The sequence below is a fragment of the Scyliorhinus torazame genome, chromosome 26 (assembly GCF_047496885.1).
Source record: "Scyliorhinus torazame isolate Kashiwa2021f chromosome 26, sScyTor2.1, whole genome shotgun sequence".
NCBI lineage: Eukaryota > Metazoa > Chordata > Chondrichthyes > Carcharhiniformes > Scyliorhinidae > Scyliorhinus > Scyliorhinus torazame.
Genome location: NC_092732.1, coordinates 30,649,666 through 30,719,890, shown reverse-complemented (window position 1 = coordinate 30,719,890; position 70,225 = coordinate 30,649,666). Strand labels below are relative to the sequence as shown.

At 57.5% G+C, this 70,225-nt stretch overlaps 1 protein-coding gene across 1 annotated transcript; it reads left to right on the top strand.

Moving 5' to 3' along the window:
* The first annotated feature begins 18,100 nt into the window (after window positions 1-18,100).
* On the top strand, window positions 18,101-61,782 carry LOC140402938 (pro-interleukin-16-like). The gene is made up of 6 exons (XM_072490581.1): window positions 18,101-19,046; window positions 32,841-33,024; window positions 37,551-37,652; window positions 56,730-56,979; window positions 57,993-58,118; window positions 60,066-61,782. The coding sequence occupies exons 1-6, from the start codon at window positions 18,997-18,999 to the stop codon at window positions 60,245-60,247; spliced, it is 894 nt and encodes a 297-aa protein (XP_072346682.1). The 5' UTR covers window positions 18,101-18,996; the 3' UTR covers window positions 60,248-61,782.
* Window positions 61,783-70,225: the final 8,443 nt, after the last annotated feature.

Here is a 70,225-nt window from a genome sequence, read left to right as displayed (position 1 = left end):
TTGGCCGTGCTAAATTGTCCCTTAGTGTCCAAAGATGTGCAGGTTAGGTGGATTGGCCGTGCTAAATTGCCCCTTAGTGTCCAAAGATGTGCAGGTTAGGTGGATTGGCCGTGCTAAATTGTCCCTTAGTGTCAAAGATGTGCAGGTTAGGTGGATTGGCCGTGCTAAATTGCCCCTTAGTATCAAAGATGTGCAGGTTAAGTGGATTGGCCGTGCTAAATTGTCCCTTAGTGTCCAAAGATGTGCAGGTTAGGTGGATTGGCCGTGCTAAATTGTCCCTTAGTGTCCAAAGATGTGCAGGTTAGGTGGATTGGCCGTGCTAAATTGTCCCTTAGTGTCAAAGATGTGCAGGTTAGGTGGATTGGCCGTGCTAAATTGCCCCTTAGTGTCAAAGATGTGCAGGTTAGGTGGATTGGCCGTGCGAAATTGCCCCTTAGTGTCCAAAGATGTCCAGGGAAGTGGGACGGCCGTGCTAAATTGCCCCTTAGTGTCCAAAGATGTGCAGGTTAGGTGGATTGGCCGTGCTAAATTGTCCCTTAGTGTCCAAAGATGTGCAGGTTAGGTGGATTGGCCGTGCTAAATTGTCCCTTAGTGTCCAAAGATGTACAGGTTGGGTGGATTGGCCGTGCTAAATTACCCCTTAGTGTCCAAAGATGTGCAGGTTAGGTGGATTGGCCGTGCTAAATTGCCCCTTAGTGTCAAAGATGTGCAGGTTAGGTGGATTGGCCGTGCTAAATTGTCACTTAGTATCCAAAGATGTGCAGGTTAGGTGGATTGGCCGTGCTAAATTGGCCCTTAGTGTCCAAAGATGTGCAGGTTAGGTGGATTGGCTGTGCTAAATTGTCCCTTAGTGTCCAAAGATGTGCAGGTTAGGTGGATTGGCCGTGCTAAATTGCCCCTTAGTGTCCAAAGATGTGCAGGTTAGGTGGATTGGCCGTGCTAAATTGTCCCTTAGTGTCAAAGATGTGCAGGTTAGGTGGATTGGCCGTGCTAAATTGCCCCTTAGTGTCAAAGATGTGCAGGTTAGGTGGATTGGCCGTGCTAAATTGTCCCTTAGTGTCCAAAGATGTGCAGGTTAGGTGGATTGGCCGTGCTAAATTGTCCCTTAGTGTCCAAAGATGTGCAGGTTAGGTGGATTGGCCGTGCTAAATTGTCCCTTAGTGTCAAAGATGTGCAGGTTAGGTGGATTGGCCGTGCTAAATTGTCCCTTAGTGTCAAAGATGTGCAGGTTAGGTGGATTGGCCGTGCAAAATTGCCCCTTAGTGTCCAAAGATGTGCAGGTTAGGTGGATTGGCCGTGCTAAATTGCCCCTTAGTGTCCAAAGATGTGCAGGTTAGGTGGATTGGCCGTGCTAAATTGTCCCTTAGTGTCCAAAGATGTACAGGTTGGGTGGATTGGCCGTGCTAAATTACCCCTTAGTGTCCAAAGATGTGCAGGTTAGGTGGATTGGCCGTGCTAAATTGCCCCTTAGTGTCAAAGATGTGCAGGTTAGGTGGATTGGCCGTGCTAAATTGTCACTTAGTATCCAAAGATGTGCAGGTTAGGTGGATTGGCCGTGCTAAATTGGCCCTTAGTGTCCAAAGATGTGCAGGTTAGGTGGATTGGCCGTGTTAAATTGCCCCTTAGTATCCAAAGATGTGCAGGTTAGATGGATTGGCCGTGATAAATTGTCCCTTCGTGTCCAAAGATGTGCAGGTTAGGTGGATTGGCCGTGCTAAATTGTCCCTTAGTGTCCAAAGATGTGCAGGTTAGGTGGATTGGCCGTGCTAAATTGTCCCTTAGTGACCAAAGATGTGCAGGTTAGGTGGATTGGCCGTGCTAAATTGTCCCTTAGTGTCCAAAGATGTGCAGGTTAGGTGGATTGGCCGTGCTAAATTGTCCCTTAGTGTCCAAAGATGTGCAGGTTAGGTGGATTGGCCGTGCTAAATTGTCCCTTAGTGTCCAAAGATGTGCAGGTTAGGTGGATTGGCCGTGTTAAATTGTCCCTTAGTGTCCAAAGATGTGCAGGTTAGGTGGATTGGCCGTGTTAAATTGTCCCTTAGTGTCCAAAGATGTGCAGGTTAGGTGGATTGGCCGTGCTAAATTGCCCCTTAGTGTCCAAAGATGTGCAGGTTAGGTGGATTGGCCGTGCTAAATTGTCCCTTAGTGTCCAAAGATGTGCAGGTTAGGTGGATTGACCGTGCTAAATTGTCCCTTAGTGTCCAAAGATGTGCAGGTTAGGTGGATTGGCCGTGCTAAATTGTCCCTTAGTGTCCAAAGATGTGCAGGTTAGGTGGATTGGCCGTGCTAAATTGTCCCTTAGTGTCCAAAGATGTGCAGGTTAGGTGGATTGGCCGTGTTAAATTGTCCCTTAGTGTCCAAAGATGTGCGGGTTAGGTGGATTGGCCGTGCTAAATTGTCCCTTCATGTCCAAAGATGTGCGGGTTAGGTGGATTGGCCGTGCTAAATTGCCCCTTAGTGTCCAAAGATGTGCAGGTTAGGTGGATTGGCCGTGCTAAATTGCCCCTTAGTGTCAAAGATGTGCAGGTTAGGTGGATTGGCCGTGCTAAATTGTCACTTAGTATCCAAAGATGTGCAGGTTAGGTGGATTGGCCGTGCTAAATTGGCCCTTAGTGTCCAAAGATGTGCAGGTTAGGTGGATTGGCTGTGCTAAATTGTCCCTTAGTGTCCAAAGATGTGCAGGTTAGGTGGATTGGCCGTGCTAAATTGCCCCTTAGTGTCCAAAGATGTGCAGGTTAGGTGGATTGGCCGTGCTAAATTGTCCCTTAGTGTCAAAGATGTGCAGGTTAGGTGGATTGGCCGTGCTAAATTGCCCCTTAGTGTCAAAGATGTGCAGGTTAGGTGGATTGGCCGTGCTAAATTGTCCCTTAGTGTCCAAAGATGTGCAGGTTAGGTGGATTGGCCGTGCTAAATTGTCCCTTAGTGTCCAAAGATGTGCAGGTTAGGTGGATTGGCCGTGCTAAATTGTCCCTTAGTGTCAAAGATGTGCAGGTTAGGTGGATTGGCCGTGCTAAATTGTCCCTTAGTGTCAAAGATGTGCAGGTTAGGTGGATTGGCCGTGCAAAATTGCCCCTTAGTGTCCAAAGATGTGCAGGTTAGGTGGATTGGCCGTGCTAAATTGCCCCTTAGTGTCCAAAGATGTGCAGGTTAGGTGGATTGGCCGTGCTAAATTGTCCCTTAGTGTCCAAAGATGTACAGGTTGGGTGGATTGGCCGTGCTAAATTACCCCTTAGTGTCCAAAGATGTGCAGGTTAGGTGGATTGGCCGTGCTAAATTGCCCCTTAGTGTCAAAGATGTGCAGGTTAGGTGGATTGGCCGTGCTAAATTGTCACTTAGTATCCAAAGATGTGCAGGTTAGGTGGATTGGCCGTGCTAAATTGGCCCTTAGTGTCCAAAGATGTGCAGGTTAGGTGGATTGGCCGTGTTAAATTGCCCCTTAGTATCCAAAGATGTGCAGGTTAGATGGATTGGCCGTGATAAATTGTCCCTTCGTGTCCAAAGATGTGCAGGTTAGGTGGATTGGCCGTGCTAAATTGTCCCTTAGTGTCCAAAGATGTGCAGGTTAGGTGGATTGGCCGTGCTAAATTGTCCCTTAGTGACCAAAGATGTGCAGGTTAGGTGGATTGGCCGTGCTAAATTGTCCCTTAGTGTCCAAAGATGTGCAGGTTAGGTGGATTGGCCGTGCTAAATTGTCCCTTAGTGTCCAAAGATGTGCAGGTTAGGTGGATTGGCCGTGCTAAATTGTCCCTTAGTGTCCAAAGATGTGCAGGTTAGGTGGATTGGCCGTGTTAAATTGTCCCTTAGTGTCCAAAGATGTGCAGGTTAGGTGGATTGGCCGTGTTAAATTGTCCCTTAGTGTCCAAAGATGTGCAGGTTAGGTGGATTGGCCGTGCTAAATTGCCCCTTAGTGTCCAAAGATGTGCAGGTTAGGTGGATTGGCCGTGCTAAATTGTCCCTTAGTGTCCAAAGATGTGCAGGTTAGGTGGATTGACCGTGCTAAATTGTCCCTTAGTGTCCAAAGATGTGCAGGTTAGGTGGATTGGCCGTGCTAAATTGTCCCTTAGTGTCCAAAGATGTGCAGGTTAGGTGGATTGGCCGTGCTAAATTGTCCCTTAGTATCCAAAGATGTGCAGGTTAGGTGGATTGGCCGTGTTAAATTGTCCCTTAGTGTCCAAAGATGTGCGGGTTAGGTGGATTGGCCGTGCTAAATTGTCCCTTCATGTCCAAAGATGTGCGGGTTAGGTGGATTGGCCGTGCTAAATTGCCCCTTAGTGTCCAAAGATGTGCAGGTTAGGTGGATTGACCGTGCTAAATTGTCCCTTAGTGTCCAAAGATGTGCAGGTTAGGTGGATTGGCCGCGCTAAATTGTCCCTTAGTGTCCAAAGATGTGCAGGTTAGGTGGATTGGCCGCGCTAAATTGTCCCTTAGTGTCCAAAGATGTGCAGGTTAGGTGGATTGGCCGTGCTAAATTGTCCCTTAGTGTCCAAAGATGTGCAGGTTAGGTGGATTGGCCGCGCTAAATTGTCCCTTAGTGTCCAAAGATGTGCAGGTTAGGTGGATTGGCCGCGCTAAATTGTCCCTTAGTGTCCAAAGATGTGCAGGTTAGGTGGATTGGCCGTGCTAAATTGTCCCTTAGTGTCCAAAGATGTGCAGGTTAGGTGGATTGGCCGCGCTAAATTGTCCCTTAGTGTCCAAAGATGTGCAGGTTAGGTGGATTGGCCGCGCTAAATTGTCCCTTAGTGTCCAAAGATGTGCAGGTTAGGTGGATTGGCCGTGTTAAATTGTCCCTTAGTGTCCAAAGATGTGCAGGTTAGGTGGATTGGCCGTGCTAAATTGCCCCTTAGTGTCCAAAGATGTGCAGGTTAGGTGGATTGGCCGTGCTAAATTGTCCCTTAGTGTCCAAAGATGTGCAGGTTAGGTGGATTGACCGTGCTAAATTGTCCCTTAGTGTCCAAAGATGTGCAGGTTAGGTGGATTGGCCGTGCTAAATTGTCCCTTAGTGTCCAAAGATGTGCAGGTTAGGTGGATTGGCCGTGCTAAATTGTCCCTTAGTGTCCAAAGATGTGCAGGTTAGGTGGATTGGCCGTGTTAAATTGTCCCTTAGTGTCCAAAGATGTGCGGGTTAGGTGGATTGGCCGTGCTAAATTGTCCCTTCATGTCCAAAGATGTGCGGGTTAGGTGGATTGGCCGTGCTAAATTGCCCCTTAGTGTCCAAAGATGTGCAGGTTAGGTGGATTGGCCGTGCTAAATTGCCCCTTAGTGTCAAAGATGTGCAGGTTAGGTGGATTGGCCGTGCTAAATTGTCACTTAGTATCCAAAGATGTGCAGGTTAGGTGGATTGGCCGTGCTAAATTGGCCCTTAGTGTCCAAAGATGTGCAGGTTAGGTGGATTGGCTGTGCTAAATTGTCCCTTAGTGTCCAAAGATGTGCAGGTTAGGTGGATTGGCCGTGCTAAATTGCCCCTTAGTGTCCAAAGATGTGCAGGTTAGGTGGATTGGCCGTGCTAAATTGTCCCTTAGTGTCAAAGATGTGCAGGTTAGGTGGATTGGCCGTGCTAAATTGCCCCTTAGTGTCAAAGATGTGCAGGTTAGGTGGATTGGCCGTGCTAAATTGTCCCTTAGTGTCCAAAGATGTGCAGGTTAGGTGGATTGGCCGTGCTAAATTGTCCCTTAGTGTCCAAAGATGTGCAGGTTAGGTGGATTGGCCGTGCTAAATTGTCCCTTAGTGTCAAAGATGTGCAGGTTAGGTGGATTGGCCGTGCTAAATTGTCCCTTAGTGTCAAAGATGTGCAGGTTAGGTGGATTGGCCGTGCAAAATTGCCCCTTAGTGTCCAAAGATGTGCAGGTTAGGTGGATTGGCCGTGCTAAATTGCCCCTTAGTGTCCAAAGATGTGCAGGTTAGGTGGATTGGCCGTGCTAAATTGTCCCTTAGTGTCCAAAGATGTACAGGTTGGGTGGATTGGCCGTGCTAAATTACCCCTTAGTGTCCAAAGATGTGCAGGTTAGGTGGATTGGCCGTGCTAAATTGCCCCTTAGTGTCAAAGATGTGCAGGTTAGGTGGATTGGCCGTGCTAAATTGTCACTTAGTATCCAAAGATGTGCAGGTTAGGTGGATTGGCCGTGCTAAATTGGCCCTTAGTGTCCAAAGATGTGCAGGTTAGGTGGATTGGCCGTGTTAAATTGCCCCTTAGTATCCAAAGATGTGCAGGTTAGATGGATTGGCCGTGATAAATTGTCCCTTCGTGTCCAAAGATGTGCAGGTTAGGTGGATTGGCCGTGCTAAATTGTCCCTTAGTGTCCAAAGATGTGCAGGTTAGGTGGATTGGCCGTGCTAAATTGTCCCTTAGTGACCAAAGATGTGCAGGTTAGGTGGATTGGCCGTGCTAAATTGTCCCTTAGTGTCCAAAGATGTGCAGGTTAGGTGGATTGGCCGTGCTAAATTGTCCCTTAGTGTCCAAAGATGTGCAGGTTAGGTGGATTGGCCGTGCTAAATTGTCCCTTAGTGTCCAAAGATGTGCAGGTTAGGTGGATTGGCCGTGTTAAATTGTCCCTTAGTGTCCAAAGATGTGCAGGTTAGGTGGATTGGCCGTGTTAAATTGTCCCTTAGTGTCCAAAGATGTGCAGGTTAGGTGGATTGGCCGTGCTAAATTGCCCCTTAGTGTCCAAAGATGTGCAGGTTAGGTGGATTGGCCGTGCTAAATTGTCCCTTAGTGTCCAAAGATGTGCAGGTTAGGTGGATTGACCGTGCTAAATTGTCCCTTAGTGTCCAAAGATGTGCAGGTTAGGTGGATTGGCCGTGCTAAATTGTCCCTTAGTGTCCAAAGATGTGCAGGTTAGGTGGATTGGCCGTGCTAAATTGTCCCTTAGTGTCCAAAGATGTGCAGGTTAGGTGGATTGGCCGTGTTAAATTGTCCCTTAGTGTCCAAAGATGTGCGGGTTAGGTGGATTGGCCGTGCTAAATTGTCCCTTCATGTCCAAAGATGTGCGGGTTAGGTGGATTGGCCGTGCTAAATTGCCCCTTAGTGTCCAAAGATGTGCAGGTTAGGTGGATTGACCGTGCTAAATTGTCCCTTAGTGTCCAAAGATGTGCAGGTTAGGTGGATTGGCCGCGCTAAATTGTCCCTTAGTGTCCAAAGATGTGCAGGTTAGGTGGATTGGCCGCGCTAAATTGTCCCTTAGTGTCCAAAGATGTGCAGGTTAGGTGGATTGGCCGTGCTAAATTGTCCCTTAGTGTCCAAAGATGTGCAGGTTAGGTGGATTGGCCGCGCTAAATTGTCCCTTAGTGTCCAAAGATGTGCAGGTTAGGTGGATTGGCCGCGCTAAATTGTCCCTTAGTGTCCAAAGATGTGCAGGTTAGGTGGATTGGCCGTGCTAAATTGTCCCTTAGTGTCCAAAGATGTGCAGGTTAGGTGGATTGGCCGCGCTAAATTGTCCCTTAGTGTCCAAAGATGTGCAGGTTAGGTGGATTGGCCGCGCTAAATTGTCCCTTAGTGTCCAAAGATGTGCAGGTTAGGTGGATTGGCCGCGCTAAATTGTCCCTTAGTGTCCAAAGATGTGCAGGTTAGGTGGATTGGCCGTGCTAAATTGTCCCTTAGTGTCCAAAGATGTGCATGTTAGGTGGATTGGCCGCGCTAAATTGTCCCTTAGTGTCCAAAGATGGGCAGGGAAGTGGGTCGGCCCGCTCATCGAAAATGATTCTCCTCGCCTGTCCATCGTTGCTCTTCCCAATCGATGACTCCGGACCCTCTCGATCTTCATCCATCCATCCCCCTGCTCCGTCCGGACCCCCCCCCCCTTCTCGTCTCCAAGGAAAACAGTCCCAATACCTCGGATCCGTCCACGGAGCTGCGATCATACCCCCGAATCTTTCTGGTGCCCTCTCTAATGCCTTCACGCCCTCCGTGGGTTAGCCGTGGAGCAAGGGCAGCTCGACAGGTTGGCGCGGCGGGTTAGCGCCGCTGCCTCGCGGCGCCAGGGTCCCAGGTTCGATTCCCGGCTTGGGTCACTGTCTGTGCGGAGTCTGCACATCCTCCCCGTGTCTGCGTGGGTTTCCTCCGGGTGCTCCGGTTTCCTCCCACAGTCCAAAGGTGTGCAGGTTAGGTGGGGTTACGGGGATAGGATATGGAGGGGGGGGGGTGCACTTTCAGAGCATTGGTGCAGATTCGATGTCCTCCTTCTGCACAGGGAAGGAGGTGGTTCTATAATTCTCTCACCACCCGTTCTCACTCCAATGTTCGGTTGATGTTCACTGCATATCCATTGCTGGCCTCAATATTTAGTTATTTTCCTTCAATGCCCCTTGCCTCTCCCATCCTGGCAGAGGACGAGGCCAGTCATAGCCCAGAGGCTGGGAATCCTGCGGAGAGAAGCTCACCTCCTGCCGCCACCCCCCCCCCCCCCCCCCCCCACCCCCCGCCCCCCCACACCCCCAAAGCCTGCCCACCATCGACAAGGACACAAGTCAGGAGTGCGATGGGAGACTCTCCACTCGCCTGGATGAGCGCGGCTCCCAACGACACTCGAGAAGCTCGACACCATCCAGGACAAAGCAGCCCCGCTCGATCGACCCGCTAACCGCCGACATTCACTCCCCCCACCCCCCCCACCCCCCGATGCACAGCGACAGCCGTGTGCACCGTCCACAAGACGCACCACGGCGACTCGCCTTCGACAGCACCTTCCAAACCCGCCATCTCTACCGTCTAGAAGGACGAGGGGGGGCAGCAGACACACGGGGAACACCCCCCCCCCCCCCCCACCTGCAAGTTCCCCCTCCGAGCCGCTCGCCATCCCGACTCGGGAATATATCAGCCGTCCCTTCACTCGTGGCCGGGGTCAGAATCCCGGAACACCCTTTCTAACAGCGCCAAACTCTTCCTCCCCCATGTCCCCCCTCCCCGCCAAGTTGACGTGTTAACCCCCCGCCTTGTGGAGATTTCAGGAATCCACCCCACTCGCCACCCTCGCACTTGGCGGGATGTACGGATGGAGGATGTGGGATGGAGACCATCAGGAATAAAGGAGTAGGAGGGTAATTGTTAGGAAGATGAATGCGGCGATCTCGGGTTTTATATGGACCGGAAGAGCCCCGAGGGCGAAGAAGGTCCTTCTTGAGCCGGGGCGCGGGGAGGGGGGGGGGCTTGGCCCTTCTGAACTTTATTAATTACTACTGGGCGGCTAATATATCGGTGGTTAGGAAGCGGGTAGTGGGGGAGGGGTCGGTGTGGGAGCGAGTGGAGGCGGCAAGGGCACGGGTCTGAAGGCTTTGTCAACGGCACCTCTGCCGTTCTCGCCGGCCCGGCACTCCACTAGCCCAGTGGTAGTGGCGACCCTGAGAGTGCGGGGGCAATGGAGGCAGCACAGGAGACTGGAGGGGGCGTCGGTGTGGTCACCGGTCTGTGACGATCACCGATTCGCCCCGGCGGGGCTGGACGGGGGGCTTTAGGAGGTGGCAGCTGGCAGGGATTGAGAGATTTGGGGACCTCTTCATTGAGGAGGGCTTCCCGAGCCTGGAGGGGCGAGGGGAGGAGTTTGGGTTACTCAGTGGGAAAGGATTCCTGCAGGTACGGGATTTTGCCCGGAGGCAGGTCCCGAGCTTCCCTCGCCTCCCACTAAGGGGGCTAAGGTGATGTCGAAACCAGGGGGAGGGGAGGGGCTCGGAGATATATAAGGAACTGATGGAGGAGCGGGAAGGGGTCCCAATCGGGGAGGTGAAGAGGAAGTGGGAGGACGAGTTGGGAGGGGAGTTGGAGGCCGGGTTATGGGAGACGGCCTTGAGGAGAGTCGGTGCTTCCTCGTCGTGTGTCAGGCTCGGCCTGATCCAGTTCAAGGTGGGCCACACGGCTCATTGACGGTGGCCCGGAAGAGCAGGTTGTTTGAGTAGGCGGAGGACGGGTGTGGGGGAGGTCCCGCGCACCATGTACACATGTTTTGGGCGTGTCCGAGGCTGAGGGGATTCTGGCAGGGATTTGCGGACGTTATGTCAGAGGTCCTGGAAGGGAGGGTGACTCCGAGTCCAGAGGTGGCAACATTTGGAGTGTCGGAAGATCTGGGAGCCCGGCAGGGGGGGCGGGGGGGGGGGGGAAAGAGAGGGCCGACGTTCTGGCCTTTGCCTCCCTGGTGGCCCGGAGACGGATTTTGCCGGGATGGAGGGACCCGGAGCCTCCAAAGTCGGAGGGGGGGGGGTTCGGGTCAGCAACGTGACAGGGTTTCTCAAGCTAGAGAAGATTACGTTCGCCGCAAGGGGATCGTTACAGGGGTTCGCTCGGAGGTGGCAGCCGTCCATCGATTTCTTCAAGGGCAACTGACCGTCAACCGGGGGGGGGGGGGGGGGGGGGGGGGCGGAGCCTCCAAAACCCTCTGAGGGGGTGGAGAATCACCAAGGCTCACAACCCTTTGTGTGAAGAAGTATCTCCTCAGCTCGGTCCAAAATGGCCGACTCCCCCTCCTCCACCACCCAAACCCCCCCCCCCTCCCCCTCACCGTGTTTTAGCCCCCCCCCCCCCCCCCCCCCCCCCCGACCGGCGGGAACAATCTCTCAGCGCCCACCCCCATCGAACCCCCTTTTAGAACCTCGTGGGTCTCAATCGAATGGCCTCCCATTCGTGTAAACTCCGGAGACTATCAGCCCAATCTTCGCAGCCTCTCACACTCAGCCCAGCGACCAATCGAGCGAACCTCCGCTCTTCCGCCTCCAGTACAAGTAAATCCTTCATGCTTTTTGATGTGCCGTCGATGAACACGCGACGAGCGGTGAGCGTAACTGAGGCTTTAGTAAAGTAAACAGAAAGCCTCCTGGCCTCTGATCCCGAACTGGGGCAGGGGCAGAGACCAGCCACCTTTATACCGGGCCCGAGGGGAGGCGGAGCCATCAGGCAGTGGTTTACCACATTACATGTAATACAGTCGCAGCTTACCACAATACACATGTTATACACTACAGTGGTTTACCACACTTTGTTTTAATGTATTTTATTACAAACATGTATCAAAACAGGTTACAGCTCACAAACGCCCCGGGAAACATACTTCCCAACAAGCAACTATATAGTCTGTACAAATTTGTCCTCTTTTTCACCCCCCCCCCCCCCCAACCCCTGCGACAAACTGCCCCTCAAATACGGTCACAAACATCGCCCACCCTTCCTGAAACACCCCCCTGCTGAGCCCCTTAACTCACACGTTATCTTCTCTAACCGCAGGAAGTCGTACAGGTCACCCAACCAAGCCGCTACGCCCCCCCCCCACCCTCCCGCCGGTGGCGATGCCGACCGCCACTCCAGTGAAATTCGCCGCTGTGCAATCAGAGAGGCCAAGGCCACGACATCGGCCTTCCTCCTCTCCGTGAGCTCCGGCTTCTCTGAGACCCCGAATATCGCCACCAAAGGGTCCACCTTCTCCTCCACTATCCTGGCGAAGACCGCGAACACTCCCCGCCCAGAATCTTCCCAATTTTTCACAACCCAAAACATGTGCGCGCAAATTCGCTGGCCCCGCCCACACCTCTCCCACTCATCTGCTACCCCCCTGAAAGAACCCACTCATTCTCGCCCGAGTCATACACACCCTGTGCACCACCGTAAACTGTATCAGGCTCATCCTTGCACAAGAGGAGGTCCCGTTTACCCTTCGCAGTGCCTCACTCCATACTCCCCAATTGACCTCCATTCCCAACTCCGCTTCCCATTTCTCCTTGATCTTCACCACCCCGCTCGCCTCCCTGATCCCCCACCCATTTATGTATATATCCCCAATTCTTCCCTCCCCTTCCACATCCGGAAGCAGCAGTCGCTCCAGCGGGATGGATCCCAGCAACCGAGGGAAAAAATCCTTCATGCTTCACAAATCTACTAGAATTCTTTGAAGATGTAACTAGTAGAGTTAACCAGGGAGAACCGGTGGATGTGGTTTATTTAGACCTTCAGAAGGCTTTCGACAAAGTCTCACAGAGCAGATTACTATGTAAAGTTAAAGCGCATGAGATTATGGGTAGTGTCTTGAGATGGATAAAAGCTGGTTTGCAGAGCGGAAGCAAAAAGTTGGAATAAATGTTTTCTTATCGATTCATAGGCAGTGACTGGGGTACCACGGGGATCTATGCTAGGACCCCAACTGTTCACATTATATATTGATGATTTGGACGAGGGAACTAAACGTATTATTCCAAATTTGCAATTGAAACAAATTTGGGTGGGAGGGTGAGCTGTGAGGAGGCTGCAGAGATGCTTCAGCGGGATTTGGACAGGCTGAGTGAGTGGGCAAACGCACGGCAGATGCAGTTTAATGTGGATAAATGTGAGGTATCCGCTTCGGTGGCAAAAATAGGAAGGCAGATTATGATTTGAATGGGTGTAAATTGAGAGAGGCCGGATACTCAGCGAGACCTTGGTGTCCTCGTGCATCAGTTGCTAAAAGTAAGCACGCAGGTACAGCAGGCGGTAAAGAAGGCAAATGGTATGTTGGCCTTCATAGCGAGAGGATTTGAGTATCGGAATAGGATATGTTTTACTGCAATTGTACAGGGCATTGGTGAGGCCACACCTGGGGTATTGTGGGCTGCTGTGGTCTCCTTATCTGAGCGAGGATGTTCTTGCTGTGGAAGGAGTGCAGCGAAGGTTTACAAGACTGATTCCTGGGACGGCGGGACTGTCATATGAGGAGAGGTTGGTTAGGATTATATTTAGAGGAGTTTAGAAGATTGAGAGGGGATCTCATAGAAATGTATAAAATTCTAACAGGATTAGACAGGGTAGATTCAGAAAGAATGTTCCCGATGGTGGGGGAGTCCAGAACTAGAGGTCATAGTTTGAGGATAAGGGGTAAACTTTTTAGGATTGAGGTGAGGAGAAATTTCTTCATCCAGAGAGCGGTGAATCTGTGGAATTCGCTACCGCAGAAAGTAGTTGAGGCCAAAAACGTTGTGGAATTTCAGGAACACTGGGGCTGGTTTAGCACACTGGGCTAAATAGCCGGCTTTGAAAGCAGACCAAGGCAGGCCAGCAGCACGGTACAATTCCCGTACCAGCCTCCCCGAACAGGCGCCGGAATGTGGCGACTAGGGGCTTTTCACAGTAACTTCATTTGAAGCCCACTTGTGACAATAAGCGATTTTCATTTTCATTTCATTATTAGATACAGCTCTTGGAGCTGATGGGATCGAGGGATATGGGGGGAGGCAGGATCAGGGTATTGAACTCGATGATCAGCCATGATTGAACGGCGGAGCAGGCTCGAAGGGCCGGATAGCCTCGTCCCGATGGATTACAATGTTGACAAATGTTAGGTTATCCATTTTGGTCGGACTAACAGCAAAAGGGATTATTATTTGAATGATAAAATATTAAAACATGCCGCTGTGCAGAGAGACCTGGGTGTGCTAGTGCATGAGTCGCAAAAAGTTGGTTTACAGGTGCAGCAGGTGATTAAGAAGGCGAATGGAGTTTTGTCCTTCGTTGCTAGAGGGATGGAGTTTAAGACTAGGGAGGTTATGCTGCAATTGTATAAGGTGTTAGTGAGGCCACACCTGGAGTATTGTGTTCAGTTTTGGTCTCCTTACCTGAGAAAGGACATACTGGCGCTGGAGGGTGTGCAGAGGAGATTCACTAGGTTAATCCCAGAGCTGAAGAGGTTGGATTACGAGGAGAGGTTGAGTAGACTGGGACTGTACTCGTTGGAATTTAGAAGGATGCGGGGGGGGGGGATCTTATAGAAACATGTAAAATTAAGAAGGGAATAGATAGGATACTTTGCGGGCAGGTTGTTTCCACTGGCGGGTGAAAGCAGAACTAGGGGGCATTAATGTATCCATTTCCACAACCACCCCTGGCAACGCGTTCCAGACACTCACCACCCTCTGCGTAAAAAACCTGCCTCGCACATCTCTAAACCTTGCCCCACTGACCTTAAACCTATGTCCCCTGGTGACTGACACCCCCCCCCCCCCCCACCACCCTGGGAAAGAGTGCCTGCCCATCCACTCTATCCATGCCCCTCATAATCTTGTAGACCTCTATCAGGTCGCCCCTCAACCTCCGTCGTTCTAATGAAAACAGTCCGAGTCTATTCAGCCTCTCCGCATCGCTCTCACCCTCCAGACCAGGCAACATCCTGGTAAACCTCCTCTGCACCCTCTCCAAAGCCTCCACTTCCTTCTGGTAGTGTGGCGACCAGAATTGTGCGCAATATTCCGAGTGCGGCCTAACCGAGGTTCTGTACAACTGCAGCCTGACTTGTCAGTTTTTTATACTCGATGCCCCGTCCAATGAAGGCGAGCATTCCGTCTGCTTCCTTGACCACCTTGTCCACTTGTGTTGCCACTTTCAAAGATCTGTGGACCTGCACGCCCAGGTCTCTCTGACTTTCTATATTCCTCAGAGTTTTGCCATATACGGAATATTTCCCCCTCTATGTTAGACCCCCCCAAAATGCATTACCTCACATTTATAGAATTATCATACAATGTACAGGCAGAAGGAGGGCCATTCAGCCCATCGAGTCTGCACCGGCTCTTACAAAGAGCACCCTACTGAAGCCCACGTATCTACCCGAACCCCGTAACCCAGTAACCCCCACTTAACATTTTTTGGACACTAAGGGACAATTTAGCACGGCCAATCCACCTAAACTGTACATCTTTGGACACTAAGGGACAATTTAGCGCGGCCAATCCACCTAACCTGCACATCTTTGGACACTAAGGCACAATTTAGCACGGCCAATCCACCTAACCTGCACATCTTTGGACACTAAGGGACAATTTAGCACGGCCAATCCACCTAACCCGCACATCTTTGGACACTAAGGGACAATTTAGCACGGCCAATCCACCTAACCTGCATATCTTTGGACACTAAGGGACAATTTAGCACGGCCAATCCACCTAACCCGCACATCTTTGGACACTAAGGGGCAATTTATCACGGCCAATCCAACTAACCCGCACATCTTTGGACACTAAGGCACAATTTAGCACGGCCAATCCACCTAACCTGCACATCTTTGGACACTAAGGGACAATTTAGCATGGCCAATCCACCTAACCTGCACATCTTTGGACACTAAGGGACAATTTAGCACGGCCAATCCACCTAACTTGCACCTCTTTGGACACTAAGGGACAATTTAGCACGGCGAATCCACCTAACCTGCACATCTTTGGACAGTAAGGGACAATTTAGCACAGCCAATCCACCTAACCTGTACATCTTTGGACACTAAGGGACAATTTAGCACGGCCAATCCACCTAACCTGTACATCTTTGGACACTAAGGGACAATTTAGCACGGCCAATCCACATAACCCTGCACAACTTTGGACAGTAAGGTACAATTTAGCACAGCCAATCCACCTAACCTGTACATCTTTGGACACTAAGGGACAATTTAGCGCGGCCAATCCACCTGACCTGCACATCTTTGGGCACAAAGGGACAATTTAGCACAGCCAATCCACCTAACCTGTACATCTTTGGACACTAAGTGACAATTTAGCACGGCCAATCCACCTAACCTGCACATCTTTGGACGCTAAGGGACAATTTAGCGCGGCCAATCCACCTAACCTGCACATCTTTGGACACAAAGGGACAATTTAGCACAGCCAATCCACCTAACCTGCACATCTTTGGACAGTAAGGGACAATTTGCACAGCCAATCCACCTAACCTGCACATCTTTGGACACGAAGGGACAATTTACCACGGCCAATGCACCTAACCTGCACATCCTTTGGACACTAAGGGACAATGTAGCACGGCCAATCCACCTAACCTGCACATCTTTGGACACTAAGAGACAATTTAGCACGGCCAATTCACCTAACCTGCACATCTTTGGACACTAAGAGACAATTTAGCACGGCCAATTCACCTAACCTGCACATCTTTGGACACTAAGGGACAATTTAGCACGGCCAATCCACCTAACCTGCACATCTTTGGACACTGAGGGACAATTTAGCACGGCCAATCCACCTAACCTGCACATCTTTGGACACTAAGGGACAATTTAGCACGGCCAATCCACCTAACCACATCTTTGGACACTAAGGGACAATTTAGCACAACCAAATCCACCTAACCTGCACATCTTTGGACACTAAGGGGCAATGTAGCACGGCCATTCCACCCAACCTGCACATCTTTGGGACACTAAGGGACAATTTAGCACGGCCAATCCACCTAACCTGCACATCTTTGGACACTAAGAGACAATTTAGCACGGCCAATTCACCTAACCTGCACATCTTTGGACACTAAGAGACAATTTAGCACGGCCAATTCACCTAACCTGCACATCTTTGGACACTAAGGGACAATTTAGCACGGCCAATCCACCTAACCACATCTTTGGACACTAAGGGACAATTTAGCACAACCAATCCACCTAACCTGTACATCTTTGGACACTAAGGGGCAATGTAGCACGGCCATTCCACCCAACCTGCACATCTTTGGACACTAAGGGACAATTTAGCACGGCTAATCCATCTAACCTGCACATCTTTGGACACTAAGGGACAATTTAGCACGGCCAATCCACCTAACCTGCACATCTTTGGACACTAAGGACAATTTAGCACGGCCAATCCACCTAACCTGCAAATCTTTGGACACTAAGGGACAATTTAGCACGGCCAATCCACCTAACCTGCACATCTTTGGACACTAAGGGACAATTTATCACGGCCAATCCACCTAACCTGCACATCTTTGGACTCTAAGGGACAATTTAATACGGCCAATCCACCGAACCTGCACATCTTTGGACACTAAGGGACAATTTAGCACGGCCAATCCACCGAACCTGCACATCTTTGGACACTAAGAGACAATTTAGCATGGCCAATGCACCTAACCACATCTTTGGGACTGTGGGAGGAAACCGGAGCACCCGGAGGAAACCCACGCAGACACGGGGAGAACGTGCAGACTCCACACAGACAGTGACCCAGCGGGGAATCGAACCTGGGACCCTGGCGCTGTGAAGCAACTGTGCTAACCACTGTGCCACTGTGCTGTCCGGGTTAAACCCCATTTGCCATTCTATAATCGAATAAATCTGAGGTATCAAACTTCGTCACCCCTGCCCAACTGGAGCAAGATTTTCTTATTCGTCCACTCGGACCCCCCCTCGCAATGAAGGCCAACACGCCATTTGTGCCCACCCATCTGACGTCTCGCAGCTCGCTAAACCTCCGTGCTAGCTTTGCGGTGTCCCTTTGCGCCGGCACTTCCGAAGGGCGGCCCCCGGCGGGGGGGGGTGGGGCGAACGAGCCCCCACCTTGACCCTCACCTTGTGTTTTTTTCAAACCTGCAGCTAACCCGTCGAGGAAGTCCCGCTCCGAAGTGCGACGGAGACGACACAGCAACGAAGGTCATTGGAGTGGAGTCTCGGACGCAGCCGGCCTGCATTTCCATAGCGCCTTTCACCGCCCTCTTCACCCGCCAATGATATTCCTTGGATATGTAGCGACAAAGTCAGCTGATCGGGAAGCAACGGGCAGGTAGATACCTGGAGGTAGGCCCTGCTTCAACCTCCTCCCCAATCCGGAATCTCTACCCAGAGTTTCCCCCCCTTGCTGGAGCCGCCAACATGGAAGCCAAGTTCAGCTGGCCTTTCCGGGGAACCAGGTCAGCCTCTTGGAATCTGGGGACACGTCAAAAGCCATCAAGAATTCCGAGGCCATGGCGGCCAAGGGGAAGCCCTCCAGCCGGGCCAAAGAGGAGCAGCGGAAAGCTCGGAGCTTCTCCGTGTTCTCCGGGAAGTCCGGAGCCGGGGGGGGACCGGGCGGCGGGATCGGCCCGCGGAAGCTCAGCCTCCACGAGGGCGGGGAGCCGCAGCCTGGCGGCCATCGCCGCTCTCAAGCCTGGGGGCCACCCAGTTCTGGAAGACCGCGGAGTCCGGGCGGCCACAAGGGCGGGGGGAGGGGCCGGGCCGGGCGACGCCAAGCCCGGGGGAACGGCCGGCGCCCTGGAGAGCATCAGGAGGAGGTGCGAGGGCCTGGTGAGCCACCGCAAGGGCGAGGTGGACGGGAGCGGCGGGGCGGGGGGCGCCGCGGCCACGCGCCATGACGACGGGGGCGGCTCCGGGGCGGCCTTCGTCCGTCCTGCAGAAGATCCACTCGTTCGAGCAGATCGTCAGGCAGCGCTGCGCCAGGAAGGGCTCCCAGCAGGAGGTGGCCACCAAAATGCCCGCTGGAAACTCCGACTCGGGCAATGGGGCAGACAGGCGGGAGCAACGGGCGCAAGAGCAGGTCGAAATCTGCCCCGTTGGTACCTCACGTGGGACTGGCTCAAAGGGCGTGGAGGGGGCCAAGGGACGTTTGAAGACGATTGGCTTCCAGTGGAGGCCTCAGAGCCTTCAGGAGATCAACAGGCCCCAAAGTCATTCGGAGGGCAAGGTCCTGAAATTGAGGACGCTCGCGTTGACCATTCGATGGACCCACTGGGTGGGACGCGCAAATCTGCGAAGGCAGCCAGGAACGACGTTGCGACGGATCTGGAGATGGTCAAACGGGCGGCAGGCGCGTCTGAGGTCTCGGAGATTCAGTGCCCGCTGGCCGCATCGCGTGGGGCCCGGGATTCGCCCAAAGGCCCGAGAGGGGGTCCCACCTTGGGGCGAGGGGAGGAGGTAGATCCCAACGAGACAGCGGAAGGCCTTCCTGCCGCAGGGGGCAAAGGTCAGCCCACGGTTTCGTCAGATCCCGAGAGGTCACTTGGTCGCCCCCCCGGGAGTGGCGGCTGCTCGAAGCCTTCCGTCGCCGCTCGGCCTGCCGCCAGAGGCCGAGGACGGGGCCGGGCCTAGCGACGCTGAAGAGGCCGACGATGAGGACGACAGGAAGTGCCTCGGGTTCCTAGGGCGGTCGCTACTGAGGGGACAGCCCGGCACCTCCAGCCCGTACGACAGCTGGTCTGAACTGGGCAGCCTTTCGGACAAGGCCTCACTCTTCCCTGGCATCAAGTCCGATGACGAGTGCTCGCTGTCTGACGAGTCGGTGATGACAACTCACAGTGACATAGGCCAGTTGGACAAGAGTTACTCCATAAGGTAAGATTCCACACACGCGACCGACCCCAAACCTTACTGAGGGGCAAAATGGTTCTCGGTCAACCCTGAGACAAACCTTTGACCTTAAGTCCACAAGAGGCCCGCATTCCCCATCCAAACCGACACCAACACAACAAAATCCGAGCACTTCCATTTACCGTTGCGCGATCAATCCCAAATCTTTGGGTTCATCCACCTTGAAAGTCCTGGTACAGGGAAATTTGGCAATAGCCTCATTTCTAACTGGTCCCGCTCCCCTCCCTGTGCCAGTATCAATGTCGGAGGGTGAGTACTGAGGGAGAGCCGCGCTGTCGGAGGGTCAGTGCTGAGGGTGCGCTGCACTGTGGGAGGGTCAGTACTGAGGGAGCGCCGCACTGTGGGAGGGTCAGTACTGAGGGAATGCCGCACTGTGGGAGGGTCAGTACTGAGGGAGCACTGCACTGTGGGAGGGTCAGTACTGAGGGAGAGCCGCACTATGGGAGGGTCAGTACTGAGGGAGTGCCGCACTATGGGAGGGTCAGTACTGACGGGAATGGCCGCACTGTGGGAGGGTCAGTACTGAGGGAGAGCCGCACTATGGGAGGGTCAGTACTGAGGGAGAGCCGCGCTGTCAAAGGGTCAGCACTGAGGGAGCGCCGCACTGTGAGAGGGTCAGTACTGAGGGAGTGCCGCACTGTGGGAGGGTCAGTACTGAGGGAGCGCCGCACTGTGGGAGGGTCAGTACCGAGGGAGCGCCGCACTGTGGGAGGGTCAGTACTGAGGGAGTGCCACACTGTCGGAGGGTCAGTACTGAGGGAGTGTCGCACTGTGGGAGGGTCAGTACTGAGGGAGCGCCGCACTGTGGGAGGGTCAGTACTGAGGGAGCGCCGCACTGTCCGAGGGTCAGTACTGAGGGAGTGCCACACTGTCGGAGGGTCAGTACTGAGGGAGTGTCGCACTGTGGGAGGGTCAGTACTGAGGGAGCGCCGCACTGTGGGAGGGTCAGTACTGAGGGAGCGCTGCACTGTGGGAGGGTCAGTAGTGAGGGAGCGCCGCACTATGGGAGGGTCAGTACTGAGGGAGCGCCGCGCTGTGGGAGGGTCAGTACTGAGGGAGTGCCGCACTGTGGGAGGGTCAGTACTGAGGGAGCGCCGCACTGTGGGAGGGTCAGTACCGAGGGAGCGCCGCACTGTGGGAGGGTCAGTACTGAGGGAGTGCCGCACTGTGGGAGGGTCAGTACTGAGGGAGCGCCGCACTGTCGGAGGGTGAGTACTGAGGGAGAGCCGCGCTGTCGGAGGGTCAGCACTGAGGGAGCGCCGCACTGTGGGAGGGTCAGTGCTGAGGGAATGCCGCACTGTCAGAGGGTCAGTACTGAGGGAGTGCCGCACTGTGGGAGGGTCAGTGCTGAGGGAATGCCGCACTGTGGGAGGGTCAGTACTGAGGGAGAGCCGCACTATGGGAGGGTCAGTACTGAGGGAGAGCCGCGCTGTCAAAGGGTCAGCACTGAGGGAGCGCCGCACTGTGAGAGGGTCAGTACTGAGGGAGTGCCACACTGTCGGAGGGTCAGTACTGAGGGAGTGTCGCACTGTGGGAGGGTCAGTACTGAGGGAGCGCCGCACTGTGGGAGGGTCAGTACTGAGGGAGCGCCGCACTGTCAGAGGGTCAGTACTGAGGGAGTGCCACACTGTCGGAGGGTCAGTACTGAGGGAGTGTCGCACTGTGGGAGGGTCAGTACTGAGGGAGCGCCGCACTGTGGGAGGGTCAGTACTGAGGGAGCGCTGCACTGTGGGAGGGTCAGTAGTGAGGGAGCGCCGCACTATGGGAGGGTCAGTACTGAGGGAGCGCCGCGCTGTGGGAGGGTCAGTACTGAGGGAGCGCCGCACTGTGGGAGGGTCAGTACTGAGGGAGTGCCGCACTGTGGGAGGGTCAGTACTGAGGGAGCGCCGCACTGTGGGAGGGTCAGTACTGAGGGAGCGCCGCGCTGTCGGAGGGTCAGTACTGAGGGAGCGCCGCACTGTGGGAGGGTCAGTACTGAGGGAACGCCGCACTGTCGGAGGGTCAGTGCTGAGGGAGCGCCGCACTGTGGGAGGGTCAGTACTGAGGGGAGCGCTGCACTGTGGGAGGGTCAGTGCTGAGGGAGCGCCGCACTGTCGGAGGGTCAGTACTGAGGGAGTGCGCACTGTGGGAGGGTCAGTACTGAGGGAACGCCGCACTGTCGGAGGGTCAGTGCTGAGGGAGCGCCACACTGTCGGAGGGTCAGTACTGAGGGAGCGCCGCACTGTGGGAGGGTCAGTGCTGAGGGAGCGCCGCACTGTGGGAGGGTCAGTGCTGAGGGAGTGCCGCACTGTCGGAGGGTCAGTACTGAGGGAGCGCCGCACTATGGGAGGGTCAGTGCTGAGGAGCGCCGCACTGTCGGAGGGTCAGTACTGAGGGAGCACCGCACTGTGGGAGGGTCAGTACTGAGGGAGCGCCGAACTGTCGGAGGGTCAGTACTGAGGGAGCGCCGCACTGTCGGAGGGTCAGTACTGAGGGAGCGCCGCATTGTCGGAGGGTCAGTACTGAGGGAGCGCCACACTGTCGGAGGGTCAGTACTGAGGGAGCGCCACACTGTCGGAGGATCAGTACTGAGGGAGTGCCGCACTTTGGGAGGGTCAGTGCTGAGGGAGCGCCGCACTGGGGGAGGGTCAGTACTGAGGGAGCGCCGCACTGTGGGAGGGTCAGTACCGAGGGAGCGCCGCACTGTGGGAGGGTCAGTACTGAGGGAGTGCCGCACTGTGGGAGGGTCAGTACTGAGGGAGCGCCGCACTGTCGGAGGGTGAGTACTGAGGGAGAGCCGCGCTGTCGGAGGGTCAGCACTCTGAGGGAGCGCCGCACTGTCGGAGGGTGAGTACTGAGGGAGAGCCGCGCTGTCGGAGGGTCAGTGCTGAGGGAATGCCGCACTGTCAGAGGGTCAGTACTGAGGGAGTGCCGCACTGTGGGAGGGTCAGTGCTGAGGGAATGCCGCACTGTGGGAGGGTCAGTACTGAGGGAGAGCCGCACTATGGGAGGGTCAGTACTGAGGGAGAGCCGCGCTGTCAAAGGGTCAGCACTGAGGGAGCGCCGCACTGTGAGAGGGTCAGTACTGAGGGAGTGCCGCACTGTGGGAGGGTCAGTACTGAGGGAGCGCCGCACTGTGGGAGGGTCAGTACCGAGGGAGCGCCGCACTGTGGGAGGGTCAGTACTGAGGGAGTGCCACACTGTCGGAGGGTCAGTACTGAGGGAGTGTCGCACTGTGGGAGGGTCAGTACTGAGGGAGCGCCGCACTGTGGGAGGGTCAGTACTGAGGGAGCGCCGCACTGTCAGAGGGTCAGTACTGAGGGAGTGCCACACTGTCGGAGGGTCAGTACTGAGGGAGTGTCGCACTGTGGGAGGGTCAGTACTGAGGGAGCACCGCACTGTGGGAGGGTCAGTACTGAGGGAGCGCTGCACTGTGGGAGGGTCAGTAGTGAGGGAGCGCCGCACTATGGGAGGGTCAGTACTGAGGGAGCGCCGCGCTGTGGGAGGGTCAGTACTGAGGGAGCGCCGCACTGTGGGAGGGTCAGTACTGAGGGAGTGCCGCACTGTGGGAGGGTCAGTACTGAGGGAGCGCCGCACTGTGGGAGGGTCAGTACTGAGGGAGCGCCGCGCTGTCGGAGGGTCAGTACTGAGGGAGCGCCGCACTGTGGGAGGGTCAGTACTGAGGGAACGCCGCACTGTCGGAGGGTCAGTGCTGAGGGAGAGCCGCACTGTGGGAGGGTCAGTACTGAGGGAGCGCTGCACTGTGGGAGGGTCAGTGCTGAGGGAGCGCCGCACTGTCGGAGGGTCAGTACTGAGGGAGTGCGCACTGTGGGAGGGTCAGTACTGAGGGAACGCCGCACTGTCGGAGGGTCAGTGCTGAGGGAGCGCCACACTGTCGGAGGGTCAGTACTGAGGGAGCGCCGCACTGTGGGAGGGTCAGTGCTGAGGGAGCGCCGCACTGTGGGAGGGTCAGTGCTGAGGGAGTGCCGCACTGTCGGAGGGTCAGTACTGAGGGAGCGCCGCACTATGGGAGGGTCAGTGCTGAGGAGCGCCGCACTGTCGGAGGGTCAGTACTGAGGGAGCACCGCACTGTGGGAGGGTCAGTACTGAGGGAGCGCCGAACTGTCGGAGGGTCAGTACTGAGGGAGCGCCGCACTGTCGGAGGGTCAGTACTGAGGGAGCGCCGCATTGTCGGAGGGTCAGTACTGAGGGAGCGCCACACTGTCGGAGGGTCAGTACTGAGGGAGCGCCACACTGTCGGAGGATCAGTACTGAGGGAGTGCCGCACTTTGGGAGGGTCAGTGCTGAGGGAGCGCCGCACTGGGGGAGGGTCAGTACTGAGGGAGTGCCGCACTGTGGGAGGGTCAGTACTGAGGGAGCACCGCACTATGGGAGGGTCAGTACTGAGGGAGCGCCGCACTGTGGGAGGGTCAGTGCTGAGGGAGCGCCACACTGTCGGAGGGTCAGTGCTGAGGGAGCGCCGCACTGTGGGAGGGTCAGTGCTGAGGGAGCGCCGCACTATGGGAGGGTCAGTGCTGAGGGAGCGCCGCACTGTCGGAGGGTCAGTACTGAGGGAGCGCCGCACTATGGGAGGGTCAGTACTGAGGGAGCACCGCACTCTGGGAGGGTCAGTACTGAGGGAGCGCCGAACTGTCGGAGGGTCAGTACTGAGGGAGCGCCGCGCTGTCGGAGGGTCAGTACTGAGGGAGCGCCGCATTGTCGGAGGGTCAGTACTGAGGGAGCGCCACACTGTCGGAGGGTCAGTACTGAGGGAGCGCCACACTGTCGGAGGATCAGTAATGAGGGAGTGCCGCACTTTGGGAGGGTCAGTGCTGAGGGAGCGCCGCACTGGGGGAGGGTCAGTACTGAGGGAGTGCCGCCCTGTGGGAGGGTCAGTACTGAGGGAGCGCCGCGCTGTTGGAGGGTCAGTACTGAGGGAGCGCCGCATTGTCGGAGGGTCAGTACTGAGGGAGCGCCGCACTATGGGAGGGTCAGTACTGAGGGAGCGCCGCACTGTCGGAGGGTCAGTACTGAGGGAGCGCCACACTGTCGGAGAGTCAGTACTGAGGGAGCACCGTACTGTGGGAGGGTCAGTACTGAGGGAGCGCCGCACTGTGGGAGGGTCAGTACTGAGGGAGCGCCACACTGTCAGAGGGTCAGTGCTGAGGGAGCGCCGCACTGTCGGAGGGTCAGTGCTGAGGGAGCGCCGCACTGACGGAGGTTCCGTACCCCGGATAAGATGTTAAATCAGATGCATGTCAAATATCCCATGAGACCATAAGACATAGGAGCCAAATGAGGCCACTCGGCCCATCGAGTCTGCTCCGCCATTTAATCATGGCTGATATTTTCTCATCCCCATTCTCCTGCCATCTCCCCATAACCCCTGATCCCCTTATTAATCAGGAACCTATCTATCTCTGTCTTAAAGTCATTCAGTGATTTGGCCTCCACAGCCTTCTGCGGCAAAGAGTTCCACAGATTCACCACCCTCTGGCTGAAGAAATTCCTCCTCGTCTCTGTTTTAAAGGATCGTCCCTTCAGTCTGAGATGGTGTCCTCTGCTTCTCGTCCCGCCGACAAGTGGAAACATCCTCTCCACGTCCACTCTATTCAGGCCTCGCAGTATCCTGTAAGTTTCAATAAGATCCCCCCTCATCCTTCTAAACACCAACGAGTACAGACCCAGAGTCCTCGACCGTTCCTCATACGACAAGCTCTTCATTCCAGGGATCGTTCTTGTGAACCTCCTCTGGACCCTTTCCAAGGCCCCAGCACATCCTGCCTTCGACACGGGGCCCAAAACTGCTCACAATACTCCCAATGGGGTCTGACCAGAGCCTGATACAGCCTCAGAAGTACATCCCTGGTCTTGTATTCTAGCCCTCTCGACGTGAATGCTAACATTGCATTTGCCTTCTTTTTTTTTAAACATTTTCTCCCAAATTTACACCCAACAATAAACAATAATCAGTAACAAATGTGATGTCAATCCCCATATCAACAACAACGTTCCCATCCTCCCACCAAACCCCCAAACATTGGCATGTTGACGTAAACAAATGACAAAAGGGAATCAGGAATCACCCATAGTCGCCATTAACACACACAGCCCCCCTCCCCCCTCCCCCCCAACCCTCCAAGCCCCCAACAGCCCCCCCCCCACCCCCACCCCACCCAATGTTCGCTGTGATCCAATTCTCAATTCCTTCCCCCAGTTCAAATTTGACCTTTCAAGAGTCAAGAATTCCAGCAGTTCCCCCCCCCCCCGCCCCGCCAGGGCACAGGGTGGAGAGGTTGATCTCCACCCTCACAGGATCCGCCTTCGGGCGATCAACGAGGCGAAGGCTCCAACATCTGCCTCCGCGCCCGTTTCCAACCCCGGTGGGCCCGACATCCCGAATATGGCCTCCCGAGGGCCCGGGTCCAGTTTCCCGTGCACCACTTTAGAGATTACCCTAAAAAGCTCCTTCCAGTAATCCTCCAGCTTTGGACAGGACCAGAACATATGGATGTGGTTTGCGGGGCCCCCCCCCGCAACGTTCACACACATCTTCCGCTCCCTCAAAGAGCCGGCTCACCCTCGCCCTCGTGAGGTGTGCTCTGTATACCACCTTCAGCTGTGTCGGCCCCAACCTCGCACACGAGGTGGAGGCATTCACTCTCCGGAGCACCTCGCACCAGACCCCCTCCTCCATACCCTCTCCCAACTCTTCCTCCCACTTTGCCTTGATCCCTTCCAGTGGTGCCTTCTCCGCTTCCAAAATAGCTCCGTAAACCGCCAACACTACCCCCTTCTCCAGTCCCCCTGTCGTCAGCACCTCCTCCAGCAATGTGGGGGCCGGCTCCACCGGGAAGCTCTGTATCTCCGTTCTGGCAAAGTCTCGAACCTGCGTGTATCTCAACATTTCCCCCTGCTCCAGCCCATACTTCGCTTCCAGCCCCTTCAATCCTGCAAACCGACACCCAAGAAGCAAATCTTTTAGTGTCCCAATCCCTGTCTCCTCCCAATTCCGAAAATTCCCATCCCACCTCCCTGGCCCAAATCTGTGGTTCCCCCGAATCGGCATTTCTCTTGACCCTGCCCCCAACCCGAAGGGTTGGCGAAACTGCCTCCAGATTCTCAATGAGGCTATTACTACCGGACTCCCTGAGTATTTCCCCGGGGCTATCGGGCGCGGCGCTGTCGCTAGCGCCTTCAATCCTCACCCCCTACCCAAACTCTCCTCCATTCTGACCCACTGGGAATCAACCCCTCTGACCCAGCTCCGCACCTTCTCCACATTCGCCGCCCAGTAGTAGTACATCAGGTTCGGGAGACCCAAACCCCCTGCCTGCCTTCCCCTCTGTAGCAGCACCTTTCTCACTCTGGCCACCTTCCCTCCCCATATGAACGAGGTCATCATCCCTTCAACCTCTCTAAAAAATGCCTTTGGAATAAAATTGAGCATTTGCCTTCCTAACTGCCGACTGAACCTGCACGTTAACCTTAAGAGAACCGTGAACAAGGACTCCCAAGTCCCTTTGTGCTTCTGATTTCCGAAGCATCTCCCCATTTAGAAAATAGTCCATGCCTAAATTCCTCCTTCACACTTTTCATACCCTCACACTTTTCCACATTGTATTTCATCTGCCCCTTCTTTGCCCACTCTCCTAGCCTGTCCCAGTCCTTCTACAGCCCCCCTGCTTCCTCAATACGACCTGCCCCTCTATGGGCAATGGCTGAAATAGAGTGGGGTTGCGATGCTGTACCCATTGTCCTGGGCCTTGGGGGTTTGATGGGGACAGTGTAGAGAGAGCTTTACTCTGTATCTAACCCCGTGCTGTACCTGTCCTGGGAGTGTTTGATGGGGACCGTGTAGAGGGTGCCGTGCTCTGTATCTAACCCCGTGCTGTACCTGTCCTGGGAGTGTTTGATGGGGACAGTGTAGAGGGAGCTTTACTCTGTATCTAACCCCGTGCTGTACCTGTCCTGGGAGTGTTTGATGGGGACAGTGTAGACTGAGCTTTACTCTGTATCTAACCCCGTGCTGTACCTGTCCTGGGAGTGTTTGATGGGGACAGAGTAGAGGGAGCTTTACTCTGTATCTAACCCCGTGCTGTACATATCCTGGGGGTGTTTGATGGGGACAGTGTAGACTGAGCTTTACTCTGTATCTAACCCCGTGCTGTACCTGTCCTGGGAGTGTTTGATGGGGACAGTGTAGAGGGAGCTTTACTCTGTATCTAACCCCGTGCTGTGCCTGTCCTGGGAGTGTTTGATGGGGACAGTGTAGACTGAGCTTTACTCTGTATCTAACCCCGTGGTGTACCTGTCCTAGGAGTGTGATGTGGGGACAGTGTAGAGGGAGCGTTACTCTGTATCTAACTCCGTGCTGTACCTGTCCTAGGAGTGTTTGATGGGGACAGTGCAGAGGGAGCTTTGCTCTGTATCTAACCCCGTGCTGTACCTGTCCTGGAAGTGTTTGATGGGGACAGTGTAGAGGGAGCTTTGCTCTGTATCTAACCCTGTGCTGTACCTGTCCTGGGAGTGTTTGATGGGGACAGTGTAGACTGAGCTTTACTCTGTATCTAACCCCGTGCTGTACCTGTCCTGGGAGTGTTTGTTGGGGACAGTGTAGAGGGAGCTTTACTCTGTATCTAACCCCGTGCTGTACCTGTCCTGGGAGTGTTTGATGGGGACAGTGTAGAGGGAGCTTTACTCTGTATCTAACCCCGTGCTGTACCTGTCCTGGGAGTGTTTGACGGGGACAGTGCAGAGGGAGCTTTACTCTGTATCTAACCCCGTGCTGTACCTGTCCTGGGAGTGTTTGATGGGGACAGTGCAGAGGGAGCTTTACCCTGTATCTAACCTCGTGCTGTACCTGCCTGGGAGTGTTTGATGTGGACAGTGTAGAGGGAGCTTTACTCTGTATCTAACCCCGTGCTGTACCTGTCCTGGGAGTGTTTGACGGGGACAGTGCAGAGGGAGCTTTACCCTGTATCTAACCCTGTGCTGTACCTGTCCTGGGAGTGTTTGATGGGGACAGTGTAGACTGAGCTTTACTCTGTATCTAACCCCGTGCTGTACCTGTCCTGGGAGTGTTTGATGGGGACAGTGTAGAGGGAGCTTTACTCTGTATCTAACCCCGTGCTGTACCTGTCCTGGGAGTGTTTGATGGGGACAGTGTAGAGGGAGCTTTACTCTGTATCTAACCCTGTGCTGTACCTGTCCTGGGAGTGTTTGATGGGGTCAGTGAAGAGGGAGCTTTACTCTGTATCTAACCCCGTGCTGTACCTGTCCTGGGAGTGTTTGATGGGGACAGTGTAGAGGGAGCTTTACTCTGTATCTAACCCCGTGCTGTACCTGTCCTGGGAGTGTTTGATGGGGACAGTGTAGAGGGAGCTTTACTCTGTATCTAACCCCGTGCTGTACCTGTCCTGGGAGTGTTTGATGGGGACAGTGCAGAGGGAGCTTTACCCTGTATCTAACCCTGTGCTGTACCTGCCTGGGAGTGTTTGATGTGGACAGTGTAGAAGGAGCTTTACTCTGTATCTAACCCCATGCTGTACCAGTCCTGGGAGTGTTTGATGGGGACAGTGTAGAGGGAGCTTTACTCTGTATCTAACCCCGTGCTGTACCTGTCCTGGGAGTGTTTGACGGGGACAGTGCAGAGGGAGCTTTACCCTGTATCTAACCCTGTGCTGTACCTGTCCTGGGAGTGTCTGATGGGGACAGTGTAGAGGGAGCTTTACTCTGTATCTAACCCCGTGCTGTACCTGTCCTGGGAGTGTTTGATGGGGTCAGTGAAGAGGGAGCTTTACTCTGTATCTAACCCCGTGCTGTACCTGTCCTGGGAGTGTTTGATGGGGACAGTGTAGAGGGAGCTTTACTCTGTATCTAACCCCGTGCTGTACCTGTCCTGGGAGTGTTTGATGGGGACAGTGTAGAGGGAGCTTTACTCTGTATCTAACCCCGTGCTGTACCTGTCCTGGGAGTGTTTGATGGGGACAGTGCAGAGGGAGCTTTACCCTGTATCTAACCCTGTGCTGTACCTGCCTGGGAGTGTTTGATGTGGACAGTGTAGAGGGAGCTTTACTCTGTATCTAACCCCGTGCTGTACCTGTCCTGGGAGTGTTTGACGGGGACAGTGCAGAGGGAGCTTTACCCTGTATCTAACCCTGTGCTGTACCTGTCCTGGGAGTGTTTGATGGGGACAGTGTAGACTGAGCTTTACTCTGTATCTAACCCCGTGCTGTACCTGTCCTGGGAGTGTTTGACGGGGACAGTGCAGAGGGAGCTTTACCCTGTATCTAACCCTGTGCTGTACCTGTCCTGGGAGTGTTTGATGGGGACAGTGTAGAGGGAGCTTTACTCTGTATCTAACCCCGTGCTGTACCTGTCCTGGGAGTGTTTGATGGGGACAGTGTAGACGGAGCTTTACTCTGTATCTAACCCCGTGCTGTACCTGTCCTGGGAGTGTTTGACGGGGACAGTGTAGAGGGAGCTTTACTCTGTATCTTACCCCGTGCTGTACCTGTCCTGGGAGTGTTTGATGGGGACAGTGTAGAGGGTGCCGTGCTCTGTATCTAACCCCGTGCTGTACCTGTCCTGGGAGTGTTTGATGGGGACAGTGTAGAGGGAGCTTTACTCTGTATCTAACCCCGTGCTGTACCTGTCCTGGGAGTGTTTGATGGGGACAGTGTAGAGGGAGCTTTGCTCTGTATTTAACCCCGTGCTGTACCTGTCCTGGGAGTGTTTGATGGGGACAGTGTAGAGGGAGCTTTAATCTGTATCTAACCCTGTGCTGTACCTGTCCTGAGAGTGTTTGATGGGGACAGTGTAGACGGAGCTTTACTCTGTATCTAACCCTGTGCTGTACCTGTCCTGGGAGTGTTTGATGGGGATAGTGTAGACGGAGCTTTACTCAGTATCTAACCCCGTGCTGTACCTGTCCTGGGAGTGTTTGATGGGGACAGTGTAGAGGGAGCTTTACTCTGTATCTAACCCCGTGCTGTACCTGTCCTGGGAGTGTTTGATGGGGACAGTGTAGACTGAGCTTTACTCTGTGTCTAACCCCGTGCTGTACCTGTCCTGGGAGTGTGTGATGGGGACAGTGTAGAGGGAGCGTTACTCTGTATCTAACTCCGTGCTGTACCTGTCCTGGGAGTGTTTGATGGGGACAGTGTAGAGGGAGCTTTGCTCTGTATCTAACCCCGTGCTGTACCTGTCCTGGGAGTGTTTGATGGGGACAGTGTAGAGGGAGCTTTGCTCTGTATCTAACCCCGTGCTGTACCTGTCCTGGGAGTGTTTGATGGGGACAGTGTAGACTGAGCTTTACTCTGTATCTAACCCCGTGCTGTACCTGTCCTGGGAGTGTTTGATGGGGACAGTGTAGAGGGAGCTTTACTCTGTATCTAATCCCGTGCTGTACCTGTCCTGGGAGTGTTTGATGGGGACAGTGCAGAGGGAGCTTTACCCTGTATCTAACCCTGTGCTGTACCTGCCTGGGAGTGTTTGATGTGGACAGTGTAGAGGGAGCTTTACTCTGTATCTAACCCCGTGCTGTACCTGTCCTGTGAGTGTTTGACGGGGACAGTGTAGAGGGAGCTTTACTCTGTATCTAACCCCGTTCTTTACCTGTCCTGGGAGTGTTTGATGGGGACAGTGTAGAGGGAGCTTTACCCTGTATCTAACCCTGTGCTGTACCTGTCCTGGGAGTGTTTGATGGGGACAGTGCAGAGGGAGCTTTACCCTGTATCTAACCCCGTTCTTTACCTGTCCTGGGAGTGTTTGACGGGGACAGTGTCGAGGGAGCTTTACTCTGTATCTAACCCCGTTCTTTACCTGTCCTGGGAGTGTTTGATGGGGACAGTGTAGAGGGAGCTTTACCCTGTATCTAACCCCGTTCTTTACCTGTCCTGGGAGTGTTTGATGGGGACAGTGCAGAGGGAGCTTTACCCTGTATCTAACCCTGTGCTGTACCTGCCTGGGAGTGTTTGATGTGGACAGTGTAGAGGGAGCTTTACTCTGTATCTAACCCCGTTCTTTACCTGTCCTGTGAGTGTTTGACGGGGACAGTGTAGAGGGAGCTTTACTCTGTATCTAACCCCGTTCTTTACCTGTCCTGGGAGTGTTTGATGGGGTCAGTGAAGAAGGAGCTTTACTCTGTATCTAACCCCGTGCTGTACCTGTCCTGGGAGTGTTTGATGGGGACAGTGTAGAGGGAGCTTTACTCTGTATCTAACCCCGTGCTGTACCTGTCCTGGGAGTGTTTGATGGGGACAGTGTAGACTGAGCTTTACTCTGTATCTAACCCCGTGCTGTACCTGTCCTGGGAGTGTTTGATGGGGACAGTGCAGAGGGAGCTTTACCCTGTATCTAACCCTGTGCTGTACCTGCCTGGGAGTGTTTGATGTGGACAGTGTAGAGGGAGCTTTACTCTGTATATAACCCCGTGCTGTACCTGTCCTGGGAGTGTTTGACGGGGACAGTGCAGAGGGAGCTTTACCCTGTATCTAACCCTGTGCTGTACCTGCCTGGGAGTGTTTGATGTGGACAGTGTAGAGGGAGCTTTACTCTGTATATAACCCCGTGCTGTACCTGTCCTGGGAGTGTTTGACGGGGACAGTGTAGAGGGAGCTTTACTCTGTATCTAACCCCGTGCTGTACCTGTCCTGGGAGTGTTTGATGGGGACAGTGTAGAGGGAGCTTTACTCTGTATCTAACCCCGTGCTGTACCTGTCCTGGGAGTGTTTGATGGGGTCAGTGAAGAAGGAGCTTTACTCTATATCTAACCCGGTGCTGTACCTGTCCTGGGAGTGTTTGATGGGGACAGTGTAGACGGAGCTTTACTCTGTATCTAACCCCGTGCTGTACCTGTCCTGGGAGTGTTTGACGGGGACAGTGTAGAGGGAGCTTTACTCTGTATCTAACCCCGTGCTGTACCTGTCCTGGGAGTGTTTGACGGGGACAGTGTAGAGGGAGCTTTACTCTGTATCTAACCCCGTGCTGTACCTGTCCTGGGAGTGTTTGATGGGGACAGTGTAGAGGGAGCTTTACTCTGTATCTAACCCCGTGCTGTACCTGTCCAGGGACTGTTTGATGGGGACAGTGTCGAGGGAACTTTACTCTGTATCTAACCCCGTGCTGTACCTGTTCTGGGAGTGTTTGATGGGGACAGTGTAGAGGGAGCTTTACTCTGTATCTAACCCCGTGCTGTACCTGTCCTGGGAGTGTTTGATGGGGACAGTGTAGAGGGAGCTTTACTCTGTATCTAACCCCGTGCTGTACCTGTGCTGGGAGTGTTTGATGGGGACAGTGTAGAGGGAGCTTTACTCTGTATCTAACCCTGTGCTGTACCTGTCCTGGGAGTGTTTGATGGGGGCAGTGTAGAGGGAGCTTTACTCTGTATCTAACCCCGTGCTGTACCTGTCCTGGGAGTGTTTGATGGGGGCAGTGTAGAGGGAGCTTTACTCTGTCTCTAACCCCGTTCTGTACCTGTCCTGGGAGTGTTTGATGGGGACAGTGTAGAGGGAGATTTACTCTGTATCTAACCCCGTGCTGTACCTGTCCCGCGAGTGTTTGATGGGGGCAGTGTAGAGGGAGCTTTACTCTGTATCTAACCCCGTGCTGTACCTGTCCTGGGAGTGTTTGATGGGGGCAGTGTAGAGGGAGCTTTACTCTGGATCTAACCTAATCAGTTGTCCATTATGAATGCTGTCAATGGGAAACCGGAGAATGGTGACAAATGCTCTGAGAGTGGGAATTGAAGATATTGAGAGGCCTGTGCTTGTGCAGTCTGGCAGAACTCCGAGACTGCGGGCTCGACTGTCGCGAGGAGGTACGGCGAGGCGAACGATTGAATCACTCCGCCTCACTCAACTCCAACATGTCGTACATGTCCGTCGTCTCGCTCATCCCCAATGACGAGCTGGAGAGGCTGTTGACCGAGGTGAAGTGTCTGGACGAGGAGACAGTTCAGGTAGGTCACCTTTCCACTCCCTGCTGCTATCAGAGAGCGAGGTAAAGCCTCCCAATACGGAACCCGCCAAACAATGCACAGATCCGAATTGCGGTCGATCTGTTGTCCGAAAGGGTTGCTCGTGTCCTTTTCCATCACGTTCACCCACGTCCGAGCCTCTGTTCACGTCTGAGAGTTGGGGAAGGATAGAGCTTGGGCCAATCTTGACACACTATTTCATTATTTATTTGCAGAGTTACACATGACAAGCGTACGGCTCCTAATCAGACAACAGCAGTTTTGGTCTGTATCTATCGGGCCTCAAGTAGACTCTCAGTTTTCTTTTTTAAACTTAGCGTACCCAATGCATTTTTCCCCGATTTGAGGGGCAATTTAGCATGGCCAATCCACCTACCCTGCACATCTTTGGGCTGTGGGGGCGAAACCCACGCAGACACGGGGAGAATGTGCAAACGCCGCACGGACAGTGACCCAGAGCCGGGATCGAACCCGGGACCTCGGCGCCGTGAGGCAGCAGTGCTAACCCACTGGGCCACCGTGCTGCCCCCAGTGGATCCTCAGTTAATACCCAACACCAGATCCCAATTATATGGAATTTCACGCATAATTAATACTCAACCGACTCCCCTTAACCCATCCAAATATCTTAGTTACATCCCCCTGCACTGAACAACATTAATCCTCCTTGATCCACCACTCCGTTCCCACTCTTCCAGCACTAATTTATATCTTGGAGGGACTGGAGGAGGTTACAGATATAGGGAGGGGGTGTAGGGGCTGGAGGAGGTTACAGAGATAGGGAGGGGGTGTAGGGGGCTGGAGGGGGTTACAGAGATAGGGAGGGGGGTGTAGGGGCTGGAGGAGGTTGCAGAGATAGGGAGGGGGTGTAGGGGCTGGAGGAGGTTGCAGAGATAGCGAGAGGGGTGTAGGGGCTGTAGGAGGTTACAGAGATAGGGAGGGGGTGTAGGGGCTGGAGGAGGTTACAGAGATAGGGAGGGGGTGTAGGGGCTGGAGGAGGTTACAGAGATAGGGAGGGGGAGTAGGGGCTGGAGGAGGTTACAGAGATAGGGAGGGGGTGAAGGTGCTGGAGGAGGTTACAGAGATAGGGAGGGGGTGTAGGGGCTGGAGGAGGTTACAGAGATAGGGAGGGGGTGTAGGGGGCTGGAGGAGGTTACAGAGATAGGGAGGGAGTGTAGGGGCTGAAGGGTGTTACAGAGATAGGCAGGGGGTGTAGGGGCTGGAGGAGGTTAGAGATGGGGAGGGGGGTGTAGGGGCTGGAGGAGGTTACAGAGAGAGGGATGGGGGTGTAGGGGCTGGAGGAGGTTACAGAGATAGGGAGGGGGGTGTAGGGGCTGGAGGAGGTTACAGAGATAGGGAGGGGGTGTAGTGGCTGGAGGAGGTTACAGAGATTGGGAGGGGGTGTAGGGGCTGGAGGAGGTTATAGAGATAGGGAGGGGCTGTAGGGGCTGGAGGAGGTTACAGAGATAGGGAGGGTGTAGGGGCTGGAGGAGGTTACAGAGATAGGGAGGGGGTGAAGGGGCTGGAGGAGGTTACAGAGATAGGGAGGGGGTGTAGGGGCTGGAGGAGGTTACAGAGATAGGGAGGGTGGTGTAGGGGTTGGAGGAGGTTACAGAGATAGGGAGGGGGTGTAGGGGCTGGAGGAGGTTACAGAGATAGAGAGGGGTGTCGGGGCTGGAGGAGGTTACAGAGATAGGGAGGGGGTGTAGGGGCTGGAGGAGGTTACAGAGATAGGGAGGGGGTGTAGGGGCTGGAGGAGGTTACAGAGATAGGGAGGGGGTGTAGGGGCTGGAGGAGGTTACAGCGGTAGGGAGAGGATGTAGGGGCTGGAGGAGGTTACAGAGATAGGGAGGGGGTGTAGGGGCTGGAGGAGGTTACAGAGATAGGGAGGGGGTGTCGGGGCTGGAGGAGGTTACAGAGATAGGGAGGGGGTGTAGGGGCTGGTGGAGGTTACAGAGATAGGGAGGGAGTGTAGGGGCTGGAGGAGGTTACAGAGATAGGGAGGGGGTGTAGGGGCTGGAGGGGGTTACAGATAAGGAGGGGGTGTAGGGGCTGGAGGAGGTACAGAGATAGGGAGGGGGTGTAGGGGCTGGAGGAGGTTACAGAGATAGGGAGGGGGTGTAGGGGCTGGAGGAGGTTACAGAGATAGGGGGGGTGTAGGGGGTGGAGGAGGTTACAGAGATAGGGAGGTGTGTAGGGGGCTGGAGGAGGTTACAGAGATAGGGAGGGGGTGTAGGGGCTGGAGGACGTTACAGAGATAGGCAGTGGTGTGTAGGGGCTGGAGGAGGTTATAGAGATAGGGAGGTGGTGTAGGGGGCTGGAGGAGGTTACAGAGATAGGGAGTGGGGTGTAGGGGCTGGAGGAGGTTACAGAGATAGGGAGGGGGTGTAGGGGCTGGAGGAGGTTACAGAGATAGGGAGGGGGTGTAGGGGCTGGAGGAGGTTACAGAGATAGGGAGGGGGTGTAGGGGGCTGGAGGAGGTTACAGAGATAGGGAGGGGGTGTAGGGACTGGAGGAGGTTACAGAGATAGGGAGGGGGTGTAGGGGCTGCAGGAGGTTACAGAGATAGGGAGGGGGTGTAGGGGGCTGGAGGAGGTTACAGAGATAGGGAGGGGGTGTAGGGGCTGGAGGAGGTTACAGAGATAGGGAGGGGGTGTAGGGGCTGGAGGAGGTTACAGAGATAGGGAGGGGGTGTAGGCGCTGCAGGAGGTTACAGAGATAGGGAGGGGGTGTAGGGGCTGGAGGAGGTTACAGAGATATGGAGGGGGTGTAGGTGCTGCAGGAGGTTACAGAGATAGGGAAGGGGTGTAGGGAGCTGAAGGAGGTTACAGGGATAGGGAGGGGGTGTAGGGAGCTGGAGGAAATTACAGAGATAGGGAGGGGGTGTAGGGGCTGGAGGAGGTTACAGAGATAGGGAGGGGGTGTAGGGGGCTGGAGGAGGTTACAGAGATAGGGAGGGGTGTAGGGGCTGGAGGAGGTTACAGAGATAGGGAGGGGGTGTAGGGGCTGCAGGAGGTTACAGAGATAGGGAGGGGGTGTAGGGGCTGGAGGAGGTTACAGAGATAGGGAGGGGGTGTAGGGGCTGCAGGAGGTTACAGAGATAGGGAGGGGGTGTAGGGGGCTGGAGGAGGTTACAGAGATAGGGAGGGGGTGTAGGGGCTGGAGGAGGTTACAGAGATAGGGAGGGGGTGTAGGGGCTGGAGGAGGTTACAGAGATAGGGAGGAGGTGTAGGGGCTGCAGGAGGTTACAGAGATAGGGAGGGGGTGTAGGGGCTGGAGGAGGTTACAGAGATATGGAGGGGGTGTAGGTGCTGCAGGAGGTTACAGAGATAGGGAAGGGGTGTAGGGGGCTGAAGGAGGTTACAGAGATAGGGAGGGGGTGTAGGGAGCTGGAGGAAATTACAGAGATAGGGAGGGGGTGTAGGGGCTGGAGGAGGTTACAGAGATAGGGAGGGTGTGTAGGGGGCTGGAGGAGGTTACAGAGATAGGGAGGGGTGTAGGGGCTGGAGGAGGTTACAGAGATAGGGAGGGGGTGTAGGGGCTGGAGGAGGTTACAGAGATAGGGAGGGAGTGTAGGGGCTGGAGGAGGTTACAGAGATAGGGAGGGGGTGTAGGGGCTGGAGGAGGTTACAGAGATAGGGAGGGGGTGTAGGGGCTGGAGGAGATTACAGAGATAGGGAGGGGGTGTAGGGGCTGGAGGAGGTTACAGAGATAGAGAGGGGATGTAGGGGCGGGAGGAGGTTACAGAGATAGGGAGGGGGGTGTAGGGGCTGGAGGAGGTTACAGAGATAGGGAGGGGTGTAGGGGCTGGAGGATGTTACAGAGATAGGGAGGGGGTGTAGGGGCTGGAGGAGGTTACAGAGATAGGGAGGGGGTGTAGGGACTGGAGGAGGTTACAGAGATAGGGAGGGTGTGTAGGGGCTGGAGGAGGTTACAGAGATAGGGTGGGGGTATAGGGGCTGGAGGAGGTTACAGAGATAGGGAGGGGGTGTAGGGGCTGGAGGAGGTTACAGAGATAGGGAGGGGGTGCAGGGGCTGGAGGAGGTTACAGAGATAGGGAGGGGGTCTAGGGGCTGGAGGAGGTTACAGAGATAGGGAGGGGGTGTAGGGGCTGGAGGAGGTTACAGAGATAGGGAGGGGGTGTAGGGGCTGGAGGAGGTTACAGAGATAGGGAAGGGGTGTTGGGGCTGGAGGAGGTTACAGAGATAGGGAGGGGGTGTAGGGGCTGGAGGAGGTTACTAAGATAGGGTGGGGTGGGTGAGGAGGTATTTGAAACCAGGAGGGAGAGGTTTGAGATGGGGAGGTTGCCGCCCTGGAAGGTGGTGTGTGTCCGCGAGGACAGAGGGGGGAATGTGTTCACGAGATGTGATACGAGCTAGGAGACGGGGCAGAGTGTTGGCCGAGCTGAAGTTGATATCCTGGCGTTTCGTTGGCCCATCTCGGGGACGGGGCAGAAATGGGAGCGGGAACCCTGTCTCCTGAATTAACAAGGACTCTGTGTGATTCAGTGTGCGGAGGACATCCAGGTAGTGGTCCTACACAAGGAGGAAGGAGCTGGACTGGGGTTCAGCATCGCTGGGGGAATCGACTACGAGAACAAGATGATCACTGTAAGTAACGCACTCAACTGAACAACCAAATTAGGCATCGTAAGATCCCAAAAGCAGCAACATGAGATCGTGTTTGTGTGACATTCGTTGAGGGATAAATATTGAGCCCCTGGGCATCGGGGAAAACTCCCCTGTCCCTCCCCACCCCCTACCCCCCTCTTCTTCAAACATTGGCCATGGGATCGTCTGCACCCACTCAAGAAGGCAGGTGGAGGCCTCGTGTTAATGTCTCATCGTCACAGCAACTCGGACAGTGCAGCGCTCCCGCAGTACTGACCCTCCGACAGTGCGGCGCTCCCTCAGTACTAACCCTCCCACGGTGCGGCGCTCCCTCAGCACTGACCCTCCCACAGTGCAGCGCTCCCTCAGTACTGACCCTCCGACAGTGCGGCGCTCCCTCAGTACTGACCCTCCGACAGTGCGGCACTCCCTCAGTACTGACCCTCCGACAGTGCGGCGCTCCCTCAGTACTGACCCTCCGACAGTGCGGCGCTCCCTCAGTACTACCCCTCCGACAGTGCAGCGCTCCCTCAGTACTGACTCTCTGACAGTGCGGCGCTCCCTCAGTACTGACCCTCCCACAGTGCGGCGCTCCCTTAATACTGACCCTCCCACAGTGCGGTGCTCCCTCAGTACTGACCCTCCCACAGTGCGGCTCCCTCAGTACTGACCCTCTGACAGTGCGGCGCTCCCTCAGTACTGTCCCTCTGACAGTGCGGCACTCCCTCAGCACTGACCCTCTAACAGTGCGGTGCTCCCTCAGCATTGGCCCTCTGACAGTGTGGCGCTCCCTCAGTACTGACCCTCTGAGATAGCGGCGCTCCCTCAGTACTGACCCTCCGACAGTGCGACACTCCCTCAGTACTGACAATCCGACAGTGCGGCGCTCCCTCAGCACTGACCCTCCCACAGTGCGGCACTCCCTCAGCACTGACCCTCCGACAGTGCGACACTCCCTCAGCACTGACCCTCTGACAGTGTGGCGCTCCCTCAGTACTGACCCTCTGACATAGCGGCACTCCATCAGCACTGACCCTCCGACAGTGCGGCACTCCCTCAGTACTGACCCTCCCACAGTGCGGCACTCCCTCAGTACTGACCCTCCCGTAGTGCGGCGCTCCCTCAGTACTGATGCTCTGACGGTGCGCTGCTCCCTCAGTACTGACCCTCCAACAGCGCAGCGCTCCCTTAGTACTGACCCTCCCACAGTGCGGCACTCCCTCAGTACTGACCCTCCCACAGTGCGGCGCTCCCTCAGTACTGACCCTCCCACAGTGCGGCACTACCTCAGTACTGACCCTCCCACAGTGCGGCACTCCCTCAGTACTGACCCTCCCACAGTGCGGCACTCCCTCAGTACTGACCCTCCCACAGTGCGGCGCTCCCTCAGTACTGACCCTCACACAGTGCGGCACTACCTCAGTACTGACCCTCCCACAGTGCGGCACTCCCTCAGTACTGACCCTCCCACAGTGCGGCACTCCCTCATTACTGACCCTCCCACAGTGCGGCGCTCCCTCAGTTCTGACCCTTCCACAGTGCGGCGCTCCCTCAGTACTGACCCTCTGACAGTGCGGCACTCCCTCAGTACTGACCCTCCCACAGTGCAGCGCTCCCTCAGTACTGACCCTTCCACAGTGCGGCGCTCCCTCAGTACTGACCCTCTGACAGTGCGGCGCTACCTCAGTACTGACCCTCCGACAGTGCGGCGCTCCCTTAGTACTGTCCCTCCGACAGTGCGGCGTTCCCTCACTGCTGACTCTCCCACAGTGCGGCGCTCCCTCAGTACTGACCTTCCGACAGTGCAGCGCTCCCTCAGTACTGACCTTCCGACAGTGCAGCGCTCCCTCAGTACTGACCCTCTGACAGTGCGGTGCTCCCTCAGCACTGACCCTCCCACAGTGCGGTGCTCCCTCAGTACTGACCCTCCGACAGTGCGGCGCTCCCTCAGTACTGTCCCTCCGACAGTGCGGCGCTCCCTCAGTACTGACCCTCCCACAGTGCGGCGCTCCCTCAGTACTGACCCTCCGACAGTGCTGCGCTCCCTCAGTACTGACCCTCTGACAGTGCGGTTCTCCCTCAGCACTGACCCTCTCAAGGTGCGGCGCTCCCTCAGCACTGACCCTCCGACAGTGCGGCGCTCCCTGAGTACTGTCCCTCCGACAGTGCGGCGCTCCCTCAGTACTGACCCTCTGACAGTGCGGCGCTCCCTCAGTACTGACCCTCCCACAGTGCGGCGCTCCCTTAGTACTGACCCTCCGACAGTGCGGCACTCCCTCAGTACTGACCCTCCCACAGTGCTGCGCTCCCTTAGTACTGACCCTCCCACAGTGCGGCACTCCCTCAGTACTGACCCTCCCACAGTGCGGCGCTCCCTCAGTACTGCCCCTCCCACAGTGCGGCACTCCCTCAGTACTGTCCCTCCGACAGTGCGGCGCTCCCTCAGTACTGACTCTCTGACAGTGCGGCGCTCCCTCAGTACTGCCCCTCCCACAGTGCGGCGCTCCCTTAATACTGACCCTCCGACAGTGCGGCGCTCCCTCAGTACTGACCCTCCCACAGTGCGGCGCTCCCTCAGTACTGACCCTCTGACAGTGCGGCACTCCCTCAGCACTGACCCTCTGAGATAGCGGCACTCCCTCAGCACTGACCCTCCGACAGTACGGCGCTCCCTCAGTACTGTCCCTCCGACAGTGCGGCGCTCCCTCAGTACTGACTCTCTGACAGTGCGGCGCTCCCTCAGTACTGCCCCTCCCACAGTGCGGCGCTCCCTTAATACTGACCCTCCGACAGTGCGGCGCTCCCTCAGTACTGACCCTCCCACAGTGCGGCGCTCCCTCAGTACTGACCCTCTCACAGTGCGGCACTCCCTCAGCACTGGCCCTCCCACAGTGCGGTGCTCCCTCAGCATTGGCCCTCTGACAGTGTGGCGCTCCCTCAGTACTGACCCTCTGAGATAGCGGCACTCCCTCAGCACTGACCCTCCGACAGTGCGACACTCCCTCAGTACTGACCCTCCGACAGTGCGGCGCTCCCTCAGCACGGACCCTCTGACGGTGTGGCGCTCCCTCAGTACTGACCCTCTGACATAGCGGCACTCCCTCAGCACTGACCCTCCGACAGTGCGACACTCCCTCAGTACTGACCCTCCGACAGTGCGGCACTCCCTCAGTACTGACCCTCACACAGTGCGGCGCTCCCTCAGTACTGACCCTCACACAGTGCGGCGCTCCCTCAGTACTGATGCTCCGACGGTGCGCTGCTCCCTCAGCACTGACCCTCCGACAGTGCGGCACTCCCTCAACACTGACCCTCTGACAGTGCGGCGCTCCCTCAGTACTGACCCTCCCACAGTGCAGCGCTCCCTCAGTACTGACCCTCCCACAGTGCGGCGCTCCCTCAGTACTGACCTTCTGACAGTGCAGCGCTCCCTCAGTACAGACCCTCCTACAGTGCAGCGCTCCCTCAGTACTGACCCTCCCACAGTGCGGCGCTCCCTCAGCACTGTCCCTCCCACAGTGCTGCGCTCCCTCAGTACTGACCCTCCCACAGTGCAGTGCTCCCTCAGTACTGACCCTCTCACAGTGCGGCGCTCCCTCAGCACTCACCCTCCGACAGTGCGACACTCCCTCAGCCCTGACACTCCGACAGTGCGACACTCCCTCACTACTGACCCTCTGACAGTGCGGCGCTCCCTCAGTACTGACCCTCCGACAGTGCGGCGCTCCCTCATTACTGACCCTCTGACAGTGCGACACTCCCTCAGTACTGACCCTCCCACAGTGCAGCGCTCCCTCAGCACTGACCCTCCAACAGTGCGGCACTCTCTCAACACTGACCCTCCGACAGTGCGGCGCTCCCTCAGTACTGACCCTCCGACAGTGCAGCGCTCCCTCAGTACTGACCCTCCCACAGTGCGGCGCTCCCTCAGTACTGACCCTCTGACAGTGCAGCGCTCCCTCAGTACTGACCCTCCCACAGTGCAGCGCTCCCTCAGTACTGACCCTCGCACAGTGCGGCGCACCCTCAGCACTGTCCCTCCCACAGTGCTGCGCTCCCTCAGTACTGACCCTCCCACAGTGCAGCGCTCCCTCACTTCTGACCCTCTCACAGTGCGGCGCTCCCTCAGCACTCACCCTCCGACAGTGCGACACTCCCTCAGCCCTGACACTCCGACAGTGCGACACTCCCTCACTACTGACCCTCCCACAGTGCGGCACTCCCTCAATACTGACCCTCCGACAGTGCGGCGCTCCCTCAACACTGACCCTCTGACAGTGTGGCGCTCCCTCAGTACTGACCCTCCGACAGTGCGACACTCCCTCACTACTGACCCTCCCACAGTGCGGCACTCCCTCAATACTGACCCTCCGACAGTGTGGCGCTCCCTCAGTACTGAGCCTCTGACAGTGCGGCGCTCCCTCAGCACTGACCCTCTGACAGTGCGGTGCTCCCTCAGTACTGACCCTCCGACAATGCGACGTTCCCTCAGTACTGACCCTCCCACAGTGCGGCGCTCCCTCAGTCCTGATGCTCCAACAGTGCGGCGCTCCCTCAGCACTGACCCTCCGACAGTGCAGCATTCCCTCAGCAGTGACCCTCCCACAGTGCGGCGCTCCCTCAGCAGTGACCCTCCGACAATGCAGCGCTCCCTCAGTACTGACCCTCCCACAGTGCGGCGCTCCCTCAGTACTGACCCTCCCACAGTGCGGCACTCCCTCAGTACTGACCCTCCCACCGTGCGGCGCTCCCTCAGCACTGACCCTCCGACTGTGCGGCGCTCCCTCAGCACTGACCCTCTGACAGTGTGACACTCCCTCAGTACTGACCCTCCCAGAGTACGGTGTTCCCTCAGTACTGACCCTCCCACAGTGCGGCACTCCCTCAGTACTGACCCTCTCACAGTGCGGCGCTCCCTCAGCACTCACCCTCCGACAGTGCGACACTCCCTCACTACTGACCCTCTGACAGTGCAGCGCTCCCTCAGTACTGACCCTCCGACAGTGCAGCGCTCCCTCAGCACTGACCCTCCCACAGTGCAGCGCTCCCTCACTTCTGACCCTCTCACAGTGCGGCGCTCCCTCAGCACTCACCCTCCGACAGTGCGACACTCCCTCACTACTGACCCTCTGACAGTGCAGCGCTCCCTCAGCACTGACCCTCCGACAGTGCGGCGCTCCCTCAGCACTCACCCTCCGACAGTGCGTCACTCCCTCAGCCCTGACACTCCGACAGTGCGACACTCCCTAACTACTGACCCTCCCACAGTGCGGCACTCCCTCAATACTGACCCTCCGACAGTGCGGCGCTCCCTCAGCACTGACCCTCTGACAGTGTGGCGCTCCCTCAGTACTGACCCTCCGACAGTGCGGCGCTCCCTCATTACTGACCCTCTGACAGTGTGGCGCTCCCTCAGTACTGACCCTCCGACAGTGCGGCGCTCCCTCATTACTGACCCTCTGACAGTGCGGTGCTCCCTCAGTACTGACCCTCCGACAATGCGACGTTCCCTCAGTACTGACCCTCTGACAGTGCGTCACTCCCTCAGTACTGAGCCTCCGACAGTGCGGCGCTCCCTCAGTCCTGATGCTCCGACAGTGCGGCGCACCCTCAGCACTGACCCTCCGACAGTGCAGCACTTCCTCAGCAGTGACCCTCCGACAGTGAGGCGCTCCCTCAGCAGTGACCCTCCGACAATGCGGCGCTCCCTCAGTACTGACCCTCCCACAGTGCGGCGCTCCCTCAGTACTGACCCTCCCAGAGTGCGGCGCTCCCTCAGCACTGACCCTCTGACAGTGTGACACTCCCTCAGTACTGACCCTCGCACAGTGCGGCGCTCCCTCAGTACTGACCCTCTCACAGTGCAGCGCTCCCTCAGCTCTGACCCTCCCACAGTGCGGCACTCCCTCAGCACTGACCCTCTGACAGTGTGACACTCCCTCAGTACTGACCTTCCGACAGTGCAGCGCTCCCTCAGTACTGACCCTCTGACAGTGCGGTGCTCCCTCAGCACTGACCCTCCCACAGTGCGGTGCTCCCTCAGTACTGACCCTCCGACAGTGCGGCGCTCCCTCAGTACTGTCCCTCCGACAGTGCGGCGCTCCCTCAGTACTGACCCTCCCACAGTGCGGCGCTCCCTCAGTACTGACCCTCCGACAGTGCTGCGCTCCCTCAGTACTGACCTTCTGACAGTGCAGCGCTCCCTCAGTACTGACCCTCTGACAGTGCGGTTCTCCCTCAGCACTGACCCTCTCAAGGTGCGGCGCTCCCTCAGCACTGACCCTCCGACAGTGCGGCGCTCCCTGAGTACTGTCCCTCCGACAGTGCGGCGCTCCCTCAGTACTGACCCTCTGACAGTGCGGCGCTCCCTCAGTACTGACCCTCCCGCAGTGCGGCGCTCCCTTAGTACTGACCCTCCGACAGTGCGGCACTCCCTCAGTACTGACCCTCCCACAGTGCTGCGCTCCCTTAGTACTGACCCTCCCACAGTGCGGCACTCCCTCAGTACTGACCCTCCCACAGTGCGGCGCTCCCTCAGTACTGTCCCTCCGACAGTGCGGCGCTCCCTCAGTACTGACTCTCTGACAGTGCGGCGCTCCCTCAGTACTGCCCCTCCCACAGTGCGGCGCTCCCTTAATACTGACCCTCCGACAGTGCGGCGCTCCCTCAGTACTGACCCTCCCACAGTGCGGCGCTCCCTCAGTACTGACCCTCTGACAGTGCGGCACTCCCTCAGCACTGGCCCTCCCACAGTGCGGTGCTCCCTCAGCATTGGCCCTCTGACAGTGTGGCGCTCCCTCAGTACTGACCCTCTGAGATAGCGGCACTCCCTCAGCACTGACCCTCCGACAGTGCGACACTCCCTCAGTACTGTCCCTCCGACAGTGCGGCGCTCCCTCAGTACTGACTCTCTGACAGTGCGGCGCTCCCTCAGTACTGCCCCTCCCACAGTGCGGCGCTCCCTTAATACTGACCCTCCGACAGTGCGGCGCTCCCTCAGTACTGACCCTCCCACAGTGCGGTGCTGCCTCAGTACTGACCCTCCGACAGTGCGGCGCTCCCTCAGTACTGTCCCTCCGACAGTGCGGCGCTCCCTCAGTACTGACCCTCCCACAGTGCGGCGCTCCCTCAGTACTGACCCTCCGACAGTGCAGCGCTCCCTCAGTACTGACCCTCTGACAGTGCGGTTCTCCCTCAGCACTGACCCTCTCAAGGTGCGGCGCTCCCTCAGCACTGACCCTCCGACAGTGCGGCGCTCCCTCAGTACTGTCCCTCCGACAGTGCGGCGCTCCCTCAGTACTGACCCTCTGACAGTGCGGCGCTCCCTCAGTACTGACCCTCCCACAGTGCGGCGCTCCCTTAGTACTGACCCTCCGACAGAGCGGCACTCCCTCAGTACTGACCCTCCCACAGTGCTGCGCTCCCTTAGTACTGACCCTCCCACAGTGCGGCACTCCCTCAGTACTGACCCTCCCACAGTGCGGCGCTCCCTCAGTACTGTCCCTCCGACAGTGCGGTGCTCCCTCAGTACTGACTCTCTGACAGTGCGGCGCTCCCTCAGTACTGCCCCTCCCACAGTGCGGCGCTCCCTTAATACTGACCCTCCAACAGTGCGGTGCTCCCTCAGTACTGACCCTCCCACAGTGCGGCGCTCCCTCAGTACTGACCCTCTGACAGTGCGGCACTCCCTCAGCACTGGCCCTCCCACAGTGCGGTGTTCCCTCAGCACTGGCCATCCCACAGTGCGGCGCTCCCTCAGTACTGACCCTCTGAGATAGCGGCACTCCCTCAGCACTGACCCTCCGACAGTGCGGCGCTCCCTCAGTACTGCCCCTCCCACAGTGCGGCGCTCCCTTAATACTGACCCTCCGACAGTGCGGCGCTCCCTCAGTACTGACCCTCCGACAGTGCGGCGCTCCCTCAGTACTGACCCTCCCACAGTGCGGCACTCCCTCAGTACTGACCCTCCGACAGTGCGGCGCTCCCTCAGTACTGACCCTCCCACAGTGCGGCGCTCCCTCAGTACTGACCCTCCCACAGTGCGGCGCTCCCTCAGTACTGATCCTCCCACAGTGCGGTGCTCCCTCAGCATTGGCCCTCTGACAGTGTGGCGCTCCCTCAGTACTGACCCTCTGACGGTGTGGCGCTCCCTCAGTACTGACCCTCTGACATAGCGGCACTCCCTCAGCACTGACCCTCCGACAGTGCGACACTCCCTCAGTACTGACCCTCCGACAGTGCGGCACTCCCTCAGTACTGACCCTCCCACAGTGCGGCGCTCCCTCAGTACTGACCCTCCCACAGTGCGGCGCTCCCTCAGTACTGATGCTCCGACGGTGCGCTGCTCCCTCAGCACTGACCCTCCGACAGTGCGGCACTCCCTCAACACTGACCCTCTGACAGTGCGGCGCTCCCTCAGTACTGACCCTCCGACAGTGCAGCGCTCCCTCAGTACTGACCCTCCCACAGTGCGGCGCTCCCTCAGTACTGACCCTCTGACAGTGCAGCGCTCCCTCAGTACTGACCCTCCTACAGTGCAGCGCTCCCTCAGTACTGACCCTCCCACAGTGCGGCGCTCCCTCAGCACTGTCCCTCCCACAGTGCTGCGCTCCCTCAGTACTGACCCTCCCACAGTGCGGCGCTCCCTCAGTACTGACCCTCTCACAGTGCGGCGCTCCCTCAGCACTCACCCTCCGACAGTGCGACACTCCCTCAGCCCTGACACTCCGACAGTGCGACACTCCCTCAATACTGACCCTCCCACAGTGCAGTGCTCCCTCAGCACTGACCCTCTGACAGTGCGGCGCTCCCTCAGTACTGACCCTCCGACAGTGCGGCGCTCCCTCATTACTGACCCTCTGACAGTGCGACACTCCCTCAGTACTGACCCTCCCACAGTGTAGCACTCCCTCAGCACTGACCCTCCAACAGTGCGGCACTCTCTCAACACTGACCCTCCGACAGTGCAGCGCTCCCTCAGTACTGACCCTCCCACAGTGCGGCGCTCCCTCAGTACTGACCCTCTGACAGTGCAGCGCTCCCTCAGTACTGACCCTCCCACAGTGCAGCGCTCCCTCAGTACTGACCCTCCCACAGTGCGGCGCACCCTCAGCACTGTCCCTCCCACAGTGCTGCGCTCCCTCAGTACTGACCCTCCCACAGTGCAGCGCTCCCTCACTTCTGACCCTCTCACAGTGCGGCGCTCCCTCAGCACTCACCCTCCGACAGTGCGACACTCCCTCACTACTGACCCTCTGACAGTGCAGCGCTCCCTCAGCACTGACCCTCCGACAGTGCGGCGCTCCCTCAGCACTCACCCTCCGACAGTGCGTCACTCCCTCAGCCCTGACACTCCGACAGTGCGACACTCCCTCACTACTGACCCTCCCACAGTGCGGCACTCCCTCAATACTGACCCTCCGACAGTGCAGCGCTCCCTCAGCACTGACCCTCTGACAGTGTGGCGCTCCCTCAGTACTGACCCTCCGACAGTGCGGCGCTCCCTCATTACTGACCCTCTGACAGTGTGGCGCTCCCTCAGTACTGACCCTCCGACAGTGCGGCGCTCCCTCATTACTGACCCTCTGACAGTGCGGTGCTCCCTCAGTACTGACCCTCCGACAATGCGACGTTCCCTCAGTACTGACCCTCTGACAGTGCGTCACTCCCTCAGTACTGAGCCTCCGACAGTGCGGCGCTCCCTCAGTCCTGATGCTCCGACAGTGCGGCGCACCCTCAGCACTGACCCTCCGACAGTGCAGCACTTCCTCAGCAGTGACCCTCCGACAGTGAGGCGCTCCCTCAGCAGTGACCCTCCGACAATGCGGCGCTCCCTCAGTACTGACCCTCCCACAGTGCGGCGCTCCCTCAGTACTGACCCTCCCAGAGTGCGGCGCTCCCTCAGCACTGACCCTCTGACAGTGCGGCGCTCCCTCAGTACTGACCCTCCCACAGTGCGGCGCTCCCTCAGTACTGACCCTCTGACAGTGCGGCACTCCCTCAGCACTGGCCCTCCCACAGTGCGGTGCTCCCTCAGCATTGGCCCTCTGACAGTGTGGCGCTCCCTCAGTACTGACCCTCTGAGATAGCGGCACTCCCTCAGCACTGACCCTCCGACAGTGCGGCGCTCCCTCAGTACTGTCCCTCCGACAGTGCGGCGCTCCCTCAGTACTGACTCTCTGACAGTGCGGCGCTCCCTCAGTACTGCCCCTCCCACAGTGCGGCGCTCCCTTAATACTGACCCTCCGACAGTGCGGCGCTCCCTCAGTACTGACCCTCCCACAGTGCGGTGCTGCCTCAGTACTGACCCTCCGACAGTGCGGCGCTCCCTCAGTACTATCCCTCCGACAGTGCGGCGCTCCCTCAGTACTGACCCTCCCACAGTGCGGCGCTCCCTCAGTACTGACCCTCCGACAGTGCAGCGCTCCCTCAGTACTGACCCTCTGACAGTGCGGTTCTCCCTCAGCACTGACCCACTCAAGGTGCGGCGCTCCCTCAGCACTGACCCTCCGACAGTGCGGCGCTCCCTCAGTACTGACCCTCCGACAGTGCGGCACTCCCTCAGTACTGTCCCTCCGACAGTGCGGCGCTCCCTCAGTACTGACCCTCTGACAGTGCGGCGCTCCCTCAGTACTGACCCTCCCACAGTGCGGCGCTCCCTTAGTACTGACCCTCCGACAGAGCGGCACTCCCTCAGTACTGACCCTCCCACAGTGCTGCGCTCCCTTAGTACTGACCCTCCCACAGTGCGGCACTCCCTCAGTACTGACCCTCCCACAGTGCGGCGCTCCCTCAGTACTGTCCCTCCGACAGTGCGGTGCTCCCTCAGTACTGACTCTCTGACAGTGCGGCGCTCCCTCAGTACTGCCCCTGCCACAGTGCGGCGCTCCCTTAATACTGACCCTCCAACAGTGCGGCGCTCCCTCAGTACTGACCCTCCCACAGTGCGGCGCTCCCTCAGTACTGACCCTCTGACAGTGCGGCACTCCCTCAGCACTGGCCCTCCCACAGTGCGGTGCTCCCTCAGCACTGGCCATCCCACAGTGCGGCGCTCCCTCAGTACTGACCCTCTGAGATAGCGGCACTCCCTCAGCACTGACCCTCCGACAGTGCGGCGCTCCCTCAGTACTGCCCCTCCCACAGTGCGGCGCTCCCTTAATACTGACCCTCCGACAGTGCGGCGCTCCCTCAGTACTGACCCTCCCACAGTGCGGCGCTCCCTCAGTACTGATCCTCCCACAGTGCGGTGCTCCCTCAGCATTGGCCCTCTGACAGTGTGGCGCTCCCTCAGTACTGACCCTCTGAGATAGCGGCACTCCCTCAGCACTGACCCTCCGACAGTGCGACACTCCCTCAGTACTGACCCTCCGACAGTGCGGCGCTCCCTCAGCACTGACCCTCTGACGGTGTGGCGCTCCCTCAATACTGACCCTCTGACATAGCGGCACTCCCTCAGCACTGACCCTCCGACAGTGCGACACTCCCTCAGTACTGACCCTCCGACAGTGCGGCACTCCCTCAGTACTGACCCTCCCACAGTGCGGCGCTCCCTCAGTACTGACCCTCCCACAGTGCGGCGCTCCCTCAGTACTGATGCTCCGACGGTGCGCTGCTCCCTCAGCACTGACCCTCCGACAGTGCGGCACTCCCTCAACACTGACCCTCTGACAGTGCGGCGCTCCCTCAGTACTGACCCTCCGACAGTGCAGCGCTCCCTCAGTACTGACCCTCCCACAGTGCGGCGCTCCCTCAGTACTGACCCTCTGACAGTGCAGCGCTCCCTCAGTACTGACCCTCCTACAGTGCAGCGCTCCCTCAGTACTGACCCTCCCACAGTGCGGCGCTCCCTCAGCACTGTCCCTCCCACAGTGCTGCGCTCCCTCAGTACTGACCCTCCCACAGTGCGGCGCTCCCTCAGTACTGACCCTCTCACAGTGCGGCGCTCCCTCAGCACTCACCCTCCGACAGTGCGACACTCCCTCAGCCCTGACACTCCGACAGTGCGACACTCCCTCAATACTGACCCTCCCACAGTGCAGTGCTCCCTCAGCACTGACCCTCCGACAGTGCGGCGCTCCCTCATTACTGACCCTCTGACAGTGCGACACTCCCTCAGTACTGACCCTCCCACAGTGTAGCACTCCCTCAGCACTGACCCTCCAACAGTGCGGCACTCTCTCAACACTGACCCTCCGACAGTGCGGCGCTTCCTCAGTACTGACCCTCCGACAGTGCAGCGCTCCCTCAGTACTGACCCTCCCACAGTGCGGCGCTCCCTCAGTACTGACCCTCTGACAGTGCAGCGCTCCCTCAGTACTGACCCTCCCACAGTGCAGCGCTCCCTCAGTACTGACCCTCCCACAGTGCGGCGCACCCTCAGCACTGTCCCTCCCACAGTGCTGCGCTCCCTCAGTACTGACCCTCCCACAGTGCAGCGCTCCCTCACTTCTGACCCTCTCACAGTGCGGCGCTCCCTCAGCACTCACCCTCCGACAGTGCGACACTCCCTCACTACTGACCCTCTGACAGTGCAGCGCTCCCTCAGCACTGACCCTCCGACAGTGCGGCGCTCCCTCAGCACTCACCCTCCGACAGTGCGTCACTCCCTCAGCACTGACCCTCCCACAGTGCGGCGCTCCCTCAGCCCTGACACTCCGACAGTGCGACACTCCCTCACTACTGACCCTCCCACAGTGCGGCACTCCCTCAATACTGACCCTCCGACAGTGCGGCGCTCCCTCAGCACTGACCCTCTGACAGTGTGGCGCTCCCTCAGTACTGACCCTCCGACAGTGCGGCGCTCCCTCATTACTGACCCTCTGACAGTGTGGCGCTCCCTCAGTACTGACCCTCCGACAGTGCGGCGCTCCCTCATTACTGACCCTCTGACAGTGCGGTGCTCCCTCAGTACTGACCCTCCGACAATGCGACGTTCCCTCAGTACTGACCCTCTGACAGTGCGTCACTCCCTCAGTACTGAGCCTCCGACAGTGCGGCGCTCCCTCAGTCCTGATGCTCCGACAGTGCGGTGCTCCCTCAGTACTGACCCTCCGACAATGCGACGTTCCCTCAGTACTGACCCTCTGACAGTGCGTCACTCCCTCAGTACTGACCCTCCGACAGTGCAGCACTTCCTCAGCAGTGACCCTCCGACAGTGAGGCGCTCCCTCAGCAGTGACCCTCCGACAATGCGGCGCTCCCTCAGTACTGACCCTCCCACAGTGCGGCGCTCCCTCAGTACTGACCCTCCCAGAGTGCGGCGCTCCCTCAGCACTGACCCTCTGACTGTGTGACACTCCCTCAGTACTGACCCTCCCAGAGTGCGGCGCTCCCTCAGTACTGACCCTCTCACAGTGCGGCGCTCCCTCAGCACTGACCCTCCCACAGTGCGGCACTCCCTCAGCACTGACCCTCTGACAGTGTGACACTCCCTCAGTACTGACCTTCCGACAGTGCAGCGCTCCCTCAGTACTGACCTTCCGACAGTGCAGCGCTCCCTCAGTACTGACTCTCTGACAGTGCGGCGCTCCCTCAGTACTGCCCCTCCCACAGTGCGGCGCACCCTTAATACTGACCCTCCGACAGTGCGGCGCTCCCTCAGTACTGACCCTCCCACAGTGCGGCGCTCCCTCAGTACTGACCCTCTGACAGTGCGGCACTCCCTCAGCACTGGCCCTCCCACAGTGCGGTGCTCCCTCAGCATTGGCCCTCTGACAGTGTGGCGCTCCCTCAGTACTGACCCTCTGAGATAGCGGCACTCCCTCAGCACTGACCCTCCGACAGTGCGGCGCTCCCTCAGTACTGTCCCTCCGACAGTGCGGCGCTCCCTCAGTACTGACACTCTGACAGTGCGGCGCTCCCTCAGTACTGCCCCTCCCACAGTGCGGCGCTCCCTTAATACTGACCCTCCGACAGTGCGGCGCTCCCTCAGTACTGACCCTCCCACAGTGCGGTGCTCCCTCAGTACTGACCCTCCGACAGTGCGGCGCTCCCTCAGTACTGTCCCTCCGACAGTGCAGCGCTCCCTCAGTACTGACCCTCCCACAGTGCGGCGCTCCCTCAGTACTGACCCTCCGACAGTGCAGCGCTCCCTCAGTACTGACCCTCTGACAGTGCGGTTCTCCCTCAGCACTGACCCTCTCAAGGTGCGGCGCTCCCTCAGCACTGACCCTCCGACAGTGCGGCGCTCCCTGAGTACTGTCCCTCCGACAGTGCGGCGCTCCCTCAGTACTGACCCTCTGACAGTGCGGCGCTCCCTCAGTACTGACCCTCCCACAGTGCGGCGCTCCCTCAGTACTGACCCTCCCACAGTGCGGCGCTCCCTCAGTACTGACCCTCCCACAGTGCGGCGCTCCCTCAGTACTGACCCACCCACAGTGCGGCGCTCCCTTAGTACTGACCCTCCGACAGAGCGGCACTCCCTCAGTACTGACCCTCCCACAGTGCTGCGCTCCCTTAGTACTGACCCTCCCACAGTGCGGCACTCCCTCAGTACTGACCCTCCCACAGTGCGGCGCTCCCTCAGTACTGTCCCTCCGACAGTGCGGTGCTCCCTCAGTACTGACTCTCTGACAGTGCGGCGCTCCCTCAGTACTGTCCCTCCGACAGTGCGGCGCTCCCTCAGTACTGCCCCTCCCACAGTGCGGCGCTCCCTTAATACTGACCCTCCGACAGTGCGGCGCTCCCTCAGTACTGACCCTCCCACAGTGCGGCGCTCCCTCAGTACTGACCCTCTGACAGTGCTGCACTCCCTCAGCACTGGCCCTCCCACAGTGCGGTGCTCCCTCAGCATTGGCCCTCTGACAGTGTGGCGCTCCCTCAGTACTGACCCTCTGAGATAGCGGCACTCCCTCAGCACTGACCCTCCGACAGTGCGGCGCTCCCTCAGTACTGTCCCTCCGACAGTGCGGCGCTCCCTCAGTACTGACTCTCTGACAGTGCGGCGCTCCCTCAGTACTGCCCCTCCCACAGTGCGGCGCTCCCTTAATACTGACCCTCCGACAGTGCGGCGCTCCCTCAGTACTGACCCTCCCACAGTGCGGCGCTCCCTCAGTACTGACCCTCTGACAGTGCGGCACTCCCTCAGCACTGGCCCTCCCACAGTGCGGTGCTCCCTCAGCATTGGCCCTCTGACAGTGTGGCGCTCCCTCAGTACTGACCCTCTGAGATAGCGGCACTCCCTCAGCACTGACCCTCCGACAGTGCGACACTCCCTCAGCACTGACCCTCTGACATAGCGGCGCTCCCTCAGTACTGACCCTCTGACAGTGCGGCACTCCCTCAGTACTGACCCTCCCACAGTGCGGCGCTCCCTCAGTACTGACCCTCCGACAGTGCGGCACTCCCTCAGTACTGACCCTCCCACAGTGCGGCGCTCCCTCAGTACTGACCCTCCCACAGTGCGGCGCTCCCTCAGTACTGAAGCTCCGACGGTGCGCTGCTCCCTCAGCACTGACCCTCCGACAGTGCGGCACTCCCTCAACACTGACCCTCTGACAGTGCGGCGCTCCCTAAGTACTGACCCTCCGACAGTGCAGCGCTCCCTCAGTACTGACCCTCCCACAGTGCGGCGCTCCCTCAGTACTGACCCTCTGACAGTGCAGCGCTCCCTCAGTACTGACCCTCCTACAGTGCAGCGCTCCCTCAGTACTGACCCTCCCACAGTGCGGCGCTCCCTCAGCACTGACCCTCCCACAGTGCGGCGCTCCCTCAGTACTGACCCTCTGACAGTGCAGCGCTCCCTCAGTACTGACCCTCCTACAGTGCAGCGCTCCCTCAGTACTGACCCTCCCACAGTGCTGCGCTCCCTCAGTACTGACCCTCTCACAGTGCGGCGCTCCCTCAGCACTCACCCTCCGACAGTGCGACACTCCCTCAGTACTGACCCTCCCACAGTGCTGCGCTCCCTCAGTACTGACCCTCTCACAGTGCGGCGCTCCCTCAGCACTCACCCTCCGACAGTGCGACACTCCCTCAGTACTGACCCTCCCACAGTGCAGTGCTCCCTCAGCACTGACCCTCTGACAGTGCGGCGCTCCCTCAGTACTGACCCTCCGACAGTGCGGCGCTCCCTCATTACTGACCCTCTGACAGTGCGACACTCCCTCAGTACTGACCCTCCCACAGTGCAGCGCTCCCTCAGCACTGACCCTCCAACAGTGCGGCACTCTCTCAACACTGACCCTCCGACAGTGCGGCGCTCCCTCAGTACTGACCCTCCGACAGTGCAGCGCTCCCTCAGTACTGACCCTCCCACAGTGCGGCGCTCCCTCAGTACTGACCCTCTGACAGTGCAGCGCTCCCTCAGCACTGACCCTCCCACAGTGCAGCGCTCCCTCAGTACTGACCCTCCCACAGTGCGGCGCACCCTCAGCACTGTCCCTCCCACAGTGCTGCGCTCCCTCAGTACTGACCCTCCCACAGTGCAGCGCTCCCTCACTTCTGACCCTCTCACAGTGCGGCGCTCCCTCAGCACTCACCCTCTGACAGTGCGACACTCCCTCAGCCCTGACACTCCGACAGTGCTACACTCCCTCACTACTGACCCTCCCACAGTGCGGCACTCCCTCAATACTGACCCTCCGACAGTGCGGCGCTCCCTCAGCACTGACCCTCTGACAGTGTGGCGCTCCCTCAGTACTGACCCTCCGACAGTGCGACACTCCCTCACGACTGACCCTCCCACAGTGCGGCACTCCCTCAATACTGACCCTCCGACAGTGTGGCGCTCCCTCAGTACTGACCCTCTGACAGTGCGGCGCTCCCTCAGCACTGACCCTCTGACAGTGCGGTGCTCCCTCAGTACTGACCCTCCGACAATGCGACGTTCCCTCAGTACTGACCCTCCCACAGTGCGGCGCTCCCTCAGTCCTGATGTTCCGACAGTGCGGCGCTCCCTCAGCACTGACCCTCCGACAGTGCAGCACTCCCTCAGCAGTGACCCTCCCACAGTGCGGCGCTCCCTCAGCAGTGACCCTCCGACAATGCGGCGCTCCCTCAGTACTGACCCTCCCACAGTGCGGCGCTCCCTCAGCACTGACCCTCCCACCGTGCGGCGCTCCCTCAGCACTGACCCTCCGACAGTGCGGCGCTCCCTCAGCACTGACCCTCTGACAGTGTGACACTCCCTCAGTACTGACCCTCCCAGAGTGCGGCGCTCCCTCAGCACTGACCCTCTGACAGTGTGACACTCCCTCAGTACTGACCCTCCCAGAGTACGGTGTTCCCTCAGTACTGACCCTCCCACAGTGCGGCACTCCCTCAGTACTGACCCTCTCACAGAGCGGCGCTCCCTCAGCACTCACCCTCCGCCAGTGCGACACTCCCTCACTACTGACCCTCTGACAGTGCAGCGCTCCCTCAGTACTGACCCTCCGACAGTGCAGCGCTCCCTTAGCACTGACCCTCCCACAGTGCAGCGCTCCCTCACTTCTGACCCTCTCACAGTGCGGCGCTCCCTCAGCACTCACCCTCCGACAGTGCGTCACTCCCTCAGCCCTGACACTCCGACAGTGCGACACTCCCTCACTACTGACCCTCCCACAGTGCGGCACTCCCTCAATACTGACCCTCCGACAGTGCGGCGCTCCCTCAGCACTGACCCTCTGACAGTGAGGCGCTCCCTCAGTACTGACCCTCCGACAGTGCGGCGCTCCCTCATTACTGACCCTCTGACAGTGCGGTGCTCCCTCAGTACTGACCCTCCGACAATGCGACGTTCCCTCAGTACTGACCCTCTGACAGTGCGTCACTCCCTCAGTACTGACCCTCCGACAGTGCGGCGCTCCCTCAGTCCTGATGCTCCGACTGTGCGGCGCACCCTCAGCACTGACCCTCCGACAGTGCAGCACTTCCTCAGCAGTGACCCTCCGACAGTGAGGCGCTCCCTCAGCAGTGACCCTCCGACAATGCGGCGCTCCCTCAGTACTGACCCTCCCACAGTGCGGCGCTCCCTCAGTACTGACCCTCCCAGAGTGCGGCGCTCCCTCAGCACTGACCCTCTGACAGTGTGACACTCCCTCAGTACTGACCCTCGCACAGTGCGGCGCTCCCTCAGTACTGACCCTCTCACAGTGCGGCGCTCCCTCAGCACTGACCCTCCCACAGTGCGGCACTCCCTCAGCACTGACCCTCCGACAGTGCGGCACTCCCTCAGCACTGACCCTCTGACAGTGTGACACTCCCTCAGTACTGACCCTCCCACAGTGCGGCGCTCCCTCAGTACTGACCCTCCCACAGTGCGGCGCTCCCTCAGTACTGACCCTCCCACAGTGCGGCGCTCCCTCAGTACTGATTCTCCGACAGTGCGGCGCTCCCTCAGTACTGACCCTCCCACAGTGCGGTGCTCCCTCAGTACTGACCCTCCCACAGTGCGGCGCTCCCTCAGTACTGATTCTCCGACAGTGCGGTGCTCCCTCAGTACTGACCCTCCCACAGTGCGGTGCTCCCTCAGTACTGACCCTCCCACAGTGCGGCGCTCCCTCAGTACTGACCCTCCCACAGTGCGGCGCTCCCTCAGTACTGATTCTCCGACAGTGCGGCGGTCCCTCAGCACTGACCCTCCCACAGTGCTGCGCTCCCTCAGTACTGTCCCTCCCACAGTGCGGCGCTCCCTCAGTACTGATTCTCCGACAGTGCGGCGGTCCCTCAGTACTGACCCTCCCAGAGTGCGGTGTTCCCTCAGTACTGACCCTCCCACAGTGCGACGCTCCCTCAGTACTGATTCTCCGACAGTGCGGCACTCCCTCTGTACTGACCCTCCCACAGTGCGGCGCTCCCTCAGTACTGATTCTCCGACAGTGCGGCGCTCCCTCAGTACTGACCCTCCCACAGTGCGGCGCTCCCTCTGTACTGATTCTCCGACAGTGCGGCGCTCCCTCAGTACTGATTCTCCGACAGTGCAGCGCTCCCTCTGTACTGATTCTCCGACAGTGCGGCGCTCCCTCTGTACTGATTCTCCGACAGTGCGGCGCTCCCTCAGTACTGATTCTCCGACAGTGCGGCCCTCCCTCAGTACTGACCCTCCCACAGTGCGGGTTTCCCTGTTCTCTGACGGGCCCCCTCTACTTCCCTCCGCAGGTTCATAAAGTGTTCCCCAGCGGCCTGGCCGCGCAGGAGGGAACCATCGCGCAGGGGGACGAGGTCCTGTCCATCAACGGAAACTCCCTCAAGGGCCTGACGCACAGCGGGGCTTTGTCACTGCTCCACAAAGCGAGGCCTGGTCACCAGGCCATCGTGGTGATTCGCAAGGTGTGTGAGGCGGAGAGGGCTGCCCTACGTGTGAGGGGCATGACACCCCGCGACAACGTCAACCACGGTGCGGTTCCAGGTACGAGGAGCACGCAGATCCTCTTCAGACGTCGAGCGGAGCCCGCCTTGTAGTGTGATTATTCCCCGGTGGTGTGAGAGAGGCTGGCTAGGCCGCCCCTGGAGACGGTGTTGCTGGAGCCGCCATGTTGCTTTCGGCCATGGGTCACGTTGTCGCGGGAGTGTCCCTTTAGGAAAGGTTCTGTCTTATCACATGGCTTCAATTATGTCATTGTGTGGGTGGAGCTGGGCTGTGGCTCTGAGTTTCGGGACTGGTTTTGAACAGGTTGAAATCATAGAATCATAGAATTTACAGTGCAGAAGGAGGCCATTCGGCCCATCGAGTCTGCACCCTCTCTTGGAAAGAGCACCCTACCCAAGGTCCACACCTCCACCCTATCCCCATAACCCAGTAACCCCACCCAACACTAAGGGCAATTTTGGACACTATGGGCAATTTAGCGCGGCCAATCCACCTAACCTGCACATCTTTGGACTGTGGGAGGAAACCGGAGCACCCGGAGGAAACCCACGCACACACGGGGAGGATGTGCAGACTCCGCACAGACAGTGACCCAAGCCGGGAATCGAACCTGGGACCCTGGAGCTGTGAAGCATTTGTGCTATCCACGATGCTACCGTGCTGCCCTGTGCCCTGTGAAAGACGTGTCTCTGTCTATCTTCATTTTAAAAGCTGTTTCCAGACGGCTCGATAACGTAAAAAAGATAATTGCTTTCTCGAAGGAATTCAAACGTGCTGTTTGAGAAGGGGAACAGAGTATCAATAACACGTCTTAAACCAGTGAGAGTGCCGTGGGCTGGGCCGCACCTTTGAAAAGGGGTTTCTGGTTTTACTTGGATTTTGTTATTGAATTGGAACAGTTAAGGGGGAATTCATTAAGGGTTATGCATAGGTTACTGTAGCTGTGTGGGGCCTTTGTGTTTGTGGTATTCTATGATGTATTTTGGAGTTTTCTAAACCCTGGCCCATAACGTGACTAATATGCTTTCCCCTCTCTTCCCTCCCCCCGCCAGTGAGTTCGGGAGACATGGTCGCGGTGGAGCTGATGAAGACGTGTGGAGGACTGGGTTTCAGTCTGGATGGGGGAAAGAGTTCAAGCCAGGGGGACCGTCCGCTCACCATCAAAAAGGTTTTCCAAGGTAGGCGGCCAACGTCGTTCTCTCTCGGGCGCTGTCTTCAACCCTCGGGGCCCCAAAAGGGGTTTTCCACTCCGCACACATCCCGATGGAGGCCAACTCGCCTCACGAATGGTTCAGAGGGGGAGCTACTCTGTTCTGTTTTGGCTAGCTTTCATCCCATTCATCCAGACATCCCTCCCTCCCTTTTTCTTTCCGCCCTCTCTCTCTCTCTTCCCCCTCTCCTCTTCTCTCTCTCCCTCTGTTCCTATTCTTCACCCTCGCCACCTCTCACCTCCTTTTCTCCTTCCCCACCTCACCTTCCCTCAGGCCCCTTCTCGCCCTCTCTCCACCTCTTTCTCTCTCCGTCTCTCTCTCTCTCTCTCTCTCCCCCCCGTCACTCTCCCTCTGTCCCTTTCCCCTCCTCACCCTCTCTCTTTCTCCCTCCCCCTCTTGCTCCTTCTATCTCTTTCGCCCTTAACTTTCCTCACTCTCTCCCTCACTCTTTATCCCTCTCTCCCCTTCCCTTCTTCTCCCTTTCTCCGTCTGCTCTATCCCTTTCTCCCGTAATCTTCCTTTTTCTCTCTCTCTCTCTATCCCTCTCTCTCTGCCCCCTCTCTATCTCTCTTCCCTCGCCCTCCTCCCCCCCTCTCTCCCCCCTAATCTTCCACTCTCCCCTTCCTCTCTTTCTCCCTCCCTCTATCTCTTTCTTCTCTCACCTTCCTCCCTCGCTCTCTATCCCTCTCCCTTCCCCCAATCTTCCTCTCTCCTCTTCCCTTCCTCTCTTCCTCCCTCCCTCTATCTCTTTCTCCCCGAAGCTTCCCTCTCTATTCCCTCTCTCTCCCACTCCCTCCCTCCTCTATCCCCCTCTCTTTCTCCATCTTTGTCCCTCTCGCTCTGCTCTCTCTCTTTCACCCCCTCCCTCCCTCTCTTCATTGCTTTTCCCCTTTCCCTCCCTCCAGCTCTCTCTCTCTGGTCCATTTTGATCCTCAGGGCGCTAGATTGGCAATGCGGTCACATTATCCTCACAACTTTCCTTTTGGGGTAAGGATTCGGAGGTGAGGTCGGAGGAGGCAGGCAGGCAGGCGAGGAAGTCAAACAGGTTTCAAATTCCCATTGGCGACTCCATGACATCCACTTTGATGTTGGGAATGGGACATGGGTTCTGGAGCACGGGGGGAGGAGGAACATGCAGAGGGAAGCGACATTCGAGGTGGGCGCGATGAGGAGAGGGTGGGGGGGTGCTGGAGTGAAGGTTCAAGAAGGAACTCCCCCTCCCTACCCGGAGGAGCTGGGGTGAAGAGCTTGATGAGGGCCTGTGGGCCGACACCCTGGGCAGGGTGAACCTCTCCTCATCATGTGCCAGGCTCGCATTAATCCAGTTTAAGGTGGCGCATCGGGCGCATATAACGGCGGCAAGAATGAGTACATTTTTTGGGGTGGAGGACAGGTGCCCGAGGTGTGCGGGGGAGTCCGGCGAACCATGCCCCAATGTTTTGGGCATGCCCGGCGCTTAAAGAATTCTGGCAGGGGTTTGCGAGGGAGATGTCCAGGAGTTTGGACGCTCGGGTGAAGGCGAGCCCAGCGGTCGCGACCTTTGGGGTGTCGGAGGATCCGGGAGTGCAGGAAGCGAAAGAGGCCGAGCCTTTGGCCTTTGCCACCCTGGTAGCCTGGTGACGGATCTTGTTAACGCGGAGCGACTCGAAACCCCCGGGCGCGGAGACCTGGGTTAGCGACATGGCGGGGGTTCCTCAGTCTGGAGTGAATAAAGTTCGGCGAGAGAGGGGACTTGATGGGGTTCTCCCAGCGGTTGCGACCTTTCCTTGACTTATTTTTATCTTTATTTGTATTTCTATATTTGTTACGTAAAAACGTTGGTTGGAAAAGCTTTAATAAAACAATTATTAAAAAAACAGAAGGAAATCCCCCCCTCAAAGAACTCTTCGCTTTATCACCTCCTCTTCATTCCAGGGGGATCAGCTGATCAAACGGGCCTACTCCAACCCGGAGACCAACTGATGCAGGTCGGCGAGGAAGATTACTGCAACCTGACCTGCTATGAGGCGTGGAATCTGATCAAGGCCATTGCCCCCGGCCTCGTCAGGGTGGTGATCAGGAAGAGCCAGCTGGGGGCACAGGGGCAGCAGACATAGACATTCGGGGGGGGTGGTGGAGGGAGGCTCTCCCCCACACTGAAGACCCAGCGGCGCCTGGGTAGAACTCCGATATCCTTTCCAAACCTAGTCGCCATGGCCACCTTGGAGGTAAATGCCGTGATGAGCACTCTACGAAGACGTGTCAGGGAGGCTGGACGCGCCCCTGGGGCAAGATGGCGAGCAGCCAGGCACAAAGATAAATTCTTCAAAAGGCTAATGAGAAGTTAGCCCCTATACAAAGCAGTGAGAGTTCGCTTCTAGTCCCCGTCGGTGGGAATTCACTTCTAGGCCCTGTTGGTGGGAGTTCACTTCTAGGCCCTGTCGGTGGGAGTTCACTTCTAGGCCCCGTCGGTGGGAGTTCTCTTCTAGGCCCCATCGGTGGGAGTTCTCTTCTAGGCCCCATCGGTGGGAGTTCATTCTTAGGCCCCATCGGTGGGAGTTCACTTCTAGGCCCCGTCAGTGGGTTCGCTTCTAGGCCCCGTCGGTGGGAGTTCACTTCTAGGCCCCGTCGGTGGGAGTTCACTTCTAGGCCCCGTCAGTGGGTTCGCTTCTAGGCCCCGTCGGTGGTTGTTCACTTCTAAGCCTTGTCGGTGGGTTCGCTTCTAGGCCCCGTCGGTGGGTGTTCACTTCTAGGCCCCGTCGGTGGGAGTTTACTTCGAGGCCCCGTCGGTGGGAGTTCACTTCGAGGCCCCGTTGGTGGGAGTTCACTTCTAGGCCCGGTCGGTGGGAGTTCTCTTCTAGGCCCGGTCGGTGGGAGTTCTCTTCTAGGCCCCATCGGTGGGAGTTCTCTTCTAGGCCCCATCGGTGGGAGTTTATTCTTAGGCCCCATCGGTGGGAGTTCACTTCTAGGCCCCGTCGGTGGGTTCGCTTCTAGGCCCCGTCGGTGGGAGTTCTCTTCTAGGCCCCGTCGGTGGGAGTTCACTTCTAGGCCTCGTCGGTGGAGTTCACTTCTAGGCCCCGTCAGTGGGAGTTCACTTCTAGGCCCCGTCAGTGGGAGTTCACTTCTAGGCCTCGTCGGTGGAGTTCACTTCTAGGCCCCGTCAGTGGGAGTTCACTTCTAGGCCCCGTCGGTGGGTGTTCACTTCTAGACCCCGTCGGTGGGAGTTCGTTTTAGGCCCGGTCGGTGGGAGTTCACTTCTAGGCCCCGTCGGTGGGAGTTCACCTCTAGGCCCCGTCGGTGGGAGTTCTCTTGTTCTCTTCTAGGCCCCATCGGTGGGAGTGCATTTTTAGGCCCTATCTGTGGGAGTTCCCTGTTGAGTCCCAATCAGTGGGAGTTCATTTCTTGGCCCAATCTGTGGGAGTTCCCTTGTAGGCCCTACCCATGGGAGTTGACTCAAGTAGTCCCCATTTAGGTCACTGTGTTCGGTTCTGATGGTGCTCCAGGACAGACCGTGAAAATGACGGCCCTCCCCAGATTTCTATTTGTATTTCAGTGCCTTCCCATCTTCATCCCTGAATAAGGCCATCGCGGGATTTGTGTGGGCGAATAAGACCCTGCGAGTGAAGTGAGTGTTGCTGAAACGCAGGCGGGGGCGGGGGGGGGGGGGGGGGGGGGGGCGCAGGGTGGGGGGGCGGCGGCGGGGGGGGTGGGGGGGGGGGGCTGGCGTTGCCGGACTTTTGCAACTACTACTGGGCGGTCAATTCGGCCATGATTAGCAAGTGGGCAGTGGGGGAGGGGTCGGCATGGGAGCGGTTGGAGGCGGCGTCACGTAAAGGCACCAGCCTGGGAGCGCCGGTAACGGCACCTCTGCCGTTCTCGCCGGCCCGTTACTCCACAAGTCCGGTGGAGGTGGTGTCGGCACTGAAGATCTGGGGGGCCGTGGGGGAGACACGAGAGGATGGAGGGGGTGTCGGTCTGGACCCCGATATTTAATAACCACGGGGGATGCAGGACAAAGTAGTTGCCGGTACCTGGGTGGGGGGGGGGAGGGGAAAGTGTCGGATACCTACCAGGAGCTGCTGGAAGCAGAGGAAACCCCGGTGGAGGAGCTTAAGGGCAAATGGGAGGAGGAGTTAGGAGGAGAGTTAGAGCCGGGTCTGTGGGCGGAAGTCCTAAGCAGGGTCAATTCCTCCTCATCATGTGCCAGGCTCAGTTTAAGGTGGTACACCGGGCACACATGACGGCGGCGAGGATGAGCACCTTTTTCGGGGTAGAAGACAGACGTGCGAGATGTGCGGGCAGCCCAGCAAACCATGCCCACATGTTTTTGGGCATGCCCGAAGCTTGGAGGGTTCTGGGAGGGGTTCGCCAAGGCGATGCCCACGGTGCTAGCAGTGGTGCCGAGTCCAGAGGGGGGGGGGGCGATCTTTGGAGTGTGATGCCCTATCAATTAGGGGCTGGTTTAGCACACTGGGCTAAATAGCTGGCTTTGAAAGCAGACCAAGGCAGGCCAGCAGCACGGTTCGATTCCCGTACCAGCCTCCCCGAACAGGCGCCGGAATGTGGCGACTAGGGGCTTTTCACAGTAACTTCATTTGAAGCCTACTTGTGACAATACGCGGTTTTCATTTCATTTCAATTCCGACGAGACGAGAGTAGAATGTAATCGAGGCTTTAATACACAGAGATGTATGGCCTCCTACAGCAGCTTACGAAATTTGATTTGATTTATTATTATCACATGTATTAGTATACAGTGAAAAGTATTGTTTCTTGCATGCTGTACAAACAATGCATATCGTACATAGGGAAGGAAGGAGAGGCTGCAGAATATATTGTTACAGTTATAGCAAGGTGCAGAGAAAGGATCAACTTAATACGAGGTAGGTCCATTCAAAAGTCTGATGGCTTTAGGGAAGAAGCTGTTCTTGAGTCGGTTGGTACGTGACCTCAAACTTTGGAAGTGGCTGCTGTTCGGAGAGCACACACATTTATACTCCGCCTGCTGGGCGGAGCCTGCAGGCAGGGATCTACCCTCGTACCTGTAGTACAGGGGCCTTACCGTAATACCCATATATACAATATAACACAACAGTGGTGACTACCACAGAGTGTCAGAAGACCCGGGGGTTCAGGGGGCGGAAAGAGGCCGAGGCCTCCGGCCTTCGCCTCCCTGGTAGCCCGGAGACGGGTCCTTTTAATGTGGAGGGACTCGAAACCCCCCCCCGAGTGCAGAGACCTGGGTCAGCGACCTGGCTGGATTTCTCGGCCTTGAGAAAATAAAGTTTGCCGTAAGGGGATCAATGTTAGGGTTCACCCGGAGGTGGCCGTCATTCGCCAACTTTCTCGGGAAAATTAAAATGGCGGCAGTAGCAGCTTTCCGAGAGGGTGGGGGGGGGGGGGGGGGGGAGTGTTATTTCCTGGGGTTTGTGAAGATCGAGGCGATTGGGGAAATGCCTATTTTTTTTCACCATGTTAATGTTCAATGTTTACGGTTCTTTTTCGGCTGTTGTTAGAACATTTTACAAATACTTAAATAAAAATATTTTTTTTAAAAAATCATCTCAGCTCCGGGACGTCACTGCAGGAGTTCCTCAGGGCCGTGTCCTCGGCCCCGACCATCTTCAGCTGCTTCATCAGCGACCTCCCTTCCATTAGAAGGTCAGAAGTGGGGATGTTTGCGGACGACAATGTTCAGCTCCATTCGCGGCTCCTCACATGCTGAAGCAGTCCCTGTCCAAATGCAGCAAGACCCGGACAATATCCAGGCTCGGGCTGGCAAGGGGCAAGTTACATTCACCCCACATAAGTTCGAGTCAATGACCATCTCCTACAAGAGAGGATTTAACCATCGCCCCTCGACATTCAACGGCATTACCATCGCTGAATCCCCCACAATCAACATCCTGGGGGTGACCATTGATCAGAAACTGAACTGGGCCCAGCCGTATAAATACTGTGGCTCCCAGAGCAGGTCAGAGGGTGGGAATCCTGCGGAGAGAAACTCACCTCCTGATCCCCCCCCCCCAAAGCCTGTCCACATGGGCGGCACGGTAGCACAGTGGTTAGCACAGTTGCCTCCCAGCTCCAGGGTCCCAGGTTCGATTCCCGGCTTGGGTCACTATCTGTGCGGAGTCTGCACGTCCTCCCCGTGTGTGCGTGGGTTTCCTCCGGGTGCTCCGGTTTCCTCCCACAGTCCAAAGACGTGCAGGTGAGGTGGATTGGCCACGATAAATTGCCCCTTAGTGTCCAAAAAAGGTTAGGTGGGGTTACGGGGATAGGGTGGAGGTGTGGGCATAATTAGGGTGCCCTTTCCAAGGGCCGGTACAGACTCAATGGGCCGAAAGGCCTCCTTTTGCACTGTAAATTTTATGATCTACAAGGAGTGCGATGGGAGACTCTCCACTCGCCTGGATGAGCGCGGCTCCCAACAACACTCGAGAAGCTCGACACCATCCAGGACAAAGCAGCCCCGCTCGATCGACACGCTAACCGCCGACATTCACTCCGCCCCCCCCCCCCCCCCGAGGCACAGCGGCAGCCGTGTGCACCGTCTACAACTCGCACCGCGGCGACTCGCCTTCCAAACCCACCACCTCTACCGTCTAGGACGAGGGTGGGGCAGCAGACACATGGGGAACACCCCCCCACCTGCAAGTTCCCCCTCCGAGCCTCTCGCCATCCCGACTCGGGAATATATCGGCCGTTCCTTCACTGTGGCCGGGGCCAGAATCCCGGGACTCCCTCCCTAACAGCACGGTGGGTGTACCTACACCACACGGGGACAGCAGCGGGTTCAAGATGGCGGCTCCCCCACCACCTTCTCGAGGGGCAATTAGGGATGGGGGAATGAATGCTGGGCCAGGCCAGCGAGGGCCTACATCCTGTCAATCAACAAAATCAAGAAAGGGCTAAAGTTACGAAGGCACAAGCGAAGTTTGTGTTCCTTGGCTGTAGAAGATTAAAGAAATCGGGTTAACTGATGAAAGAGTTTTTAAAATAAATTTAGAGTACCCAATTTTTTTTTCCAATGAAGGGCGAATTTAGCGCGGCCAATCCACCTACCCTGCGCATCTTTGGGTTGTGGGGGGCGAAACCCACGCAGACACGGGGAGAATGTGCAAACTCCACACGGACAGCGACCCAGAGGCGGGATCGAACCCGGGACCTCGGCGCCGCGAGGCAGCAGTGCTAACCCACTGCGCCGCCGACGAAAGAGTTGAGGCGGGTATCGACAGAGATAGAGAGACAGAGATATAGAGTGACAGAGAAAAAGTGAGAGAGGGAGAGAAAGACAGAGATAGAGAGAGTGTGGTGAACCACTGTAATAGGAGATGTAAGGTAGGACCTGCACTACAGGTTCGCCAGTAGCTCCTGCCGGCTGGCTCCGCCCAGGGAGAACTGTATAAATATGCATGACCTCCAGTGCCCTCCCATTTCGCCAGCTGCAGCAGGAGGCCTCGCATCTGACTGTAATAAAGCCACAGTTGTACCCAACTTTAGTCTTTGTGCAGTCGATCGTGCATCAATTTATTAGTCAGATTTTCCACAGAATGGATATCCGAATTAAGCCCGATCGCCTGCAGCTGGAACCGCACCCTCCCGACGCCAGAAAAGACTTTACTCACTGGCTAGCATGTTTTGAGGCCTACATCAAGGCTGCGGACCCCGAGCCAACGGAGGCTCAGAAGATAAACGTCCTGTACTCCAGACTGAGCTCCAGCGTGTTCCCGTTGATCCAAGACGCCACGAATTACACAAAAGCAATGGAACTCCTGAAGGAACACTACGCGCAGAAGGCGAACACGCTCTTCGCCAGGCATATACTCGCCACCCGCTCGCAACCACCTGGCGAGTCCATCGAAGACTTCTGGCGGGCCCTAATTCCACTCGTCCGGGACTGGGACTGTCAGGCCGTCACGGCCGCCAAACACGCGGTTCGCCTCGTGCGCGATGCTTTAGTGACGGGGATTGCGTCGGACCGCATCGAGAACGATTGCTGGAAGGGGCCACGCTCGAACTGGCAGAGATGAAAACCTTGGCGCTCTCCATGACGGCCGCATCCCGTAACGTACAATCTTACCCCCCCCCCCGCGCTGCCCACCCTTCTATCCCTTCCTACCCCTCCTGGACCCTGCCGACGACCTCCTCAGCCGGGGCCCTGCCTTCCCAATACGCCTGCGCCGCACGCCGACCCGCGCACCCCGGGGGTCCCCGCTGCTACTTCTGCGGTCAGCAGAAGCACCCCCGCCAACACTGCCCGGCCCGCACTGCCGTTTGTAAAGCCTGCAGGAAGAAGGGCCACTTCGCGGCTGTGTGCCAGGCCCGCGCAGTGGCTGCGATCGTGCCCGCTATCGCCCCCTCCCCCACGCCAGGCGCACAATGGGAGCCGCCATCTTCACCTCCCGGGTCCATGTGCGCACCATGGGCGACGCCATCTTGTCCCCCTTCGGCCAAGTGCGCCCCATGGGCGCCGCCATTTTGTCCCGACCCCGCAATGTGCGCACCATGGGCGCCGCCATCTTGTCCCGACCCCGCAATGCGCGCACCATGGGCGCCGCCATCTTGTCCCGACCCCGCAATGTGCGCACCATGGGCGCCGCCATCTTGTCCCCCACAGGATCTCCGGACATCCCGAGATTGTAACCGCACACGCTCGCCACCCGAAGCATCCGACGACTACCCGCAGCTCGCTTTGATGACGCTGGACCAATCTCGCCCGCACAACCTGGCCACCGCGTCGACGGCCACGCCAGCTCGTGCCTGCTGGACTCCGGGAGCACCGAAAGCTTCGTACACCCAGATACGGTAAGGCGCTGCTCCCTCGCGGTCCACCCTGCCGATCAAAGGATCGCCCTAGCCTCCGGATCCCACTCCGTCCCGATCCGAGGCTTCTGTACAGTCACCCTCACGGTCCAGGGCGTAGAATTTAGTAACTTCCGCCTCCATGTCCTTCCTAATCTCTGCGCTGCACTCCTGTTGGGCCTGGACTTCCAGTGCAACCTCCAGAGCCTCACCCCCAAATTCGACGGGCCCTTACCCCCCCTTACCGTTTGCAGCCTCGCGACCCTCAAGGTCGATCCCCCCTCCCTTTTTGCCAATCTAACTGCGGATTGCAAGCCCGTCGCCACCAGGAGCAGACGGCACAGCACCCAGGACAAGACCTTCATCAGGTCTGAAGTCCAGCGGCTGTTTAAGGAGGGTATTAGCGAGGCCAGCAACAGCCCCTGGAGAGCCCAAGTGGTAGTGGTTAAAACTGGGGAGAAACACAGGATGGTCGTGGACTACAGCCAGACCATCAGTCGGTACACGCAGCTCGACGCATACCCCCTCCCACGCATATCTGATATGGTCAATCAGATTGCGCAGTACCGGGTCTTCTCAACAATTGACCTGAAATCCGCCGACCACCAGCTCCCCATCCGGAAGTCGGACCGGCCATACACGGCCTTTGAGACAGACAGTCGCCTCTACCACTTCCTTAGGGTCCCTTTCGGCGTCACAAATGGGGTCTCGGTCACCCAAAGAGAGATGGACCGAATGGTCGACCGGTACGGTTTGCGGCCACCTTTCCGTACTTAGATAATGTCACCATCTGCGGCCATGACCAGCAGGACCACGGTGCCAACCTCGATAAATTCCTCCGCACTGCCACTCTTCTCAACCTGCCCTACAACGAAGAGAAGTGTGTGTTCAGCACGACCCGGTTAGCCATTCTCGGCTATATAGTCCAAAACGGACCCCTCATGGAACTTCCCCTCCCTCACTGCCCCAAGGCCTCAAATGCTGCCTGGGGTTCTTTTCCTACTATGCCCAGTGGGTCCCAAACTATGCGGACAAGGCCCGCCCACTCATTCAGTCCTCCCGATTCCCTCTCGCGGCCGAGGCACAACATGCTTTCGCCCGCATCAGAGCAGACATCGTCAAGGCCGGGATGCGCGCAGTGGACGAGTCACTGCCTTTCCAAGTAGAAAGCGATGCTTCAGACGTCGCCCTTGCCGCCTTCTAAACCAGGCAGGCAGGCCCGGGGCATTCTTTTCCCGCACCCTTCATGCCTCTGAAATTCGACACTCATCCGTCGAGAAGGAGGCCCAGGCTATCGTTGAAGCTGAGCGGCATTGGAGGCATTACCTGGCCGGTAAGAGATTCACTCTCCTCACTGACCAACGGTCGGTAGCCTTCATGTTCGATAACACACAGCGGGGCAAGGTCAAAAATGATAAAATCTTGCGGTGGAGAATCGAGCTCTCCACCTATAATTACGAGATCTTGTATCGCCCCGGTAAACTCAACGAGCCCCCAGGTACTTCTCCCGAGGTACATGTGCCAGCGCACAAGTGGACCAACTCCGGGCCCTACGCGACAGCCTTTGTCACCCGGGGGTCACTCGATTGTACCATCTGGTCAAAGCTCGCAATCTGCCCTACTCCGTCGAGGAAGCAAGGACAGTCACCAGGGACTGCCAGGTCTGTGCGGAGTGCAAGCCGCACTTCTACCGGCCGGACTGTGCGCGCCTGGTGAAGGCTTCGCACAGACCACCAGCTCCCCATCCGGAAGTACGCCTCAGCGTAGATGTCAAAGGGCCCCTCCCCTCCACTGAGCGTAACACGTACATTCTCAGTGTGGTCGACGAGTACTCCAGATTCCCCTTCGCCATCCCATGCCCCGAAATGACGTCTGCCACCGTCATCAAAGCCCTCAGCACCAGCTTCGCTCTGTTCAGTTTCCCCGCTTACATCCACAGTGACAGGGGATCCTCATTCATGAGCGATGAGCTGCGTCAGTTCCTGCTCAGCAGGGGTATCACCTCCAGCAGGACGACCAGCTACAACCCCCGGGGAAACGGGCAAGCAGAACGGGAGAATGGGACGGTTTGGAGGGCCGTCCAGCTGGCCCTACGGTCCAGGAACCTCCCAGCCTCTCGCTGGCAGGAGATCCTCCCTGACGCTCTACACTCCCTCCGGTCACTATTGTGCACCGTCACTAAGAACACACCCCATGAACGTGTTTTTACCTTCCCCAGGAAGTCCACATCCGGGGTGTCGCTCCCGACTTGGCTCGCAGCTCCAGGACCGGTCCTTCTCCGTAGGCACGTCCGACTCCACAAGGTGGACCCCTTGGTGGACAGGGTTCACCTGCTCCACGCCAACCCTCAATATGCCTACGTTGAGTTCCCCGACGGCCGCCAAGATACTGTCTCACTCAGGGACCTGGCACCGTCAGGTTCCACCCCAACAGACTCCCCCACCCATGAGCCCCGCCCCTCCACCTCCCACCGCGCCGCCAATATTGACCCCACCAGACCACTCCCCCCTTTTCGCACAAGAGGACGAAGAGGACTTCTGCACGCTCCCGGAGTTCCCCGATGACTGGCCAGCATTAGCACCGCCACCACCGCCATCGGCGCCACCTCCACCACCGACTTCGCCACCACCGTTACGCCGCTCCCAACGAAGCACCAAAGCACCGGACGGACTCCGGACCGTCAACATGGACTTTTCCTTTTTCTTCTTCCTTGTTTTCCCCATTCTTAAACACTGTACATAATTGCACTATTTGTATATAGTTTCACGTCACCCCCGCGGGACTCATTTTTAACAGGGGGTGAATGTGGTGAACCACTGTAATCGGAGATGTAAGGTAGGACCTGCACTACAGGTTCGCCGGTAGCCCCTGCCGGCTGGCTCCGCCCACTAAGAACTGTATAAATATGCATGACCTCCAGTGCCCTGCCATTTCGCCAGCTGCAGCAGGAGGCCACGCATCTGACTGCAATAAAGCCACAGTTGTACCCAATCTGTGTCTTTGTGCAATTGATTGCGCATCAGAGAGACAGAGAAAGAGACAGAGATAGAGAGTAATAGAGAGACAGAGAGAGAGAGGTAGAGAGAGACAGAGATAGAGAGAGAAGCAGAGAGGGAGAGACAGAGATAGAGAGTAATAGAGAGAGACAGAGAGATAGAGAGGGAGAGACAGAGATCGAGAGAGACCGAGAGAGAGTGATACAGACAGAGAGAGACAGAGATAGTGACAGATATAGTGAGGGAGACAGTGAGAGAGAGACAGATAGAGAGAAAGACATAGAGAGACAGCGA

What these genes read in the sequence shown, in the direction of transcription:
- LOC140402938 (XM_072490581.1), top strand. Translation starts at nt 18,997, where the DNA reads ATGACAACTCACAGTGACATAGGCCAGTTGGACAAGAGTTACTCCATA. An exon ending in ACGAGAACAAGATGATCACT is followed by an intron (nt 37,653 to 56,729) that starts GTAAGTAACGCA and finishes TTCCCTCCGCAG; the next exon opens with GTTCATAAAGTGTTCCCCAG. An exon ending in CATCAAAAAGGTTTTCCAAG is followed by an intron (nt 58,119 to 60,065) that starts GTAGGCGGCCAA and finishes TCTTCATTCCAG; the next exon opens with GGGGATCAGCTGATCAAACG.